The following is a 72,089-nucleotide window of genomic DNA, read 5'->3' on the forward strand; positions in this document are numbered from 1 at the left end:
TTTTTTTGCGGGAGACTTGGACCTTCTTTGTGTTGGTTTGACTATTATGCACAGTATTTATACTTAAGGTGGTGGGATTCCTTGTGACTGGGTCTTTTCTATGTAAGAAAGTCGTGTTCTTAAAAGAAGAACTTACTGGACTTAAATGATACATACGTTAAAATCTGAACAAGTGGCACAAACAGTCCCTTCTGTGAAGTTGGTTTTATGCCTCTTTTATATTCTTGTGTTTTACATATAAACTGTGGTTTTGTTTTCTGATTGTTTTTTTTGTTTTTTTGTTTATGGGATTAAATTATCATGATTAATTATATTTAACAAAAGCAAACGACTCTCTGCTTCCTACTTGGAAAACACTTTCAATCTGCCTCTTTGACATGTGAGCAGAAAGTGGACAAGATTATCACATCATGTTCTCCCATATCTACTGGACGCATAGTCAACCAATTCACAGTGGATGTGCCTATCTAACCTTCAACTTGTTGGATCAAGTAAACTTTGTCGTTGGTTCATTTCCACTTTTTTTTTTTTGGAGGGGGGGGGGGGGGAGCTGGAAAAAAAAACCCCTGTTCATCTCAGAAAATCAATGGGTTGGGCCTTCATCAGTTTCCCTCTCTCACACCTGTACAGTAATGGATCCGACATGTCCTTTAGAGTCAATGCCAAAACAACTCTCTGGTCAGCCAACACCTGGACACTCCAACCTGGGAATAAAACCCCGGTGGACAGTGGTAGCACCATTGTATCTAGGTAGACACACCAGTGTTAGCACAGAAACACAGAAATGGGGCTGGAGGTCAATGCATAGGTTAGAAAAGGGGCTCTGTACAGCAGACCTGGGATTAACAGGGTAAACGAGTGAGGGGTGAGGAAGGACAATGCTTCTGTCTGCTATGATCCTGGTTTCTTGTCAAAAGCCTGCCAACTTATAGGGCACTAACCTAGACAGGAGGGCAAAATGCCTTTAAGAAGCTTTACATTCAACCTTTAACTGTTCTTAGTAGCTCAAGGAAAGAGTGCGGGAGCCCTTGCTATCTGCCTCGGTGCCGCAGAGACACACTACAAAAAGCAGCTACGTTTGTTTTCACTTAGATGAACTGAAAGGACTCAGCTCCAGCAGTCCTGGAGCAGAGGGCAGACAATATGCAACTCTCTCCTGCTCATAAAAACTGCACACTGGACCATTCTCATAAATTATATTTACAAATCAGTGTCACAAATCCACTGGATAATCTGTCTATATAAGTTAATTCAATGCTCAAAAAAAAACAAACAAACCCCAGGAACTGACATGAGTAGCAAAGTATCTGCCACATATATGCATATATACACAGACATACATCTGCATGTATGGATTAAATCCAAACTCTGAAGTGATTAAACACAAAAAGTGTACTCAAACCAGTGGAGGCCTGATGTCCTGCAGTTCCTGCAAGTCCACACTACAGCTGTCTGATTAAAAACCGAGCAGAAGTCAAAGCAGAGCTGTCCCATAGAAATAAGCACGCATTTAGACACCGGATTTGGAACAGACCAAGTAAGTGGTGCGTGTCTTTCAAGGAAGGGACCAAATATCAGTGAAAAAGGGAAAGCACTTCTCTCATTTTCGGCAAATAAAGCGCAACAGTCTCGTGTGACAGCGCAGAGGCCGGTGTTATGGTGCGTCTGGTGGCAGACAGGAAATATTGCTTCTGGCAGAGAGGTGGGAGGAATCCTAGGAGCAGGGGATATGCTGTTTGAGGACTTCGCGGCTCTGTAGAGGTATTCGCTCGGGAAACCGCACCTGGAACTCCACGATGAGGTCTCCCCGCTGGCTGGGGACCTTGGGGAAGGGCAGCCCCTCCCCTCGCAGTCTCTTGACGGTGCCCGGCTTGATGACGTCGCTGCACGGTAAAGGGATGACGCGGCCATCAATGGTGGGAATGTTCACAGTACAGCCGCACAAGGCCTGAGGAAGAAGCAAAGAGACAGTGGTCAGTATTCCCTCTCAAGACTACTATTACTACTACTAATTATTTCTATAGCGCTACTAGACGTTCACAGTGCTGTACACATTATACGGAGGTACTTTCTCTGTCCCTAGAGGGCTCACAATCCAAGTTTTTGTACCTGGTGCAATGGAGGGTTAAGTGACTTGCCCAAGGTCACAAGGAGCTACATTGGGAATCGAACCCACGTAGCCAGGATCAAAGCCTGTGCACTATTAGGCCACTCCTCCACTCCACTCTTGGAACACAGATAATACAGATGCCACAGAATGGGAGGAAGAGGATCAGAGGAGACACCCCTTAAAGTTTTGAATCAAAGAAGCAAGTTCACAGACATACAAGTTAAAAACACAAAAACAGGGATGGGAATTATTCTAAGCAGAGGTGGAACACAGTGACAACCAAGTTTTTTTAAATTTAAGGAACATAAATTTACACTTTTGCAGTACCGTGTTTCCCCGAAAATAAGACACTGTCTTATATTAATTTTTGCTCCCAAAAATGCGCTAGGTCTTATTTTCAGGGGCTGTCTTATTTTTCGGGGAAACATCGGGGTTGGCCCGCCCGCCCTACCGGAACTAACCTTAAACGCCTCCTTTCACCTTTGCAGCAAGCAGCAGCAGGGCAGGCCACTCCTTCCTTCCGTGTCCCGCCCTCGCCTGACGTAACGTCCGCGAGGGCAGGGCACGGAAGGAAGGATAGGTCTGCCCTGCTGCTGCTTGCTGCGAAGGTGAAAGGAGGCGTTTAAGGTTAGCTCCGGGAGCGACGGAGGGTGGGTGGAGGGGGGGGGGGGGGGCGGCCTTGTCCGGCTCTCGGAGGCCCTGCTTTCAAACAAAAATTTGCTAGGTCTTACTTTCGGGGGAGGCCTTATATCTACCAATTCAGGAAAACCTCTACTAGGTCTTATTTTCGGGGGATGTCTTACTTTCGGGGAAACAGGGTACATCCTACCTCCCTATCAGCCCCCCCCCCCCCCCAACAACTTATTTTTCTGCATCCCATTTTCTTTTCGCATTATAGAATGCAATTTTTCTTGGCTGTCAGCATAAGTGGCACTGAACAGCAAGAGTGAAACATCTGGTTAACACCGTGTTAACAGCTGGGAAACGAACATCTAGCGCCTACCCTCAATTGATCTCACAAGAAATAGGCAAAGTGACCTTGAAGGAGAGGCTGCTCTGATCTTAGTACTGGTAGAGCATGTTAAACGTATGCACCTTTTTTTCTAAAAATCTGTGAGGTGTGTTCACAAGAGGAGTAAGACGGACTTGACATACCTAAAGCTTGTACGGAGAGGTTGACCTGCAACTGCTAACTGAGCAATCAGGTCAATACATACCAACATATGAAAAACCCCAGGGACATGTTTGTAAAAGCACACTGAATACACAGGCCTAGTTTGACTGTTCCATTTGGGGTGGGGGGCTCTGACATATTAGCATATTAATTTGCATATGTACATCTCATACTTATTCAGTATGTATAAGTATTTTTTCACAGAGAGAGTAGTGGATGCTTGGAATGCCCTCCCGCGGGAGGTGGTGGAGATGAAAACGGTAACGGAATTCAAACATGTTAAAGTTACTCAATCAAATCAAGCTAAAATAGCAGACTTGGAAAAACAGTTGGAACAATCTAAAACTTTTGAACAAACAATTATACTTGAAACAAATCAAATTAAAGAGAGTCAAATAACTTTAATAAAATAAAATGTATACTTACAGAGGAAAATAGAAACTTTAGAAAATTTACAAAGGATGAAAACACTGAGATTTATAAATTTTCCTAAAGTTCCAGCAGTGGCTCCTTTAATAACATTCAAAAGATATCTTTCTGAAGTATTAAAAATTACTGAACAATTGTTTCCACCTGTAGCAAGGATTTATTATTTGGCTCCCTATGTTAAGAAACCAAGTGAGCGCATAATACCATCTATGGAAACCCCATTTGAGGAGCTAAATTTGAATTTATCACAAACAATTGAAGATGAACTATGTGGAGTACAACCTGCTACATTAATTATAGACTTTGTTCTACAGCCGGATCGGGACTGGATCTTGAAAACTTTCTGTAAACATAGACATGAAGTCTTTCTGAATTGCAAAGTCAAAGTATTTCCTGATATTGCTAGACAAACTCAGAAAAGATGTCAGTCTTTTTTGAAACTTCGTGATCGTGTATTGTCACAGGGGGGAATTTTCTGGCTTAATTTTCCTTGCAAATGTGTTGTTAAATTTCAATCAATTAAATATGTTTTCTTTGAGAGTGATCAGTTAGCAAAATTCCTGGACTCCAGACAAGAACCAGCCGTAAACTCTCTTGTGCTTCCTCCATTAGTATCTACTCCGTGATAGGATAAGTGGGAACATGTTCTACTCATTTCTTCCTATGTTAACCAATTTTTGAATTGTGCCCTGCCTATAATTGTGGACTTTAGCAGTAATTATCATTTAATAGATTTTCTTTATAAAATATTTTCTTGTATGGTATGGTAATACTCCTTTTCTGTACAAGTGTATCTTGTAAAATTCATTAAAATTACAAATAAATTATAAAAAAAAAAAGGAATTCAAACATGCGTGGGATGTGCATAAAGGAATCCTGTGCAGCAGGAATGGATCCTCAGAAGCTTAGCCGGAATTGGGTGGCGGAGCAGGTGGGGGAAGAGAGGTTGGTGGTTGGGAGGCGAGGATAGTGGAGGGCAGACTTATACGGTCTGTGCCAGAGCCGGTGATGGGAGGCGGGACTGGTGGTTGGGAGGCGGGAAATACTGCTGGGCAGACTTGTACGGTCTGTGCCCTGAAAAAGGCAGGTACAAATCAAGGTAAGGTATACACATATGAGTTTATCTTGTTGGGCAGACTGGATGGACCGTGCAGGTCTTTTTCTGCCGTCATCTACTATGTTACTATGTAGTATGATTCACTTTTGTGATATACACTGTAAGCAAGGAACTTATCAAAACACTGTCACAAGGACTAATGTTATGGATTATTCTAATCACTTATCCCTACAGCGGCCATGCCGTTTTGCCTTATGGCTTCATCAGGGGACATATATGTAAGACAACTTTCATCAGCACACTCATTCTTTGAATGGCTCTGAATTTTATTACAATCAAAATGTAGACACTTTCTGCACTGGTGTAACAGTTCGGCAGCCAACCGTGTCTACATTTTTGACTGTAATATCTGTATCAGCTGTACCTAATGGTTAGAGCAGTAGGCCGCCAACCAGTGGAATCAGGGTTCGTATCCAACTGTGGCTCTTTGATTTCTTGGACAAGTCACTTAAAACTTTATTGCCTCAGGTACACACGTAGACTGCAAGCCCTCCAGGAAATGGAAATATCTACTGTGCCTGAATGTAACTTTGCCTTATGCTACTACTGAGAAAGGTGTAATCTAAATTCAAATCCAAAATTAAGTATCGGGCACATTCTAAATTAAAAAAACCTTACAAATGTTAATTTCTAAGTGTCACACAAGAAGGGCCTACCTAAGAAAAAGCTGCACCATAAACATTGTGGTGGGCACTAGAACATCAATACATCTATTGGAAAACTAAACAAGTCGGATTAGCACAGATTGATTCTGCAGATTGATTCTATACATCCAGAACACCTGGGGGCTCATTTTCAAAGCACTTAGACTTACAAATCCAGGCCAAAGTATCAGCCTGACTGCCTGACATCGCTGCCTGGATGTCTCACCGCCATCTGAAACTAAACATGACCAAGACTGAGCTTCTTATCTTTCCCCCTAAACCCACCTCTCCTCTTCCCCCATTCTCTATTTCTGTGGATAACACTCTCATCCTCACTGTCTCATCAGCTCGTAACCTTGGGGTCATCTTCGACTCCTCCCTCTCCTTCCCTGCACATATTCAGCAGACTGCTAAAACCTGTCGTTTCTCTCTCTATAATATCACCAAAATTCGCCCTTTCCTTTCTGAGCACACTACCAGAACCCTCATCCATGCTCTTATCACCTCTCGCTTAGACTATTGCAACTTTCTTCTCACAGGTCTCCCACTTAGCCATCTCTCTCCTCTTCAATCTGTTCAATATTCTGTTGCACGACTAATATTCCGCCAGTGTCGTTATGCTCATATTAGCCCTCTCCTCAAGTCACTTCACTGGCTCCCTATCCGTTTCCGCATACAGTTCAAACTCCTCTTATTGACCTATAAGTGCATTCACTCTGCAGCTCCTCAGTACCTCTCTACTCTCATCTCTCCTTACATTCCTCCCCGGGAACTCCGTTCACTGGGTAAATTTCTCTTATCTGAACCCTTCTCCTCCACCGCTAACTCTAGACGCCGTTCCTTTTATCTTGCTGAGCTGGTAGGTCAAGCTCCATCTCTGGCTGTCTTCAAATCTAGGCTAAAAGCCAACATTTTTTATGCTACTTTTATAACTCCTAAAACATTACTCACTTATTCAAATCTAAGCTAAAAGCCCACCTTTTTGATGCTGCTTTTAACTCCTAACCCTTGTTCACTTGTTCAGAACCCTTATTTTATCATCCCCACCTTAGTAATTCCCTTATCTCTTATTTGTCCTGTTTGTCTGTCCTGATTAAATTGTAAGCTCTGTCACGCAGGGACTGTCTCTTCATGTTCAAATGTACAGCGCTGCGGACGTCTAGTACCACTATAGAAATGATAAGTAGTAGCAAGTAGTAAAGTTCCATAGGTTACATTGGGGCTCATTTTCAAAGCATTTATACTTACAAACTAAAAATAGAAATACACAGACAAAAATTAAACTGAACTCCCAAAAATCCAGACGTTGCACACAACACCAGACAAACAGTACTGTGTCCCCTCATCCTGTGCAAACTATAAAGACAGTAGGTGTAAATTTCAAAACCTGACCTATTTCAAATACGTTTCAAATTAAGGGGTTATTTTACTAAGATGTGCTAATGGATTTAGCATGCTAAATGCTAAGAAGCTCATTTTATACCTATGGACTTCTTTGCATTTAGCACATGCTAATCATTAGAATATCTTAGTAAAAGGACCCCTAAATATGGTATACTGTCCTAACGAGAGGAAGGTGGTTTTGACCTCTGAAAGCTAACTGAAAGATGAACTGACTTCATCCAATAAAAAGCTTACCACCTTATTTTCCATTTCTAATTTATATTTAATTTGTAATATGCCAGTTTTTGAAATTTACACCTTTATTTTGATATTTTCCACAGTACAGAGGGGCAGACAATACTGTTTCTCTTTCTGTGGTGTTGCACTGTGTGCCGAGCTTAAGGGTTCAGTTTAATTTTTGTCTACATATGTGTTTTATTTTTATATATTAACCTTCACACAGCTATGACACTACTTTATCCTAAATTAAAATTCTTTTTTTTCTACCTGTGTGATCTGGTCATCATTTTTCTAACCGTGCTGATTTCAGTTTCTGGTTTCTGCTTTCCTCTCTCTTCTCTTAACTCTTGCCAGAGGTTCCTTATCCATTCGCCATTTTCCTCTCTCCTCCTGTCCTCTTCACTTCCGTCATTTCATCCAGCATTAATCTTTTCCTTTCAGTTTCTTCCATTTATTTTTCTGCCTCTCTGTCCAGGTTTCATTATTACTAGCCAGTCTTCAATTTCCCTCTTTTTAATGCATCTACCTATAGGTTTCCATCTCTTTCCCTCAACCTGGCCCTCCTATTCCCCTTCCTTATATCCCCCAGACTTTCACTAACTGTCCTCTCCTCCTACCATCTTCTTTCTCCCTATTCCATCCCCTCTCTCTCCCCCTATTCCAACCAGTGTCTCCACTCTTTTCTCCCTTCCCCTTCCATCCAGCATCTCCTATCTCTTGCTCTCTCATTCCCTTCCCTCCAGCATCTCCCCTTCTCTTCCTTCCATCCACTGTCTCTCCTCCTTCCTCTTCCATTCAGTACCTCTCCTTTCCCCCTTCCATTCTGCATCTCCCTTTCCATCCCTACTTCCATTCAGTGTCTCTTGAGATTCCGGATGGAACATCTCTCTCACTCCCCCTTCCCTGCTACAGCCATCCAGGATCTCCTTTCACGCTCCCTCCTTCCCTCCCAGCCTGCCTGCCCTGGGCTTCCAGGATCTCCCTTGTCTTACCCTCTTATGCCACTCAAATAATATAAGAACTTACGGTGTACAATTAAATCCTATTTCCATTATTACTCCAAAATGTTTTTTTAAATTATAGGTAAAGAAAAAGGACCTCAGGCAACACTGCATGATAAACTGCCACATTCACTATGTCCACCCCATCCACTTCCTGTGAGACTGTCATTGGAATGCTTTTGTTTTTCACTTATATATTCTGATATTTGTCAACATTTGCTTATTTCCGATCTGAAGGGTTACCTTTGAAAGCTAATCAAAAAATGAATTAAGTTAGTCCGCTAAAAAAAGGTCTCATCTTATTTTCTTTTCTATGCTTTGATTTATTTCTATTTATTACCCTTAAAAGTGGACTAACATTGCTACCCCACCATTCTACCCATTATACTGAAAAACCTGACTGGCTGGGTGTGCCCCGAGGACTGGGTTGAAAACCCCCTGCTCTAGTTGATATTCCCAAATGTTATCCCAGCTTTTAGGCCATGGGTCCTAACTGGTTCAAAGTCATAAGAACAGGCTAATCCAGTCCTTATCATCAAATTCCATGCACAGATTTGTCCTGCTTTACCACAAGCTCCTGCACTTCTCATCCATCGCCCTGGGGGGTCATCAGAGTCTAGACCCTAGGGGGCATAGATGGGGGGGTGGGGGGGGGGGGAGTTGGTAACAGGGGAAGAGGGGAGTGAGACTATAGTACTCTGGCTAGTTTATGGTAAGAGATCTAGTAATGCTATTGGGGGGACGGGGGGAGGAGGGAGGGTTATCGGAGGGATAGGGGAGAAAATGTTTAAAAATATTTCTGGATGCTGATTAATGTTAAGTGTTTGCACACAGCATGGTTTGTTTGTGGAATATATACAATGCAATGTTTTGAGCAGATGTATAATGCTGAAATTCCAATAAAAATCGTTTAAACATACCACAAGCTCCTGCATGCAACTACATTCGCCATTTTCTTATGACATGGAGCCTGTTGGAAAATCTCCACCCTTAAAAGGCGAAGGTTCCCAATGATGTGTGCCACAACACATGCAAGGATTAGAAACGATATCTGTGAACTTCTGCGAGTTTATTTTACCTGCTAAAAGTAGTCTCCTGCTTTTATTAAAGTAAGGTGTCATAAGAAGCAAGGGTGATCCCTTAAAGGATTCACAGTACAAGACAAAAACCACAAGCTCCTAAAAAAAAACAGACAAGACTGTGTACATCTTTTTGTGTTGTTTACTGGCAATTATGCCATGACATGTAAACAAGCCTCTGCTTTAAAAATAAAAAGATCTCGCCCCCCTCCTTCATCACGACTGGTCCTTCAGTTTAAATGTGTTTCAGAACCACTTCTCTCTCAGCAAGCACACACAGACGAACCTGCAAGATGGGCAGCATATGAAATAAAGCTAAGTTATAAGGTACAGTTGTGTACTCACAGAAGGAGAAAAATTAGCTTATTTTGGTGCTCAAGAGGTTCTGGTCACAGGTACAACTCCCCCAGAACCGGTGGTGGGAGGTGGGGCTGGTGGTTGGGAGGCGGGGATAGTGCTGGGCAGACTTATACGGTCTGTGCCAGAACCGGTGGTGGGAGGCGGGGCTGGTGGTTGGGAGGCGGGGATAGTGCTGGGCAGACTTATACGGTCTGTGCCAGAGCTGGTGGTTGGGAGGCGGGGATAGTGCTGGGCAGACTTATACGGTCTGTGCCAGAACCGGTGGTGGGAGGCGGGGCTGGTGGTTGGGAGGCGGGGATAGTGCTGGGCAGACTTATACGGTCTGTGCCAGAGCTGGTGGTTGGGAGGCGGGGATAGTGCTGGGCAGACTTATATGGTCTGTGCCCTGAAAAGGACAGGTACAAATCAAGGTAAGGTATACACAAAAAGTAGCACATGTGAGTTTATCTTGTTGGGCAGACTGGATGGACCGTACAGGTCTTTTTCTGCTGTCATCTACTATGTTACTATATAAGAAAGCAGGGATGAACTGGATACAAGTGTTGGGGTGGGGGGGGGGGGGGGGGGGAGCCTGGATGGTAGCAGGCAGGGGTCACTCTCCTCCAACCCCTAGCCCAGGGCCGAGCTGGGAGTGATACTTGGTGTACATGATGATTAGTTGAGTAATGCAGGGGGACCCTGCTTTTGTCCATAAAACTCAGAGGGCTGTTTATTAATGCCGGGAACAGACATCAAAGCCACAGGCTTGAGAAAGGGTGGGGGATAGGGAATAAAAATGATCCCCAACTTGTATTTTTTTCTCCTCCTCTCAAATTTCCCCGTTTTCAGCAGCTGATTGCTACTTTTCAAAGATTACAGGAAACAAACTCTTCCAAAGGAGCAAGGCGGACTGGCACATCGCCTAGGTCGCAATTCACTGCTCTGGCCCAAAGCACACACATACGGCACTTTACACTTTTGAATAAGGAATCCATTTCTTCTCAACTTTGTATCTTCCTTTCACTGCTTGTGCACTGTTCTGCCCTTTAGCCTCACTGTTTTTTTGCTGCTTACATAATACCTCTTAAGTGTAGAGAAGCAAAGAGCATCTGCTGATTGGCTAAGATTAATGAGGTAGGAGTGCAGGTCTACGATTATTCTGTGTTTTTAATGTTATGCATTTTGACACGTTTTAAATTACACTTTATATGCTATTGATTGTAACTCACTTTGAAGCTTATTTATAAAATGCAAGAAATCAAATCTATACATAAATTAGGCCTGGTGGAAAAGCACTGCGGAGGAGGGAACTGGGAAATACAGACACTGTGATTGAAGATAAGAACTGGACAGCTCATGGAGTCTGCCCAATTTGCCTCCTAACCCAGCTGATCAGAGGCTTTAACCCTCATCTCATAGTAAATGAAATGACGGCAGAAAAAGACCTGTACGGTCCATCCAGTCTGCCCAACAAGATAAAACTCATATGTGCTACTTTTTGTGTATACCTTACCTTGATTTGTATCTGTCATTTTCAGGGCACAGACCGTATAAGTCTGCCCAGCACTATCCCCGCCTCCCAACCACCAGCCCCGCCTCCCACCACCGGCTCTGGCACAGACCGTATAAGTCTGCCCAGCACTATCCCCGCCTCCCGCCACCGGCTCTGCCACCCAATCTCGGCTAAGCTCCTTAGGATCCATTCCTTCTGAACAGGATTCCTTTATGTTTATCCCACGCGTGTTTGAATTCCGCTACCGTTTTCCTCTCCACCACCTCCCGCGGGACGGCATTCCAAGCATCCACTACTCTCTCCGTGAAAAAAATACTTCCTGACATTTTTCTTGAGTCTGCCCCCCCTTCAATCTCATTTCATGTCCTCTCGTTCTACCGCCTTCGCACCTCCGGAAAAGGTTCGTTTGCGGATTAATCTCCTTCAATTCTCTGTGCTTTCTTAAACTCTGCTCCTGCAGGAGGTCCTTTTGTGAATCCATAACCCTTTCTCTGACGGACTGTTTCCTGATGTTTCCAAGTCTACCCTCCTTTGTCCTTGTTTCATTACCTACTTTTCATGATCTGTTTTCCTTCTCCTCCTTCTCGGCTTCTTCTGGCACAGTGAGAAGAGCCCTCATTTGTGTTTTCCTCACTGTGGCATCCTGAGAAGCTGAATGCAAGGTTTGAAACCCCAAGTCTTACATAAGGTAGCATGCTGGTGCTGCAACTCCCAGTCCCCAAAATATGAACAACAGTTATTTTCTCTTGTAAATACAGTGGTGGAAATAAGTATTTGATCCCTTGCTGATTTTGTAAGTTTGCCCACTGACAAAGACATGAGCAGCCCATAATTGAAGGGTAGGTTATTGGTAACAGTGAGAGATAGCACATCACAAATTAAATCCGGAAAATCACATTGTGGAAAGTATATGAATTTATTTGCATTCTGCAGAGGGAAATAAGTATTTAATCCCTCTGGCAAACAAGACCTAATACTTGGTGGCAAAACCCTTGTTGGCAAGCACAGCGGTCAGACGTCTTCTGTAGTTGATGATGAGGTTTGCACACATGTCAGGAGGAATTTTGGTCCACTCCTCTTTGCAGATCATCTCTAAATCATTAAGAGTTCTGGGCTGTCGCTTGGCAACTCGCAGCTTCAGCTCCCTCCATAAGTTTTTCAATGGGATTAAGGTCTGGTGACTGGCTAGGCCACTCCATGACCCTAATGTGCTTCTTCCTGAGCCACTCCTTTGTTGCCTTGGCTGTATGTTTTGGGTCATTGTCGTGCTGGAAGACCCAGCCACGACCCATTTTTAAGGCCCTGGCGGAGGGAAGGAGGTTGTCACTCAGAATTGTACGGTACATGGCCCCATCCATTCTCCCATTGATGCGGTGAAGTAGTCCTGTGCCCTTAGCAGAGAAACACCCCCAAAACATAACATTTCCACCTCCATGCTTGACAGTGGGGACAGTGTTCTTTGGGTCATAGGCAGCATTTCTCTTCCTCCAAACACGGCGAAGTTCATGCCAAAGAGCTCAATTTTTGTCTCATCTGACCACAGCACCTTCTCCCAATCACTCTCGGCATCATCCAGGTGTTCACTGGCAAACTTCAGACGGGCCGTCACATGTGCCTTCCGGAGCAGGGGGACCTTGCGGGCACTGCAGGATTGCAATCCGTTATGTCGTAATGTGTTACCAATGGTTTTCGTGGTGACAGTGGTCCCAGCTGCCTTGAGATCATTGACAAGTTCCCCCCTTGTAGTTGTAGGCTGATTTCTAACCTTCCTCATGATCAAGGATACCCCACGAGGTGAGATTTTGCGTGGAGCCCCAGATCTTTGTCGATTGACAGTCATTTTGTACTTCTTCCATTTTCTTACTATGGCACCAACAGTTGTCTCCTTCTCGCCCAGCGTCTTACTGATGGTTTTGTAGCCCATTCCAGCCTTGTGCAGGTGTATGATCTTGTCCCTGACATCCTTAGACAGCTCCTTGCTCTTGGCCATTTTGTAGAGGTTAGAGTCTGACTGATTCACTGAGTCTGTGGACAGGTGTCTTTCATACAGGTGACCACTGCCGACAGCTGTCTGTCATGCAGGTAACAAGTTGATTTGGAGCATCTACCTGGTCTGTAGGGGCCAGATCTCTTACTGGTTGGTGGGGGATCAAATACTTATTTCCCTCTGCAGAATGCAAATAAATTCATATACTTTCCACAATGTGATTTTCCGGATTTAATTTGTGATGTGCTATCTCTCACTGTTACCAATAACCTACCCTTCAATTATGGGCTGCTCATGTCTTTGTCAGTGGGCAAACTTACAAAATCAGCAAGGGATCAAATACTTATTTCCACCACTGTACATAGAGGTCAAAACTATAGCATGCAAACGTACAGAATACTGCCACTTTTGCAGATCAGTGTACGCTAGAGGCTGACCAAAACCAGTGGTTTTAGTTTCAAGCAAAACAGAATCCGCAGCAGAATGTTTTAAAATTTTTTGTTACATTTGTACCCTGCGCTTTCCCACTCATGGCAGGCTCAGTGCGGCTTACATATTGTATACAGATACTTATTTGTACCTGGGGCAATGGAGTGTTAAGTGACTTGCCCAGAGTCAGAAGGAGCTGCCTGTGCCTGAAGTGGGAATCAAACTCAGTTCCTCAGTTCCCCAGGACCAAAGTCCACCACCCTAACCACTAGGCCACTCACATTGCTTGGTTTTGATCAGAACTGAAAATATGGCCCCGGCTCCCACTCCTGCTTCAACTGCTAATACAGAAGCCAACCTCCTTCTGCCGCTACCAGCCTCCCACCATCCCAAGAAAAAACTGTGTCTCTTTCCCCCTCCCCCACCAACTCCACCTGCCCTCCCTTCTAAAGGCCCTGGTGGTCTAGTGGCTTCTTCAAGGCAGGAGCATCCCATGTTGCTCCTACCTCCCCCCCCACCCCGGTGGCTCCACAATCTAAAATGGCAGCTGGGACTTCCCGCGGCAGCCTAGCGAGATTGCTGCAGGAGGTTGCAGCTACCATTTTGGAATAGCATAAGCAGGAGCAAGTCTGAACAGCTCAGGCATTGTCAGCTGGAACCCAAACCCGAATTTCAGTCAGCCTCTAGTGTACACTTATGTCCGTAAGTGACAGTACTTCCTTCTCCCTTGTTATATCCTGAGTCAGGACTCTAGAAATGGGATGAGGTCTACATGGTTTTCTTTTAAATTCTCCACGGCAAGCTTTAACCCAGAGTGTAATGTTTCATTTTCTTTTGGGGGGGGGAGGGGGGGAGGGGAAGGGGTAAATGTTAAAAAAAGCGATGGGATAGACATGCTGTCAGATAAGTTGCTGTTATAGAAATATTGATAAGTTATACACTGTAAGCATTTACTATGTTTGAATTGAAGTTTGACCATCAATAAAAACCGTTTATACTTAAATTCTCCACGGCATGGCCTCTCTCATTATGCTTTCCATCTAGCTCTCATCAAGTAGGCATCACATACTCTCATTCCCCCTCCCTATGACCCTGCTATCAGGCTCTCAATTAGGAAGCATTATTCATTCTAACTTTGTTTTCTTTTTTTTTTTTTTTTCATGGCAGGTTTGCTCCTGCTCCTGTGGGCCTCACAGCTCAATCAGACCCAAGGCTGGGATTCATAGTAACATAGTAGATGACGGCAGAAAAAGACCTGCACGGTCCATCCAGTCTGCCCAACAAGATAACTCATATGTGCTACTTTTTGTGTATACCCTACTTTGATTTGTACCTGTGCTGTTCAGGGCACAGACCGTATAAGTCTGCCCAGCACTATCCCCGCCTCCCAACCATCAGCCCCGCCTCCCACCACCAGCTCTGGTACAGACCGTATAAGTCTGCCCAGCACTATCCCCGCCTCCCACCACTGGCTCTGGCACAGACCGTATAAGTCTGCCCAGCACTATCCCCGCCTCCCAACCACCAGCCCCGCCTCCCACCACCGGCTCTGGCACAGACCGTATAAGTCTGCCCAGCTCTATCCCCGCCTCCCAACCACCAGCTCCGCCTCCCAACCACTGGCTCTGGCACAGACCGTATAAGTCTGCCCAGCTCTATCCTCCCCCAACCACCAGCCCCGCCTCCCAACCACCAGCTCTGGCACAGACCGTACAAGTCTGCCCAGCACTATCCCCGCCTCCCAACCACCAGTCCCGCCTCCCACCACCGGCTCTGGCACAGACCGTATAAGTCTGCCCAGCACTATCCCTGCCTCCCAACCACCAGCCCCACCTCCCACCACTGGCTCTGGCACAGACCGTATAAGTCTGCCCAGCACTATCCCCGCCTCCCCCCACCGGCTCTGCCATAAGCCTTCATTTGCAGCTACCATGGAATCATTCCTCTTTTTAGACAACATAAATAATACTTAATTTTATAGTGCTACTGTATAGCAGTGATTGGCATATAATATCATGCCTGAATACTTATCGCCACAGCATCCCCTAGGACTCGTTGGCCCAGAGAGTGGGAGACCTGCCGTGGGAATCGAATCCAGGTTGCTCCACACCGTCCTGTACAGCATTGTTACTAAGCTGGTCTCTCACTGGCTCTCCTTACACACATTGCCCATCTCCTGTTTATCTGGTTTTCACCATGGCAATCACACACATCTGCTCTCTTTCCTCAGGTGGCTGTCTCAGGGAACCATGTGGCAGACCTTCTTCTCTACTCACTGTTGTAAAGGGAGCCAGGCAAGAGGCAGAGCTGCACAGATTTTCATGGCTCCCCCTAACAATTTTGCTGTAGTTATTCTGGTGTGGGAGGAGAGACAGAATTGGGTAGAGCTGGGTCTTGTCAATGAACTTATACATTAGTACTGAGCTATGTTCTCTATCCTTTACCACGGAGGCATTTGAAAATAGGAGACCTAATTCTTCAATATCTCACTAGTCTGAACCGGATTCTGCAGAAGTAGAATATACACATGCACCCACATGAACTAAATATAGATAAGCTGAATATACTAAATAAACCCAAGCATAAAATATAGCCCCAACATAACCTCTACCTTTAAGCTAATCCTCCTCCGGATCTCCAATGTCCTTGGATCTAATTTTGTACACTGTTGCCTCTTCTATATGGCAGCATCCAAAATACGATGCAGAGAGATCATAAGACATTAGCAAGATGAATCTCCTTAAGTGTCTTTGCTCCTAGCCTGGCACCCGAATCGCACAACGGAGGCATGTCATTGGCTGGTGGAGATGTTAACCCCTTGGACTCCCCTCTGACGCTGATCTGGAAATACGATGTTCTGTTTGGTTGCTCCCTTGAGGCACTGAACTCCCATCACTACAGTCAGATTGGTTATACTACATTTTAAAGATGAAGAGATCCGAGACACAAGGTTTAAAAAAAAAAAAAAGCCATAAAATGCTCTCCCTCTCCAGGTTACCGCTGTCGGTCTATCTAGCCTAAAACATCAATTGCATGGCATTCTGGGAAATGTAATCTCTTTTCTCTTACCTCATAAGCAGACCTGAAAATTCTCAAAATAAACTGAGATTTTCTCCAAGATGAAGGTTTAATTCTCCTGCCAACATCATCACATTATTGTGTTTCCAGTAGGGTTGGGGAGCAGGACATTAACCGTTAACCCTCCATTACTCAACAGTTTCCGTCTCAGCCAAAAGACCAGGAAGCAACAGTCCTGGGCTCATAGCTTGAAACCCTGTATTTCACAGTACTCTTGATCTTGGCCAATAGACCTAGCAGTAATATCAGAGTACACCGAGATAGGAGTTAATGTGGGTTTAAAATTAGGTAAGAGTAAATCTGGTCTCACCCAGAGCTTCACGTTATGTACAAGGGTTGGTGCAAGATCACATCAATCAGGGTGGAGCCAACAGTGTGCATTGGTTTTCATTAGCTCAATATCATGTCAACGTTACTTAAGATGAATTGAAATTGAGTATGTGGTTCTGTGGTATAATCAGACTTCTTTTTAATAGTTTCCACAGAGAGGGAGGCACTGTCATGGTTTCTTGGGAGGGGAAGGGGCTGAGAAATTGGAGGAGATCTAGCATTTGTGCCCTGGGTTCTGGAGACTCTCTCTTTTCCTGTAAGAGGGGTCCAAGAGGAGACCAGTAGACTCCTCCTGACCAGAGTAGTTTTCTGATTTGTAGGTGCAACCAGGACTGATTAGACTATTTCAGAAACAATTCATAGGAGAGGTCCAAGTATAAACCTGGCTAGCAAATACAGACTTGTAGGGTGTAAATAAATAAATATTTATTTACACCCTACAGACTCTATGAGAAGTCATTTGTTTGGGCCTAGATTTCAGTACAGACCAGTGTCTCAGTGAAACTTCCTTCCCCAATGCACTGACAGTGGATAATGGAGTGGCAGGTACCATGCTTCCAGGCATCAACATGGGCTCAAGGCCTCCCCTAGCAGTGGTGCAGCAATCCCTGTTAGACAGCTATTCAGAATCTCATCAAGGACTGTTGATACCAACAATACAGGAAGTCAGGCAATATCCTCCTGGGTCACTTGAGGTGCACTAGTAGTTGGACTCCAGGCCCTTGAAGGTCAGTATGATGCCCCAGACCTACTAAAGGATAAGTGGTCTTCTCTATGGGGATGTTTGGAAAGAGGGGCAGCAGCTGCCTTGATCTCCTTGCTTGTGGTAGAATGCAGTGATGAGGATGCATATTGACACCCTCTTCACCTTTGCTCAAAAGTCAGCAGCAGGATCTCTCCATGCCAGTATACAGGCAGGAGAATCCTTTGCATGCACTGGGCAGGACAGTAGTCTTTCCTGATTATTTTTATCAATGCTCAAACCTGAATAAACATGTGGATAAAGGTGAGCAGATTGACATGGTATATCTAGATTTTCAGAACGCTTTTTATAAAAGTTCCTCATGAGAGACTCCTGAGAAAATTAAAGAGAGTCATGGGATAGGAGGCAAGGTTCTGGTGTGGATTAGGAATTGGTTATTGGACAGAAAACAGAGGGTAGGGTTAAATGGTCATTTCGCTCAATGAAGGAAGGTGAACAGTGGTGGAGTGCCGCAGAGATCAGCACTGGGACTGGTGCTATTTAACATATTTATAAACCATCTGGAAATCGGAACGACGAGTGAGGTGATTACATCTGCAGATGACACAAAACTATTCAAGGTTGTGCGGACTGTGAAATATTGCAGGAAGACAGTAGGAAATTAGAAGACTGGATATCCAAATGACATATGAAATTTAATGTGGACAAATGCAAGGTGATGCACATTGGAAAGAATAATTTGAATCATAGTTAAAGATCTAGGTGTCGTTGTAGATAATATGCTGAAATCTTCTGCTCAGTGTGCAGCGGCGGCGGCCAAAAAAGCAAAGAGGATGCTAGGAATCATTAGGAAAGGGATGGTGAATAAGACTGAAAATACTATAATGCCTCTGTATTGCTCCATGGTGCGACTCCACCTTGAGTATTGTGTTCAGTTCTGGTCGCCATATCTCAAAAAAGATATAGCGGAAGTAGAAAAGGTTAAAAAAAAAAGAGCGACTAAAATGATAAAGGGGATGGAAATCCTCTCATATGAGGAAAGGCTAAAGAGGTTTGGGCGCTTCAGCTTGGAAAAGAGATGGATGAGGGGGAGATATGATTGAGGTCTACAAAATCTTGAGTGGTGTAGAATGAGTAGAAGTAAATCAATTTTTTACTCGTTCCAAAAGTACAAAAGATTAGGGGACACTCAAGGAAGTTACATGGAAATACTTTAAAAATACATAGGAGGAAATATTTTTGTCACTCAACGAAGAGTTAAGTTTTGGAACTTTTTGCCGGAGGATGTGGCAACAGTGGTTAGTATATCTGGGTTTAAAAATGTTTTGGACAAGTTCCTGGAGGAAGAGTTCATAGTTTGCTATTGAGATAGACATGGGGAAGCAACTGCTTGCCACAGGAGTAGAAGAATGGAATATTGCTACTAATTGGGTTTCTGCCAGGTCCAAACAGGATACTGGGCTAGATGGACCATTGGTCTGACCCAATATGGCTACTCTTGTGTTCTTATGGGAAGAATGCTGCTATTTTAATACATCCCAGCATCTACTACAGCTCCAGGGTCCTCAGAAGTTGATGTCATAAGAACATAAAAATAGCCATACTGAGTCAGAAATCTTGAACATGCGTAGTGCACCATTTTAGAAAGCTTGTAGAGTTTTTGCATTTTTCCAGCCCAAAGTCCATTGGAATGAAACGGGAAAAGAGGCTGAAGGGCAAATCCAAGCTGTGCATACCAAATGATCTCTTCAAGTACATGACATGGAAAGATGAACAAGGAAGACTGCCGACACCTAAGACTAGGAACCTAGAGGCTGTCATGCAAAAATCAAGAAAAGCTCCCAGATTTCATCATTTAAGTCTGTTGCGTTTTCTAGTTGGACGTAATTAATTTCTTTTCATTTGATAAGAAACTATACCAAGAGCATCAGAATTAACGATTAGATCCTGTGCATATGGAAACATGTTCAGTCTACATGCGGGCTTGCTTATTCCAAATTCTGAAAGTCTAGCATTAACTAGACTTGGGTATCACCTTAAATAACCTTCAGGTGTGCACCACACAAGCAGCCACCGAGAAAGCTACAGAAGGGACTAGGGAAAAGAACGGTGGGAGGGCTAGATCCAACCCTTTTGTTTTTCTTTAAGAGTTTCATGAACCTTCAGTCTCTGCTCCCTTCTAATCTCTTCAGTCATCTGCTTCCTCTTTCTAATGTGAAGGCTCTTGAAATATTAGTCCTAGAAGTTAGGCCCTGATAGGGAAAACCAATGAGAGCTGGTGAACAGGGATGTATGTAAAACAGAGGTATATACGCTTGCAGAGGGAGGAACAGCACACAAGCTAAAGACAATGTACTATAGGGGAGAGGAAAATGGGACTCATGTACTAACAGTGGGGTACTGGCAGGGGAAGAGGAAACGGGCCATGTTAAACAAAAGAACTGAAGCTCGGCTCACAGCAGATTTTGGATCCAGGAGGGGGTATCTGCTCAGAAGCTGTCCCTGAGGTTCCTTGCTGAAGAAAGATCAACTAACGTTACATCTGCAGTATATTTTAAGAGGTTATGGATCTTTCCATATATTCAAACCTCCAGCAGGTGCTAATTAACCCATTAGCTACCCTACTTTGTTCATGGAACTAAACACGGAGCACCTCCACCGACGGTTTGGACACTAATTGTTGAGACTGGTTGGTTCCATTTTTGACTGATTTTTGAATTTATTTAAATACACTAACATAACATTATATCTACCACATTCAAGAAGACTAGTCTTAAAAATCAATAAAGGAACCTCAAAGTAGATGGCACAAACGTGGATAAGAATTGTGCCGCTGTTTGCATCCCTGGGGATCAGTTCAAAAAGCTTCATCAATCTATACTCTTTAGAAATACTTAAGTATTTTAAAGTATGCATCTAAAATCTCCAGAGGTTCCAGAAAATAAGCGAAATACTTCCTGATTTTACTGCAAAGCTTGCTCAATACAGCTCCATGTTTTCCATTCCACCGCTACAGTCTAGCACACCTCCTTCTCACCTGTCTTTTTTTAACTGCCTTTATTTACCGTATTTTTCAGACTATAAGACGCACATTACGTTCCTATGGGCATCTTAGCATTTAGCCTGCGCTAAATCCATTAGCACGCCTTAGTAAAAGGACTTCTAAGTCCCAGTGACTGAGCTCTAGGATGCAAGGCCTCCTGTTGCTATTTGAATTGCTCTTGATAAGTTAGGAAAAATTTGTTTTACCTTAGATCCCCAAAACAGCTTATCCGTATTTATTTGTTGCATTTGTACCCCACATTTTCCCACCTATTTGCAGGCTCAATGTGAGGATACAAGGTTTGATGGATCTTCAGGCTGTCCCAGTAAGGGGATGTTTATATACGTATAGAATTAAAATTAATTGTATGCTGATGTCAAAGTGATACTTAGGTCACATACAAAACTCATTTTAACACAGTTTGCTCAAGATAGCACTGAAAATTGTGTGCAAAAGCTGAGCTAAGCTATGTGCAAACTTTATTACATTGGTACCCTCTGTGAAGAGTCTTGTGCAAAATAGCAAGATGACATTTGTGAAGAGAACAGTTCCTCTGAAATGTGAGGAATCAAAGAAAGCCAATCACACCAGCAGAGGGCACTATATCTATCCCACTACTGCATGCACTGAGCACAAAGAAAACTCAACCTACCTCTTTAAGGCTGATCTTGGCTGCATACACGACATTGGTGCCATCTCTCTTGAAGTGTACATGCTGCTTGTCCTTTAGAACAAAAACAATGTCGGCGGGGATGTTGTCCGGGGTTGCGTCCCCTTCCTTGGGGAACGTGATTTTGGTGCCTTCTTTCCAACCCTTTTTAATTACAATGTTCAATATCTTATCCTCCGTCCGAATTGTGCGTCCATCTGGGTTCAGCCGGCGCCTGGTGATCTTCATTCGTTTTGTGCACCCATGGTAGATTTCCTCTAGCGATACTTTGAGTTCGTGGATAACTGGTGGATCTTGGACCTTTTTGCGTGAGTGGATCTGCTCAGGGTGCCTCCGATGGAGACCATTCACTCCATTGAAGCCAAAGCGGCCAAAGGCACTGAAAGGATCATCATCATCTTCATCAATGTCCATGTCTTCATGATCAAATCCATTGGACATGCGAGTGCGGCTGGACCCAAAAAATATGTCAAATGGGTTGGAGCCCCCAAAGAACGAAGCAAAAGTGGCATGGGGATCTCCATGGAAGGTGTAGTGGAATGTGCTGCCGGAGTTCCCAGAGGATCCACCACCAGTTTTCAAACCTGGAACAAAAAAGCAAAATGATTATATACAACTTCTCTCCCAGAACTCTTCAAAACATTAACTTCTCTTCCAATCACTCCTTCCAAAACATCATGACAAGCTTCGCAAAAAGTATAGAGGCTGCCAGGTATTCTAATAATTTATATGCATGCATCAAATTCACCCACTTAAGTTCCTGCTTTATAATAATAGCGGTCTGCTCCTTCAGCCAAGAGACAACAGCTGCATCAGAACAAGCGATAAGTTGTGTGCTTAAACCATCATCTTGTACCAATTATACTGTAAAACTTTTATGTATATATTGGAATATTCATTTTATACATCCAGCATTTCAGAATAGATCATTATGAGTTGCGTTTAGTAGAGGAATGAACTTGAAGGAAATGTTGTGTCCTTCAGAATTACCAGTGTTTAGCCTCTACAAATGAAACTGTTGACGAGGAGGTGAAGCGGGGACATGACCAATGCAGAAGTTGTCCGACTTGTGAGATCACCTTAAACATCACAGAGTTTGAGATTTCAACTGATGGTATAAAATATACAGACTAAGACATTGCACCATGAGTAACCAGTTTATGGTCTACTGTATTCTTTGCCCTTGTGATTATATCTATGTAGGTCAGACCTTGACAGCTTATGGAATACAAATGAATGAGCATTGAAGCAGCTTACAATCACAATGGGAAGAAGCTCCACTAGTGGCACATTGAGTGAGGATCACTTGCGTTGTTTATATTGGATTGTATTCCTTTATAACTGCGAGGGAGTGATCATAAACATCAACTTTAACAGGAACATCAATGGATTTTTTTCAACTTGCTTCACGAGAGCCTAAAGGAGGAGCGGCCTAGTGGTTAGGGTGGTGGACTCTGGTCCTGGGGAACTGAGTTCGATTCCCACTTCAGGCACAGGCAGCTCCTTGTGACTCTGGGCAAGTCACTTAACCCTCCATTGCCCCAGGTACAAATAAGTACCTGTATATAATATGTAAGCCGCATTGAGCCTGCCATGAGTGGGAAAGCGCGGGGTACAAATAAAAAAAAAAATACAAAATAGGAACCAGCTTTGTGGGTGCTTGAGCAACCCCAATATTGAGCAAACTCCTGAACAGTGTCCAGAGAGGGGTATCCATTGAGTTTAGCACCCCCAATCATTTTGAAAAGCTGGCTCCTATGAAATAGATTGGAATTGTTTATTTTAATTGTATTTTTAAATAGCATTGATATAACCACTGTAGGTTTGACATGTATATTGGATTTGCTTGTCTCTGACTGGATATTTCATATCTGGGCCCCCTTTTTAACTAAAAGCTGCCATGATTCTTTACTTTCTGCAACAGCAGAAATCATTCATGCACGAATGAACCTACGAGTATAAGTTTGAGCTTCTTATACTATAAAAAATTTTTTTTTAATTTTTATTAAAAAATTTTTTTTTTAAGTATAAGAAGCTCAAACTTGTATGTTGCAGTTGTTCCCCTCTCCCAGACACAATAGGTCCAATACTCCTTGAAGCAGTTTAGCGAAACATTGGTCATTGTCAGTTTTGGACTAATTGAGTTTGACCCAACCATGTGATTCCACATTCTGATGAAGGCATTTATCTCCCAGTGATTTCAAAGATAAGTTTCACTGATATGAAAATATTTTTAAAGAAAGCATAAGTACATTAATGCTTTATTATATAAAGTCAACGGCTGAAAAAAGCCTTCCTCTTAATTATTGAAGCGCCTTAAAGTTGCTGTAAAATGAATCTTGGAGGCTTTTCCTTCCTTCTTAAGTATTTAGAGCTTTGATAGTTTAATATTTGTGAAGTCTATGTCTCTGGTTTACTGTGGTAAACCTCCAGTTCGTAGAAGTATCGATATAAAAAAAATTCTAACTTTATCCACAGGACAGTTTTTCACTATTACCATACCCATTCTACCTCTCCCTGCATGCTGTTCCCATCATCTTTTGGGTGAAGGTGGTGGGGGGTAGGTTGTTTCAAATTCACACATAATGTCGTGTCTAGTCCTCCATGCATGGAGCTAGTCCGTGGCTCTGCAGACTCCAGGAATCAGCTCACAGAGCCTGAAGACAGCTCTGTAAACTAGTGTTCAGATGGCAGTTAAGAGTTAATAAGTTTGGCTGAATGACAATTCACAGCTTTCATGCCACAAGAGGACATGGTTTATGAAAAGCTAATATCAAGCTGTGTGCCAAGCTCCTCAGCAGTCACAGATGACAGCAGGCTAGAAACCGGCAATTAATCATGAGCAGAAAGGGAGCTTAAGACTCATTTCTGCTTCTGCTCAGAGGCTGTGCAAACTATTTTACACAGTTATTCAAAGCAGAGGCTGTTTAATTGTGGTCACCAATAACTAGGTGATCCTGGACTCTCAAGAGTTCTGGAAATGGGAGATGTCAAATTAGTACAGCACAGTTCTATTTAACAGGTTGGCTCACCCTAAGAATCCTTACAGCTTTAAAAAATGTCCTCTCTTGGTTAACTCTCATCTCGTTTCTCACAGCAAATACAAAAAACAGTAGATGCAGGAACACTTAAGACACCACAGTTATAATTTGCCATTTTGTTTTCAGACAAGGGACGGGGAAGGGTTTGAACAGTCTGGTGCGTGGGATACAGCTGGCATCAGTACATTACCAGGTGTCCCTTGAAATCCTAGACACACTTCAACTGCTGTCTGGACAGATCAGCACTGCCCCCAGACAGCCCACCACCCTCTCTGCTGGACCCCTCACTATAGGCACTGCTCAGTAACAGTTTCCACATTTACGGAATAATAGTTGGCTAGTACCGATGGAGATGCAAAGAAAACCTCTAGCTGGAGAGAAAATCCAAAGCCATCTTAAAACGGCCTTCCCCTTTAAAATGAGTGGCTGTTGGAGATTGGGGAAGGGACCAGGGCTACTCTTGCCCTGCTGATTGAAGCAGTAGGGTAATGTTTATATGGTTGGTCATCAAAGGGAACAAACTTTCATGCTAAAACCAATCCAAAAGGCAAGAGGACAGAATGTTCCCTGGACAGGGAAGAGAAGCTGGTCTTTGTTTATCCAGAAGTGATTTTTCAGGGCACAAGTACCGCTTAAATAGAAACTTTTGTTTCTAGCTGTAACGTAAACTGGGCTCAAGTCTCTTTCAGCGCATATCAGTCCATTTACTGAGCAGCTGGGCTGTGTGTGCTTTCTCCACTACCCCTCTCTCTCAGTCCACCCTGGTACCAATTTGGTATTTCTCTGAACCCACTCCCCACTTTTTCCTTTCACCTTGGGAAATCAGCTGGTGTGATCCTGATCCCAGGACTCTACTCTAATGGAGGCCAGGAACAGGGTTACCATATGTCCAGATTTCCCCGGACATGTCCTCTTTTTGAGGACATGTCTGGGGCGTCCGATGGGTTTTACCCGCCTGCCCGTCCGGATTTCTGGACAAATGGGCTGGCGAGCGGCGCCGTGGGTCTCCCCTCCCTTCCCCTTTCTTACTATCTGCCCTGGTGGTCTAGTGACCTCTATGGGGCAGGAAAGAGCCCCCCTCTTTCCTGCCTGGAGCGCTGCCTGTCCTTGCCCTGCATCCTTCTCAGCCTTGGCTCGGGATTCAAAATGGCCGACGAGAGTCAAAGTGGCCTCGCGAGACTTCAATTCTCGGCGGCCATTTTGAATCCCGAGCCGAGACTGAGAAAGATGCAGGGCAAGGACAGGCAGCGCTCCGGGCAGGAAAAAGGAGGCTCTTTCCTGCCCTGAAGAGGTCACTATACCACCAGGGCAGTAGATCGTAAGGGGAGGGGAATATGTGACAAGGGGGAGGGGAGGTGACGGGAGGGGAATATGTGACCGGGGGCGGGGTGAGAGCGAGAAAGGGTGGGGCGAGGATCCGAAAGGGAAGTGGTGTGGGTGGAGCAGGTGGTGCGGTGTGGGCGGAGCAGGGGTGGGGCAGGTGGCGTGACATGTGCCCTCTTTTTCAGAGGACAAAATATGGTAACCCTAACCAGGAAGTACCTGAAATCAGTGTGGACAGCAAACTAGTGGAAAGTACACAGCTGATCACCAACTCCCCTGCTCGCTGAAGCCAATCTGTTTTTACAATGCTCCTTGCAAAGCCTTCCATCTACCTTCATTTGTATCAGTGGTACTGGGATGGGAAAGTGAGTGGACATTGCTAGTGGGCACCTGTGGCTAATGATTTTTTTTTTCACAAGTACACAGCGCAGTAGCCAGTTCTTTAATGCAAGGCCTACGAGCCAACGGCAACCCCTACTGATTGACCAGTTGCCCCTGCCTCCAGCACTGCCATCTTTCAAAACGGTGAGGCCTGACCCCCCCCCAGCATTGTGATGCAACGCATCGCTAGGTGTTAGTCTGCCAAATACTACTACTACTACTCAACATTTCTAGAGCGCTACTAAGGTTACGCAGCGCTGTACAAATTAACAATAAGGACGGTCCCTGCTCGGAAGAGCTTACAATCTAAAGATAAAGCAATGCTTGTAAAATTGCCTTACTTAGCAGACTGACCCCAACAGTGTGTGCCTCAATACACTGCTAGGGGGTCAAGCACCACCATTTCGAAAGATGGTGGCATTGCAGCTGCCTTTTAGATGTGGTTTGCGGTCAGGGGTTGGTATGATGGGGAAGAAATACTGGACTCAGTGTGGGAAGGGAGAAAAGATGCTGGACTTGGTGGAGGGGGGGGGGGGGGGCAAGGCTGGTGGCATAAAGCCGGGTAAGGGGGACATCTGAGACAGACACAGATTGGTGGGATGGATGTCAGCATGTATTGACTGGGCAAGGTGGGAGGATATTTGTCAGCTCTCCTTCTGCCCTTTTGGACCCAAAGTGGTCCTGAGTTAAAAATTAATGAAGACCCCTTGGCTACTGAATATTTCTGACTGTGTTGGTAACATCTCATAGTCTGCCAGCTCTCTTATCAAAAGGTCACATGACTGCCCTTTTCCAGCTACTAATTCATTTTCGGACAGAATCACATTGAATACTGCGCTGAAACAACGGGTAATGCTTTGGGGGAAGGGGTGGGGGGCGCTGTTAGCCTTAGTAACCTAAGTAACAGTAGATTTCCAGCAGGGATCAATTAGTATAACAGAACCGATTCATAACGTGTGTTAAGATGGTAGTGCATGTTAGTAAATCTACTGCTTTAATTAGTAGAGATGTAGTTAAGCTACGGTACAGTTACTTATTTGCTTAAGCCTAATAAAGTTTGTTACAGAGGTGGAATTTTGACAGGTACCCGACTGTATTTAACCTGCATTAGAATTTAGCCACTATCAATAAGTACATAAGTAATGCCATACTGGGAAAAGACCAAGGGTCCATCGAGCCCAGCATCCTGTCCACGACAGCGGCCAATCCAGGCCAAGGGCAACTGGCAAGCTTCCCAAACGTACAAACATTCTATACAATCAAGCCATTGTGACATCACTAATGAGGTTGGCTCTTATTGGTGGAATGAGCCACTATGACATCACAATAGGTTAAATCACTGCTCTATGTAATACAAGTGAGCCAAGTAGAGGACATAAGTACATAAGTAATGCCACACTGGGAAAAGACCAAGGGTCCATCGAGCCCAGCATCCTGTCCACGACAGCGGCCAATCCAGGCCAAGGGCACCTGGCGAGCTTCCCAAACGTACAAACATTCTATACATGTTATTCCCGGAATTGTGGATTTTTCCCAAGTCCATTTAGTTGTGGTTTATGGACTTGTCCTTTAGGAAACCGTCTAACCCCTTTTTAAACTCTGCCAAGCTAACCGCCTTCACCACGTTCTCCGGCAACGAATTCCAGAGTTTAATTATGCGTTGGGTGAAGAAAAAATTTTCTTCGATTTGTTTTAAATGTACTACACTGTAGTTTCATCGCATGCCCCCTAGTCCCGTGATTCACATCCCTGCTTGGGTCCTGGCATTAGAGAACGCAGGACCTTGGTTTGACATCTTACCAACAACTGCACTCTCAGCAGTTTACTACTACTACTTAACATTTCTAGAGCGCTACTAGGGTTACGCCTTACATCACACTGGGGCTCTGGTTTTGCGGTGCCTCCTGGAGCTCTCCCATTTACAAGCTCATCAGCTCTGGCTATAAAGTACCCTTCAAGATCCTCAACCTGGACAAGAACATCTAGCATCGAGTATCAGAGAATGTGCCAATGAGAACCCATGCAGTGGCAGACACCAAAAATACTAGGACTAGGGGGCATGCGATGAAGCTACAATGTAGTAAATTTAAAATGAATCGGAGAAAATGTTTCTTCACTCAGCGTGTAATTAAACTCTGGAATTTGTTGCCGGAGAATGTGGTAAAGACGGTTAGCTTAGCGGAGTTTAAAAAAGGTTTGGCCGGCTTCCTAAAGCAAAAGTCCATAGATTGTTATTAAATGGACTTGGGGAAAATCCACTGTTTCTGGGATAAGCAGTATAAAATGTTTTGTACTTTTTTGGGATCTTGCCAGGTACTTGTGATCTGGATTGGCCACTGTTGGGAAACAGGATGCTGGGCTTGATGGACCTTTGGTCTTTCCCAGTATGGGAACACTTATGTACATAAGTATTGCCATACTGGGAAAGACCAAAGGTAAGTGTTTCTCATGTCCCCCAAGCCAGGCCCCTCCCACTGTTCCGGTCTGGCTCACTCTTTCGGAACCGGTAGCCGACTCCACAGGTTCTCCACGAGTCTGAAATTAGCAGCGATGAGAGCTAGTAGTATGTTCCACTACAAGTAACAGAAAAGCTAAAACCTGTTTCATTTGGCTGCTGCATCCCAGTGGTCATGTGCACAGAATTGCAAAGAATATTAGGTCCCTGTACCAAAGAGCTTACAATCCAAATGCATGGAGAGGTAGCGGGGGGGTTTGCTTTGATGAGCTGTACTGTTTCCTTTCTGCCAACCTATGCAAAAATTCCAGAAGACCTTTTCCTTGCATCCTCCTCTGCACACATCTTAGCTTCTTGCCCCCTTAAGACAGCTGCTTCTAAATTCAGAACTGGCTTTGACAACAGCTGACTGCTGAAGCTCATTTGAGTTCATAATAGCAGCACCATAATTAGCTGATGACACTGCACATCTGTGCGATTTCAGCAGAATCTGTCTGTTCTAGAAGCTGACCTTTCTCTCACTGGATTTAATCACTGGCTTACAACAGCTTAGGATAAAGTGACACAGAGGCAGAAATTGCCAGCGCACGGAACAGCCATGCACAGAGCATGATGGCACTTAAGGGTGGGAGGATTGACAGAGGTCTACCATGTTATCTTGGTGATTGTAGACCATCTAACTGCCCCGTGAAGTAAGAGGTTTGAGTCACCTCAACAGAGAATATCTGTGTCCATCTTCTTTTAAGTGTGTTTTCATTTTTAGGGCTCGATACATGGCCCTGTGCTGCCTAGTCAGAGAAGCTTGGGTTTGACTTCTGGCTCAGGTACTTGATCCTTGAGAAGGAACTCGGCTATTACTCGCAGGCATTAGACAAGGAGCGGCCAAAGCAGCAGCTCTGGTCCTACTGCAGGGATGGAATAGTTTGCAACACGGTAAGTAGTGTGGCAGGGGGCTGCCGATGTTTGCGATGTGCCAGGCAGGAACCTACCACACTTACCTTGCTTACTGTGGCAGAACCACACAAGCTCTGCAGCAGCACTGGACCATGGGTCTGTGGTAGAGGGGCTTGCACCATGCTGATTTCTTCTGTATCTGGGCAGAGGTAGGGTGGCGGTAATGATAGGCTTTATTTGGGGGGGGGGGGGGGGGGGAAGCTGTTGCAGCAGGGAACCGGAAACCCTAGCTTCATGCCTTCCTTGCACTACTTTGCTTAGGCATTGATAGAGGTGTGTGGGAGAACAGTAGTAAACAGAGTTGCCAACCTCCTGCATATTTCTGGCTAAAAATGAACCTGTAAGGTCTGTAAAAATCGTTATAATGCCTGTAATTTTGCACCTCTCTTTCATGTCCCTCTGACATTGGGCAGGGTTTAGTCCCAAGAGATCAACCTAGAGACTTGAGGATTATGTTCAGCTACCAGTAGGTGGAGACAGAGAGAATAAAGTGCTCTGTCATAATTGTCCTGTACCATAGCCTCTCCTCTGTATTCATGATAACAAAGCAGTAAGGCAAACCAGAATAAAGAACCCCTCCTGCCTCAAAAAAGAAGCCACTGAAAACCACAAATGTGAAACTGGAAGGAGAAACAAGCAAAACCATCAAAATGGGAGGTGTGAAGGCAGAAGTGCTCAAACTAATCACAAGCTGTGACTTATCCCTTTCAAACCCATGGGCTTTTTTTTTTTTTTTTTAATTCTTCTCTGCATCTGCAAAACCCCCAAATCCCCAAACATACACACACTCACAAAAACAGGCAGACAGCAAGTCATAGGGAGGGCTTCTGGATTGATCTCTTGGAACTAAAAGGAAAGAAAATTATCAGGTAAGAATTTTTCTTTCCATTATGTCCCAGAGATCAATCCAGAGACTTGTGGGATGTAACAACAAAACAGGCCTCAAGTAGGACGGGACACAGCTATCCCTGCTGACAGGACTGAAGTGTTGAAAGCCACATCGCCCCTAGCTAAGGCATCCAACTGAAAATGCTTTAGAAACATGTGTTCTGAAGATCAGGTTGCAGATCTCATCAATAGTAATGGCCTGCGACTCTGCAAAGGAAGTAGCTTGTGCCCTGGGTGGAGTGCGCCTTAAGATTGAAAGGCAGAAACTTCCCCACCAAAAGGTAAGCTGAAGAAATAGCCTCCTTAAGGCTTTTGAAGCCTGCTCACTTCTGTGACCTGCGAAAAGGACAAAAAGATGATCCAACTGCCTGAAGTCATTGGTGATCTCCAGGCATCTGATCAAAAGCCTGCGGACAGCCAAACACTGCAGTGAGCAGTACTCCACTGGATAGTCCTCCCTGCGAAAAGTGGGAAGTGAAATTGGCTGGTTCAGATGGAAGGAACATACTACCTTGGGCAAGAATGAAGGCATTGGCCTGATCGAGACCCCCACCTCTGAAAAAGGCAGAAACGGGTCCCGGCACGACAGAGCCTGCAACTCCAAAGTAATAGCCATCAGAACAGCCATCTTGAGGGCGAGATCCTTTATGGTGAGCCTGTCCAGAGGTTCGAATGGGGCTCTCTGCGATGCCTGTAGGATGAGATTGAGACTCCAACTCAAAGCCGGGCAGAGTGTAAATGGTTAACTCCCCATAGGAAATGGGCCACATCCGGATAGGAAGGAGCCCTGCATGTGGCCCTGAAAGCTTGCCAGAGCCACTACCTGTACCATCAGAGAGCTCAAAGGGAGGCCGTTCTGAAGCCCCTCCTGTATAAAGGTGAGTATGAGAGCCAGCGACACCTGGCATGGAGAAAGGTTGATGGAGGAACACCAAGATTCAAAAGGCCTTCCAAACTCTAGCATAAGCCACTGAAGTAGACCTCTTCCTAGCCTGGAGCAGGGTAGCGATGACATCCTCTTGATGACCTCTCTTCCTTAATTGTGACCTTTGCCATGCCATAAGACCAAAGGAGGAGGGATCTTCCATACGGACAGGACCTTGCCTCAGGAGACCCCGGTTTGATAGAAGGCAGATAGTCCATCTGTGGATCACCAGTCCTATGTCCATATACTATGGCATTTGGGGCCAATCTGGCGCCACCAGAACCACCGGACCCCTACATTGTCTGACAGGACTTGAACCGTTTTGCCCCTCAAGAGGGGAGAGATTAATTACAAGGCCTTCCTCATGGCTCTTAACTCCAAGCCGTTGATAGACCACGATGCCTCCACCTGGGACTACAGTCTCTGGGCTGTCTGGCCCAGGCAATCTGCAGCCTCTAGGGAGAGACCTCTCCCCAGATTGACCAGGGTCAACCACCAACAGCTGAATCATACTTGAGTAGTCCAAGGCAGGTGGAGCAGATAGTCGGAGGACACTGAGGACCAACGACTGATCAGGGCTGGATGTACCAGGCGCATATGGAACTGCGCCCATGGAAGAACATCTAAGGCGGAGGTCATCGAACCTAGAACCTGAATGTAATCCCACACCCAAGGGGTAGGGATCTGAAGCAGCCTAGAGATCTGGGAAATGATCCTCTGATGATGCACCTCTGGGAGAAGCACTCTCTCCGCTTGGGTGTCTAAAACAATGCCGAGATACTCTAGGCACTGAGAAAGCATCAGATGAGTTTTGTAAAGACTGACCACCTATCCCTGCGACCGAAGCAGAGCAACCACTCTGGCCATAGCCTGCTCACTCTCCAAGAAGAATGATGCCCGTATGGATCCACGGAATCTTAGTGGAGATTAGGTGGTGACGCTGGTAATTGGGAAGCAAAACCGATGCTGGGCAGACTTCTACAGTCTGTGCCCTGAGAATGGCTTGGACAACTCAAACTCGGGTATAAAGTATCATATACCACATAAAAAATGAGATTATCTTGTTGGCCAGACTGGATGGGACCGTACAGGTCTTTTTCTGCCGTCATTTACTATGTTACTATGTATCAGCCAGTCATTTAAATAAGGATGCACACAAATCCCTTCCCAACGCAAAAAGACCACCGCCACCATGACCTTGGAGAAGGTCCTCAGGGCTGTCGCCAGCCCAAAAAGCATCACCCAAAACTGGTAATGTTCTTTGAGCACAGAAAAATGAAGAAAATGCTAGTGCAGAGGCCACACTGGTATGTGGAAAAGCACCTCCTTGAAGTCCAGGGAGGTCAGAAATTCCCCAGACCGCACCGATGCGATGACTGAGTGCAGGGTCTCCACTTGGAAGTGGCAGACCTTCAGGCCCTGTTACTTGAGGTTGAGCACTGGATGGAAGGCCACCCTCTTTTTGGGAACGACGAAATAGATGGAGTAGTGACCTTTTGGCAGGAGAACAGGCAACACCACTCCTAACCAAAGAAGTTCCAGCTATATGTCCTGAAACACCAGAACTTTGGCTGGCACTTTGTACGAGAGGCCAAGAAAAAAATCTGCGAGTGGACAAGCAAACTCTCTAATTTGTTGTCATCTCAGACCACCTCTAAGAATGTCTGAAGTGATCCTGGCCCATTCCTCAAGGAACAAGGACAAACATCCTCTGATGAAGACCCCTGAGGAGTGGGCCTGCAACCCATCACTGGGAAGCACAGGTGGTTGAGGCTACTCTGGAACTGGAGGAGAAATAGTGTGTCACCACGAAAAGGATACTGCTTCTGTTGAAAGAAAGACCTTTGCTAGGAAAAGGACTTCCCCGGCCTATAATGATGCACGTCCTGAAAACTGAAGCGAGAACGGAAGGGGCATTAGATTTATCCTCAGGCAGCCACTGACCCTTTGAGTCCCCCAAATCCTTCACTATCTTCTCCAAATCCTTCCCAAAGAGCAGCTTCCTCTAAAATGGGAAATGGACTTATGTTGCATCGGCCACCCAGTGGTGGAGCCAAAGCCAAAGCCAACACCTCACCGTGACCGCCAAAGACATTTTTTTGGCCAAGGCTTGAAGCAGATCGTACAACAAATCTACCAGATAAGTGAGATCAGCCTCCAGGGACTGAATCAAGTCTTCCACTGTTGCTGTCTTCTGCACCCAGCTCAAGTAAGCCCAAGCAGCATAGGATGCAGAAACCATTGCCTGCAGAGTGCTGAACCTCAAAGGAGAGCCATGCTGCCCTCCATTGGGACAGTAGTCTTCTTGGTCACTGTCGTGACCAAACAGTCCACCTTAAGCAAATTCAAGGACTAATTCCTGTGAAGGAACAGGGTAAAGCTAAACCATGGCTCTAGCCACCTGCAGACCTGAGTCAGGGGAATCCCACTGGGTGGAGATCAACACCCGAATTGCAGCATGGATACGAAAGGTCTTACGCCTAGGCCTCTTACTGCCCGACATCATGGGGTGAAAAGTAACATCTGAACCCAGGGGCTTGGGAGAGGAAATGCTCAGTACTTCCAGCAATTTAAAAATGAGGAATGGCTTATGAAAGAGACGAGCCTTTGTGGGGTCATCCCAATTCTCAGGAAGAAGCTCACCCTCCTCTAAGGGGTCAAACAGCGAAGAGTCAGAGGCACCAGACAAGTCATGGTCTGATGACAGGGAAAGATCATCAAGCTCCTTGTGCACATCCAAATGCACTCGCTTAGGATGCTGATCTACCAAACCCCAGAGGGGGCAGGAAGAGGCTGAAAGAAGAAGAGCTGCTTCAACAAAAAGGCCTGATGCACAACACAAACCAAACTCTGAAGAAAATGGAGTGTCCACAGAGGCCTGGCCCAAATTTCCACCAGCTGTTATATCCAGAACCCCATAAGCCACTGAGAGGACCAGAAATCGTCACCTGAGGGAAGCCCTGAACAGAATCCCCCACAGCGCCATGTGTTGGTACCTCAAGGTTGGCTGCTGCTGAGCCTGCCAAAATCTCGTCATGCGGCCTTGCTGAACTTAGCGCCGAAGCTGCTGATCCACTTGGAGGAGGGCTGTTGGGAGAAGCTCCGACACAAACTGTTCATAAGCCCGAGGCCTCCCCACATCGGAAGCAACGCTTCACAACCTCTGCCAGGGCTGCCACGTTGCACATAAAACAACAAAGTAAAAAGGGCAACTACTTACACACACCCGCTGACAGGATATCACTGCCAGCAGAGCTGCAGAAGAACTGGTGCCAAAACAGCTGCCTTCTGCTGGCTCCCTCAAATACTGGCTGCTTCCAGTTTCCTCAGCCTTGTTTGTTTTGTTTAAAGTGGATCTTAAAAAGGCAGGAGTGGAAATCTCTCTCTCTCTTTTTTTTTTTTTTTTACTACTACTTATCATTTCTATAGTGCTACTAGACGTACGCAGCACTGTACACTTGAACATGAAGAGACAGTCCCTGCTCGTCAGAGCTTACAATCTAATTAGGTCAGACAAACAGGATAAACAAGAGATAAGGGAATATTAAAGTAAGGATGATAAAATAAGGGTTCTGAACACAGTGAATAAGGGTTAGGAGTTAAAAGCAGCATCAAAAAGGTGGGCTTTTAGCTTAGATTTGAAGACGGCCAGAGATGGAGCTTGACGTACCGGCTCAGGAAGTCTATTCCAGGCATATGGTGCAGCAAGATAAAAGGAACGGAGTCTGGAGTTAGCGGTGGAGGAGAAGGGTGCAGATAAGAGAGATTTACCCAGTGAACGGAGTTCCCGGGGAGGAATGTTGAGATGAGAGTGGAGAGGTACTGAGGAGCTGCAGAGTGAATGCACTTGTAGGTCAATAAGAGGAGTTTGAACTGTATGCGGAAACGGATAGGAAGCCAGTGAAATGACTTGAGGAGAGGGCTAATATGAGCATAACGACCCTGGCGGAATATTAGTCGTGCAGCAGAATTTTGAACAGATTGAAGAGATGGCTAAGTGGGAGACCTGTGAGAAGAAAGTTGCAATAGTCTAAGCGAGAGGTGATAAGAGCGTGGATGAGGGTTCTGGTAGTGTGCTCAGAAAGGAAAGGGCGAATTTTGCTGGTATTATAGAGAAAGAAACGACAGGTTTTAGCAGTCTGCTGAATATGTGCAGAGAAGGAGAGGGAGGAGTCGAAGATGACCCCAAGGTTACAAGCTGATGAGACAGGAAGGCCAGCCAGATTCTGCAAAAACGGCACATTAGGCAAGTATGGGGGGGAAAAAGCGGCACACTAGGCAAGTATGGGGGGAGGGGTGAGAGGGACCTGGCACAACCAGATGTACCCCAACATAGGCAAGCAGATTACACCCCCAGCTCAACTGATCCTGAGGGAACAGGCCGGGAGCAAGCATCAGACAGAGCTGCACAGGCAATGTCCACCCACCTCCTGAGATAGAGAGAATACTGACGAGGAGGCTATGGCACAGGACCTTTATGGCAGAGCACTTTATTCTCTCTATCACCACCTGCTGGTACAGGGAATAACCCGCATGTGTCTAGATCAGGGGTTCTCAACCCAGTTCTCGGGACACACCAAGTCAGTCAGGTTTTCAGGATACCCGCAATAAAAATATGCACGAGACAGTACGTGCAAATTTATATCTCATAAATATTCATTGTGGATATCTTGAAAACCAGACCGGCTTAGTGTGTCCCGAGGACTGGATTGAGAACCCCTGCTCTGGACTGATCTCTGGGACTTAATGGAAATACTGAATATAAATGCTCCAGATTACACGTCAGCATGGAATAAAAAACTAGCATGAGAAAAAAAAAAATCTCCCCCCCCCCCCCCCACCACCGAGGACTAAATCAAAACTGGTGCTCAGTTTGAAACCACTCCTGAAATCTACCAGGGGCAAGAATACCTAAGATGAAATTAGATGCACACAAGTGGGAGTTCTGATGGACAGCAGAGTTCTGGGCCTCAGAACACAACATTTAAGAATCCTGTTTAGGACATGGTTGGGCTCTAACCCAAGTGGCAGGTCGCTTTCCAGTCTTCTTCTGAGTAATACCACTGGCATTCAATGATCTGCCATATTCTACTAATAAGGGCTGAGCTGCTGCATAGCCCAGCTTCTTCCAGCACTGTAGCACTTACCAAGCTCCAGAACAAGAGGCATTACATAAACCAGATTCTGTTAAAAAGGCTGCACCATTATGTATCAATGTCCTGTGTAGGCATGCTGCATCTGGGATTTTATCCCAGCAGCTGAGCACAGTCTAGCCAGGCCATTATTGGGCAAAGGGTCTTCAAACAGTACTGGGTACTGCAGACAGTTATGTTTTTCGGTTACTTCTGAGCCACAATGTATATTATGTTACTTTTTAATTTTTATTTTTCATGTGAATAAATATTTTTTGGTATCCTCATTCACTCTCCTCACTTTTTGTTTTATATCTCACGGTTTCGTGAGGGTTTTCACCTCCTTTTTTGTTTTTGTTCAGAGGTAAGACCTTCCATATCCATGCTGCAATGCGGGTGTTGATCTCCACCCAGTGGGATTCCCCTGACTCAGGTCTGCGGGTGGCTAGAGCCATGGTTTAGCTTTACCCTGTCCCTTCACAGGAATTAGTCCTTGCATTTGCCTAAGGTGGACTGTTTGGTCACGACAGTGACCAAGAAGACTACTGTCCCAATGGAGGGCAGCATGGCCCTAAAGGATGTCCAGAATCGCAAATTGGAGTCCTCCCTTAAGCTCTCCTTTGAGGTGCAGCACTCTGTTTGCAGTGACTCAGTACCTCAGAATGGCATGGGGAATGCTCTACTCCCTCAGCAAGGTCTGGAGTGATGTTCCAACAAGGCGTTATGAGGTATTCCTCATTTCAAGCCAACGTTGTGCAAATGCACTAAGGTGTTGTAATGGGGTTCTATGCTGCTGCTGATGTACTCTTTCCAGTTCAGAGGATCTAATTCTATAAAGGTCACCAAAAATGTTCAGGCGCTAAGCATAATTCTATAACGTTATAGAATACTAGAATAAATCTTATGCTATCTCTACGGCAGGTGTAAATGCTGGCACCTAAATGCAGTAGAAATGCATGTAATTGAAAGTGGTCTATAAGGTTAACACATAACTGCTTGGCATGCCCCTGCCCGTGTCCCTCCCAAATCTATGCCCCCTTGCAGTTACGTACTGTAGAAATTAGACACCGACAGTGCAGTTATGCATGGAAATGCAAATTTCAGGCAACTAACTGCAATTAACACCAATTATTGGTACTTAGTGCCGATTATCGCCTAATTAAGGGGTCCTTTTACAAAGTTGCGCTAGCGGTTTTAGGGCACGCTAATTGTTAACATGCATTAAACGCTAGCAATGCCCACAGAAATATATGGGCAACTAATGTTTAGCGCGTGCTAAAAACGCTAGTACGCCTTTGTAAAAGGAACCGTAAGGCATCACTTACATGCCTGACTGCTAGTATTCTATAATCTACATGTGCAAATTCATGCACAAGGCATGCAAATTTGCGCGTGAAATTACAGAATTGTTTTGGGGGGGAGGGAGAGGAGACAATTTCCTCAAAGACATGATCTATTTAGGCTCTGAAAACTTTCACCCCAATCTTCTCTATTTATTCTGCATTTGATGAACATCCCCCCTCCCCAGCCCTTTACACCTCCCTCTGAGACATAAAACCCCATCTTACCTTCCTCCCCATACTGGTCATAAATGGCTCTCTTCTTGGAATCACTCAGAACATCATAGGCCTCAGCAATCTCCTTGAATTTCTCCTCAGCGTTGGCATCCTTGTTCTTGTCTGGGTGATACTTGAGGGCCATCTTCCGATATGCTTTCTTGACCTCATCCTCATTGGAACCAGACTGGATACCCAAGATCTTGTAATAATCCTTCCCCATGACCGAGATGCTCGTTCTGGCCGAGTCTTTAATGTTGAAACTTCAAAAGGAAACCAGAAAAAGAGTGAGCCCCTGGAAAACATTTTGACATCCATCTCCCCACACAACAGTCAGCTTCATATTACCAATCACAATAGGTCCCTCCAAAAATGAAACATTCTTATTTCTCAGGCAGCTTCACAACTAACACATAAGGCATCTCTACCAGTGGCATGGGATTTTTGATAATAAATTGATGATATCCCAGTATGAATTTCAGTGGGAGTCAATGGGACTCATTTTCCAAGTTAAAAAAAAACCCCCATAAGGTTTCAGAAGGACTTTTTTTTCTCTCAAAAACATTCAAAATTGCAATTTTGACACCCCGATTTTAGACGTTTTGCACCACAATTCATCCAAATTTCAAGGGGGGCATGTTTTGGCAGGACATGGGTGGCAACAAAAGATAGACATTTTAATGCAACAAAATGAAAATGTCTAGGGCAGTGGTTCCCAAACCTGGTCTGGAGGCACCCCAGCCAGTCCGGTTTTCAGGATATCCACAATGAATATTTATGAGAGAGATCTAAATGCAGTGAAGGCAGTACATGCAAATCTCTCTCATGAATATTCATTGTGGATATCCTGAAAACCTGACTGGCTGGGGTGCCTCCAGGACCAGGTTTGAAAACAGAGTGGCAATACTGGGTCAGACCAATGGTCCATCTAGCCCAGTATCCTGTTTCCAAAACAGTGGCCAAGCCAGGTCACAAGTACCTGGTAGAATCCCAATTAGTAGCAACATTTTATGCTACCAATCCTGGGGCAAGCAGTTGCTTCCCCCATGTCCATCTCAATAGCAAACTATGGACTTTTCCTCCAGGAACTTGTCCAAAACCTTTTTTAAACCCAGATACACTAACAGCTGTTACCATATCCTCCAGCAAAGAGTTCCAGAGCTTAACTATTCACTGAGTGAAAAAAATATTTCCTATTTCTTTTAAAAGTATTTCCACTGGTCTAGGGCCAAAATTAAGACATTTTTGGTTGTTTCAATCACGACTAAGTGAACAAAAGATGCTGTAAATGACCAAATGACCACTGGAGGGACTAAGGCATAACCCTCCTTACTCCCAGAGTGGTCACTGACCACCCACCTACCTTCCAAAGATGTGAAAGAAACAGTACATACCAGCCTCTATGATAGCTTCAGATGTTATGGCTAGTCCTATTAGAGCATCGAGCAGGTGCCTGGAGTAGCCTAGTGGTCAGCACAGCAGACTCAGGCCCATATCTCACTCTAACCAGTACACTTCCGCATTTTTAGGTATAACTTGTCTGGAATGTTTTTACGTTTAGGGAGCGTGCCAGGTGCCCTTGACCTGGATTGGCCACTGTCGGTGACAGGATGCTGGGCTAGATGGACCTTTGGTCTTTCCCAGTATGGCACTACTTATGTACTTATGTAACATGCGAGCCCTCCAAAATCCACTAAAAAACTACTGTATCTACATATAGGTGACAGCAGCAGGAATAAGGACCACTGTAGTGGTGTACAATGGATACAGGTGGTTTTTGGTGGGCTCACCAAACAATATAAGAGGGTAATGGTACATAAGTATATAAGTAATGCCACACTGGGAAAAGACCAAGGGTCCATCAAGCCCAGCATCCTGTCCCCAACAGCCAAGGGCACCTGGCAAGCTTCCCAAACGTACAAACATTCATTCCTGGAATTGTGGATTTTTCCCAAGTCCATTTAGTAGTGGCTTATGGACTTGTCCTTTAGGAAACCGTCTAACCCCTTTTTAAACTCTGCCAAGCTAACAGCCTTCACCACGTTCTCCGGCAACGAATTCCAGAGTTTAATTATGCGTTGGGTGAAGAAACATTTTCTCTGTTTTAAATTCACTACACTGTAGTTTCATCACATGCCCCCCAGTGCTAGTATTTTTGGAACCTTTTATGTGAAGTCCCCTGAAGTGCCCCCTAGGCTGCTCCACTGCTCTGCTGGGATGAATGCGTGACCAGTCTACTAAGAATGCTGGTTCCCCATACATCCCAATGGCTTGCTTTTGTGCATTTTTCCCTTGGACATTTGTTTTGAAAATGGTGGTAAAAGATTGTGCTGGGTGCATCTAAAACATCTAAGAAATGGCCATTTTTGAAACAAAAAGTTGGACTTTTTCTGGTTTGAAAATGACTATGTTCGCTACTGGATTTTTGGACTTTAAAAACGTCAAAAATCGGATTTAGCCTCACTATCCACCTTATAATCGAAAGAGAAAAACGCCTAGATTTCGACCCAAATCGGGAGATAGACGTTTATCTCACAAAAACGAATAAATTGGTATAATCGAAAGCCGATTTTGGACGTTTTCAACTGCACTCCGTCGCGGATGCGGACAAAGTTGATGGGGGCGTGTCAGAGGTGTGGCGAAGGTGGGACTGGGGCGTGGTTATCGGCCGAGGAGAGATGTACGCGTTAGGGCGATAATCGAAAAAATAAAGGCGTTTTTAGCGAACATTTAGGACACTTTTGTTAAACCCTTTTTCACACAAACAGGTCCCAAAAAAGTGCTCTAAATGACCATTGGAGGGAATCGGGGATGACCTCCCCTGACTCCCCCAGTGGTCACTAACCCCCTCCCACCACAAAAAAATGATGTTTCACAACTTTTTATTTTCACCCTCAAATGTCATACCCACCTCCCTGGCAGCAGTATGCAGGTCCCTGGAGCAGTTGTTAGGAGGTGCAGTGGACTTCAGGCAGGTGGACCCAGGCCCATCCCCCCCTACCTGTTACAATTGTACTGCTTAATGCTTATTAGTCGTCCAACCCCCCCAAACCCACTGTACCCACATGTAGGTGCCCCCCTTCACCCCTTAGAGCTATAGTAATGGTGTAGACTTGTGGGCAGTGGGTTTTGAGGGGGATTTGGGGGGCTCAACACACAAGGGAAGGGTGCTATGCACCTGGGAGCTCTTTTACCTTTTTTTTTTTTGGTTTTGTAAAAGTGCCCCCTAGGGTGCCCAGTTGGTGTCCTGGCATGTGAGGGGGACCAGTGCACTATGAATCCTGGCCCCTCCCACGAACAAATGCCTTGGATTTATTCGTTTTTGAGCAGGGCGCTTTCATTTTCCATTATCGCTGAAAAGCAAAAACGCCCAGCTCACAAATTGTCGAATAAAACATGGACGTCTATTTTTTTCGAAAATACGGTTCGGTCCGCCCCTTCACGGACCCGTTCTCGGAGATAAACGCCCATGGAGATAGACGTTTTCGTTCAATTATGCCCCTCCACGTGGTTATTTTCCTACCGTGAAAGCTGAAGGAGCAACGTTGGAGACTTAATTCATTTGGATCTCCGGTGTGCAACATTTTCTAAAGTGCTTTCACACACCTTGAGACACGCGTCAATGAATTCTGATGCTTATATACCCCCGGAATGTTTAATCATTGTATATCATTTTTGGGGTTTCGTACACTAAATTTGGATTTACATTTTTTGCTCACAACCTCAAATATTGCATTTTCTATCTGGCTGTCATAAACGATCAGCCTTGCATGAGTTCTCATATGTACTTATGCCCAGATGATCTCAAGTCTTGCGCTGTTCCAAACAGCGCTCTATAAATAATGCTGGAACAGCGCAGGGCTTTACCGCCCCTATGATCAGAGATAATAGCATATAAATCTATATGCGCTATTATCTCTGATTATAGGGTAAAGTGCGGGAGGATTATGCCCAATACTCCTGCACTTGTTTGACAGGTCTGAGCTGTCAAAACCCCAGTCCTGTAAAACACAGGGAATTGAGGTCATGGTCAGTGCCCCCACCAAACCCCTACGCCAAGCCAACGACAAGGGGACTAAAGGTCTGGCAGTCCGCCAGTCCCCCTGACCCCTCCCCCCCGGACATAAGATCTGGTGGGTCTCCAGCCCCCCTAACCCCCGGTGGCCCAGTGGGCCGCAAATCAACCCCCCCCCGACCTGGTGGTCTAGTGGCCCTCTTCCCTGCCCCCCTGTACCATTGTTGGAAGAGGGAGGTACACTCCCTCCTCTTCCAGCAGTGCCACTTTGAAAATAGCGCCGCCCAGCCCTGCCCAGTGAAGCCATTTTTGAGGCAGAACTGCTGGAAGAGGAGGAAGTCTACCTCCCTCCTCCAACAAAGGTACGAGGGGGGGGGGGGGGGCGCGGGGAAGAGGGCCGCTAGACCACCAGGTTGGGGGGTGGGGTTGATTTGCGGCCCACTGAGCCACCAGGGCTTTTCTTTTGGTGGGAGGGGTTAGGGGGGATGGAGACCCACTGGATCTCCAGCCCCCCCCTGAACTTATGTGTGTGTGGTGCGTCGGGGTTCCTGCTTCTGCATGGGGTGGGGCCTGCAGCATGCAAACGCATGCTGGACAGGGCTCAACATTCCTCCACAAAGATCTGCAAGCCCTAAACACCAGCTCCGAGCTGGCGTAGGATTTGGCGTGATGCTCGCCGATCATTGTGGAGGTACAAGTTTAGCATGCATTTGCATGCTACGTGTGCTAAGTGCCCTGTTTTGTATGCATTTGCATACTAGTTGCGTTCAGAGCCCCCGATTGTATTGTTTCATGCGCTCGGGGGCTCTGATCATGGGGCGGTAGCAAACGCCGGTGCTAGTATGGTGCTAATAGCCTCTAGCGCCTGCATTTGCTTCTGATTATTGGCCCATTAGAGAAGAGGTTCCCAAATCTAACCCATGAAAAAAAATAGAAGGTAACCAGGGTAGGTAAATTAATCTGATTCTTTGACCAAAGATATGCAAATGTGCGTCATGAATAGTAGCTGTAGATGTCCTGCAAACAAGGGCTGTTATGGACTGAATTTGTGAACCGCAGGTCTAGATTACTGCAAGCACTGTAGCACATCTTGATGAATCCATAACTTGGTACAATCCATGGTACTAAGCCACTTGGACTACTGCAATGGAATCTATGCGGGATGCAAAGAACAAATCATAAAGAAACTCCAGACAGCACAAAACACAGCAGCCAGGCTTATATATGGAAAAACGAGATTCTAAAGCGCCAAACCACTACGAGAAAAGCTACACTGGCTCCCAATCAAAGAACGTATTGCGTTCAAAATCTGCACCCTGGTTCACAAAGTCATCTACGGAGAAGCCCCGGGATACATGACTGACCTCATAGACCTACCAACCAGAAACACATTTAGATCAAGAAGAACATATCTAAATCTCCATCACCCAAGCTGCAAAGGACTCAAATACAAATCAACCTATGTCGTCCAGCTTCTCCTATATAAGCACACAACTATGGAACGCATTACCAAAAGCCGTGAAAACAACATATAACCACCTGAAATTTCAGAAATTACTAAAAACTAACTTGTTCAATAAGGCATACCCTAACGATCCAACTTAAATGCCTTAACCCGGCGGCATGACGAAACCAAAGCTAGAACTGGACATAATTTAACTCTTCCTCCTTACGATTCCCAATGTGTCTATCACAACCTCACTCTGAATTTTGTTAAACCGGTACTGGCGATCGCCTCTACGGTACTATGTAAGCCACACTGCGCCTGCAAATAGGTGGGAAAATGTGGGATACAAATGTAATAAATAAATATATCTTGCAATGATAGCTGGCAGAATAATAATACTGCCTTCCAGTGGTCATGAAAGAAACCATAACAGCATCTGATGCATTTAGCTGAAGTGAGGTAGACAGATGCAGGAAGATGCTTATCCTACAGCGAGTCCCATCTACCTAGTCCCTTCTTGAAAATCAGTGTGCTCTCTCTCTCGGCCTAAGAAATCACGTTTCCTTTTATGCCATGCCTTCCATCCAAACAGGATTCCAACACACTTTTGAGCCGAGTATTCAGAAACACACATATGGCTGCCTCTAGGCAGATGGCCTGGCATCATGCTTCTTGTGCTCTAACGGCATCCAAAGAAAAGCAGGCATGGCCATTACGCATTTCCACTTGAACAGACCGAGCCCAGGAAGATCAAATGATTTGCTCCAGGTCCCAAAGAGTTGGTGACAGATTTATATTTATGTTCGAGGACAACTCACCAGACTGAGCTCCAAGCTCTGAGAGAGAAACGGGCTAAGAACCCAGGGTTCAAATCCTGCTTCCACCACCACCACCGATATTCCTTGCGACTTTGAGCAGATCCCACTACCTAAGCTCTCTAGGAGGGAACCTATTGAACATGAACACCTACAGCGTTACATTATCATCTATAAAAATAACTCTTATTACACATTTCCTCCTATAATAATCGCCAGACTATCTGATATCAAGATGAAACCTGCAGCTCATTGTGCTTTCTTCACTTTCTCATGCTAACAAAGCAGCTGTAACCATCCTACCATTAGAACGCTGTTACTCAATAACAGAGCTGCCCTAACATGGCCTGTTTTTGTTGACAACAGCATGATCAGTGGCCCTCAGTAAGAGAAGCAACGTTTAATTGAATTATCCAAAATATAAACTAAGACGACCTGTCTGATGAGACAAGATCTGCAATATTTAACAAAAAAAGAAGACATGTATCCAAACATAAGTACATAAGTACATAAGCACTGCCAGCTGGGAAAAGACCAAAGGTCCATCAAGCCCAGCACTCTGTCTCCGACAGCGGCCAATCCAGGCCCCAACAACCTGGCAAAACCCCAAAATTTAATAACGATCAATGGACTTTTCCTTCAGGAATCTGTCCAGACCCCCTTTAAACTCAGCAAGGCCAGCTGCCGTCACTACCTTCTCCGGCAATGAGTTCCAGAGTCTAACCACACGCCGAGTAAAGAAAAACTTTCTCCGATTTGTTTTAAACCTACCACATTCTAATTTCATCTTGTGTCCCCTAGTTCTATTATTGTTAGAAAGCGTAAACAAACGCTTCACATCTGTCCGCTCTACCCCACTCATTATTTTGTAGACCTCTATCATATCACCCCTCAGCCGCCTTTTCTCCAGGCTAAAGAGTCCTAGCCGTCTTAACCTCTCCTCATAAGGTAGTCGTCCCATCCCTTTTATCATTTTCGTCGCCCTTCTCTGCACCTTCTCCAATTCCTTTATATCTTTTTTGAGATGAGGCGACCAGAACTGAACACAATACTCCAGGTGCGGTCGCACCATGGAGCGATATAATGGCATTATAACATCCTCATGCTTGTTTTCCATCCCTTTTCTAATAATACTCAACATTCTGTTCGCCTTCTTAGCTGCCGCAGCACATTGAACGAAAAGATTTCAACGCTCTATCCACGATGACTCCCAGATCCCTTTCTCGGTCCGTAACTCCTAAAGCGGAACCTTGCATGACATAGCTGTAATTCGGGTTCCTCCTTCCCATGTGCATCAGCTAGATGCCAGAAAAGCTGTGCACTTCCCTTACAACATGTAATTGGGGGGGGGGGGGGGGCAACAAGGGATGCAACAGTGAGCTGCATTTTGAAGGTATCCTGTTTAGTCACTAAATAATATCTGGGGTACAAAAATAAAGATATAATATCAATGAAGGAGGAGTGGCCTAGTGGTTAGGGTGGTGGACTTTGGTCCTGAGGAACTGAGTTCAATTCCCACTTCAGGCACAGGCAGCTCCTTGTGACTCTGGGCAAGTCACTTAACCCTCCATTGCCCCATGTAAGCTGCATTGAGCCTGCCATGAGTGGGAAAGCGCGGTGTACAAATGTAACAAAAATAAAATAAATAAATCGAATTCTGCTACTATATTATTAGAGACCCTTGTAACATCGAAATATTGTATATGGAATTTTAGAGCAGAGAAACTGTCTCAAGGATAAGTGGTTTTTTTGATTTTTGAATTTTATCTTCATGGATTTTTAAATGAGCACATGATTAGGAGAACACCCTTCAAAAGTCAATTTTGGAGATCCAGTGCCCTGAATTAATCAAGTTATAATGTACACAAGTTTTTTTTTTTTTTTTTACTCATTTATAAAGTAATTGATTTCAAGGAACTTAACTACTTCGGTATAGATATGCCAACATTTTTGGCAACTTGTCTGACTGAGGTGTGATGATGGTGTAGGTTGTTTCTCCTACATCTTGGATTAACACTTGTTCACGGAGCACCTTCATATTATTATTTATAATAGTTATATTTAAGTTTAAAGGTACATTCAATGTTGCAATAGTCTGTAATAATATAGTAGTAGGTTATCCTATTTAGACCATTTCTTTAATAAAGGAGCATTTCATAGCTAGATTGTGAGCTCTTTGAGCAGGGACTGTCTTTTTGTGTCTGGTGTACAGCGCTGCGTATGCCTTGTAGCGCTACAGAAATGATAAATAGTAGTAGTAGTGATAGAAAAAAAAAATAAACACAGTGCATTGGGATCTGTGTTTGCTGCTGTATGGTATCCACTAGTAAAAGAGGCCCGTTTCCAACAGAAAGGAAACAGGCGCTAGCAAGGTTCCAGGGCCCCCTCCCTACCTCCGAGTTCCAGCCCTCCTCCACTCCGAGTTCCATGCCCCCCTACCTGCCTCCCTTTCTCTCCTCTGAGTTCCAGGAACCCCTCCCCTTCGAGTTCCAGGACCCACCCCTCTCCTCCCCTTCGAGTTCCAGTACCCGCCCCTCCCCTTCCAGTTCTAGGACCGGCCCTCCCCTTCTGGTCGAGTTCCAGGACCCCCCTCTCGTCCTGTGCCCCGAGTTCCATGCACCCACTATCGTCCGAGTTGCACAATCCAGTGCCTCCCTCCCTCTCTGTCCGAAATCGACACCCCCCTTCTCCTCCGAGTTCCACCGGCCCATGCAAGTTCCACTGCCCCGAGCCTCCCTCCCTCTCTCTCCCTCTGTGGCCTCCGAGTGCAAGCAGGACGTGTGCGGCTGCCCCTCCCATTCTTAAGTGCCGGCCGTTCTTTAAAACTTTTTACCGCATGGTCCGCCGGCAACAGTGAAGTTGAGTAGGCATGGAACGGCGTTTCAGACTGCCTTCGCTTTCGCTTCTGTTTCAGCTGTGCCTCTGGTCCCGCCCTTACGCAAACAGGAAATGAGGTCCGGACCAGAGGCACAGCTAAAACAGAAGCGAAAGCGAAGGCAGTCTGAAGCGCCATGCCAAGCCTGCTCGACTTAAGAGTTGCCGGTGGACCAGGAGGTAAAACGTTTTAAAGAACGTTCGGCACTTACGAAGCGGAGGGGCAGCCGCACATGTCCTGCTTGCACTCGGAGGCCACAGAGAGAGAGAGAGAGAGGGAGGGAGGGAGGCTCGGGACGGTGGAACTCGGAGGAGAGAGGGGGCGTCGATCTCGGACGGGAGGGAGGTAGGGAGGCAGTGGAAATCGGACGCGAGTGGAAGGAGGGAGGGAAGGAGGTAGGGGGTCATGGAACTCGGAGGGGCGATTCTGTACTCACCTCCGGTTGGCTGGGTTCCCTTCCCTCTCACTTCCCATTGGTCCGCCCTGTGACGTCATCCCCAGGGCGGACCAATGGGAACTGTGTTACGAACCCATGCATCCAGACGGAGGTGCAAATTATTATATAGGATGTTGCATTAACTTTATACAGTGCTGCATAGATGCTGGCATGGCTTCTGACTGCAGGAGTTCAACGATTCCAAAGAGGGCCCTCAGGGCCTGGATAACAACAAAAGAACTCACAGCCTGGCTGGATTTGTTAAAGTATTCATTACCTAATCTGTGCAGTACTTTCTAACAACTACATGCAACCTGATCATGGTAAAAGTACTAAAAGCATTTCAGGACATGCTCCCCTAAAAAAGAGTCTATCAGCTCAGGGGTAGCAGAACAGCTTTTCAGTTGGAGAGGCAAAATAAAACAAATCCCTGGACCTGCCACCAAGCTTTCTAGTTGCTGATGCTATGTTGGGCAAAATTACTGTGACCTACCCCATTCTGCAGCATATGTGGCAGCTAATCTTTGCTTTGTACAGCCAAGGACAGTTTTAAGACTCCTGAGATCCCTGCCCGCTGCCCCATTACAGAGTGTCTCCCCCCCCCCACCCCCACTGAATCCCTTTTTTCTGACTGCAGCAGGGACCAGATTGTGTACTGCCTGGTCATTTCAGGGCTCCCGGGACTCATGTCTCATATGCAGCACAGGGATGCCAAGCAGGGAAACGTCTGGAGCTGTACTCTGCAGGAAGCTGATCTATAAATAGTAACCACCGCTTCACCCTTCGGGCCCCCACACAGGAGCTTTCCAGCTCCACTGGGAGCAGGGCTGCGGTGACGAAGTTTGCTGGCTGCAACAGATTTCCTCCCTCCCACGCTCGCTCCCTCCCACCTACCCGCTTTGCCCACGCTCTCCAATTAATTTCTCATCCTCCGTTGGGATGAGCTTCCGGAATATGGAAATGACTTCCTCACTGCCTTCTCTCACAGTCCCATAGCTAATAAAACAAATGTGCTCTGCAAGAATTCCAAGGCATTCAGAAACTATTTCTTTCCCGAACAGACCAATAATTACCTCTGCAGGGATTGTGCCTGCTATTTGCAGAAATCAGAATTCACTCAACTACAGAAGTATGGCGTCAGACAGCCTTAAAAAATTGTATTTGTACTGTACTAAAATGTTCATCCTTCACATCAAGTGCACAGCGGAATCAAAAAAAATATAATTTAGACCAACAGCCTGATCTCGAATTACTAACCATGGAACACACCACCACAAATGAACACAAAAGGAGTATCAAAGCAATCATATCAAAACCTTCCGTTACACCAAATCGATATCTTTTCATCATAGGTGTCCAGTAATGAGCAGCATCCTCACTCACAATGGAGTGGAGGAGTAGCCCAATGGTTAGTGCAGTGGCCTGACAACCAGGGGGTTTGATTCCCACTGTACCTCCTTGTGACTCCAGGCAAGCCACTTAACCGTCCATTGCCCCAGGTACAGAATAAGCACCTGTATATAATCTGTAAACCGTTTTGACTGTAACCACAGAAAAGCAAAGTTACTTACCTGTAGCAGATGTTCTCCAAGGACAGCAGGACAGGTATCCTTACATCTGAATGACATCATCCCAACTGAGCCCTGTGTGGGATGCTACCCAATGAGGCTTTCAGCAGCAGCCCCACTGCACATGGGTGCAAGCAAGGGACTCTCAGTGACATAATAGCTGGAAAAGAATTCAACTCCTAGAGGAGGTGGGAGGGTTGTAAGGATACCTGTCCTGCTGTCCATGGAGAACACCTACTACAGGTAAGTAACTTCGCTTTCTCCGAGGACAAGCAGGATAGTGGTATCCTTACATCTGGGAATCCCTAGCTATCAGACTCACTGAAAACAACAATAGTAGGAGAATAGAGTCTTGCAATGGCTAGATAAGGTTGAACCAATTAACCGATTGTGGAGATGCAGCATGGAACTGAATAAAATGGGACCTAGGAGGGTGGAGTTGGATTATAAACACCAAACAAATCCTGCAGGACTGTCTGACCAAACGGACTGCCGCATCAGGTATCTTGCTTGAGGCAGCAATGAGATGTAAATGTGTGAACTGAAGACCACTTTGTAGACTTGCAAGTCTCCTCAATGGAGGCTGACTTCAAGTGAGCTACCGACACAGCCATGGCTCTGATATTATGAGCTGTGACGTGACCCTCCAGAGTCAGCCCTGCCTGGGCATAAGTAAAGGAGATGCAATCTGGTAGCAGTTGAATCAAATGCACTGTCCCTACCCTGTTGGGATCAAAAGAAACAAAGCTGGGTGGATTGTCTACGGGCTTAGAAGGCTAAGGCTCACTTGCAGTCTAAGGTACGTAGTACACTTTTGCAAGAATGGACATGAGGTTTTGGGAAGAATGTTGGCAGAACGACTAAGATGGAACTCCGACACTACCTTAGGAAGGAACTTAGGATGTGTGCGGAGGACTACCCTGTTATGATGAAATTTAGTACAAGGCGGATCAGCTACTAGAGCTGAAGCTCACTCACTCTGCGAGCTGAAGTGACCACCACCACAAACAAGACCTTCCAGCTGACAGGAGTCTAGTGGCGGAAAAGGAGCTTTCATCAGCTGGGTGAGGACGACATTGAGATCCCAAGACACTGTGGGAGGTTTGACAGGACGAACAACTAGAGAGTTACAGAGATGGGCTTGTCCTCCACATGAATATGATAAGCACTAATTGCAGAGGAGTGAACCCTTACAGAGTTGGGTTAAACCAGCCTCAGAAAGGTGCAGGATGCAGTTTTTGTGTAGGACAAGTTAAGTGGATCTAGGGCCTTGCCCATACACCGAACTTTCCCCATTTAAAAGAATAGCTCCTCTTAGTGGAATCTTTCCTGGAAGCCAGCAAAATTCTGGAGACATCCTCAGGTGGGTACAAGGACGCAAATTCTATGCCCTCAATATCCAGGCCATGAGAGTCAGGATCTGAAGTTGGGATGCAAAAGGGACCCCTCATTCTGTATTATGATGGTTAGAAAATGGCCCAATCTCCATGGATCGTCGGAGGACAGCTCCAGAAGTAGAGGGAACCAGATCAGCCTCGGCCAATACGGTGATATTAAGATAATGGCTTCCTGATCTTGCTCGAGTTTCAACAAAGTTTTCCTTACTAGAGGAATGGGAGAACAAACACCCCCCCCCCCCCAATGCAAGTGGAAGGCATCTGATGCTAGTCTGTTGTGTTACCTGAGCCTGGAGCAATACTGAGGCACTTTGTTTAGGCGAGTGGCAAAGAGATCCACCAAAGGACTGCCCCAAGCTCGGAAGATCTCGTGGGCTACGCAGATATTGAAAGACCACTAGTGTTGTTGTATGACCCTAATCCGCCTGTCTGCCAGACAATTATCTTTTCCTGCTAGATATGTGGTTCTGAGCACCATGTAGGAAGTTAGAGCCCACTGCCATGTCTGAACTGCTTTCTGACAAAAGGGGTATAAGCCCATACCCTCCTGCTTATGTAATACATTGCAACTGGATTGTCCATTTGAATTAACATAATTTATCAGATGATCTCTGAAAGCCTTTAGAGTGTTCCATGAGAGTGATGTGAAGAGACTCTCTGGGAGGACCATGTCACTCGAGTGTGAAGCCCATCTACATGAGCTCCCCAGCCCAGGTTGGATGCATCCGTGGTCAAGATTTTTCAGGGCGGCGGAATTTGGAATGGTAGTCCCCAGACCAAACTGGATCGATTTAACCACCAGTGTAGAGATTGCTTGAGCTGTGATGTGACCTGGATAACATCGTTTAGATTCCCAGTGGCCCGATGCCACTGAGAAGCTCGGGTTCACTGGGCTCTCCTGAACTGGAAATGTGCAAAGGTGGTGACATGCACTGTTGAGATCATATGGCCTAGCAATCTCAACAGATGCCAAGCTGATACCTGCTGGCTGCTGTGAATCTGGTTGAGTGACTAATGTCAATTGCCGATCCAGAGGAAGGAAAGCCCAAGCTTGTACTGTGTTTAACAGGGCTCTTATATGTTGAACGGGTTGGAGATGGGACTTTGGGTAGTTGATTACAAACTCCAACACCCGGATAGTCCTCTGCATCGATTCTTGAGCAAACTCCTGCGACGTGCTCTTGACCAGCCAATCGTCCAGATAAGGAAACACATGCACTCCCAGTCTGCGTAGTGACAAGACATTTGGTGAAGACCATGGGTGCGGATGCGAAGCTAAATGGCAGAACACTGTACCGAAAGTGGTGCTTCCCTACTATAAATCTGAGGTACTTCCGATGACTGGGAGTATCTGGATGTGGGTATATGCATCCTGTAAGTCCACAGAGCATAGCCAATCGTTTTTCTGAATCATGGGGAGAACAGAGCCCAGACTGAACTTCTCTTTGACCAAATATTTGTTCAGGGCCCTTAGGTTTAGGATGGGGTGAAATCTCCTGTTTTCTTGGTGACGAAGTACCTGGAATAGAATCCCTGCTCTTCCTGCCCTGGTGGAACGGGCTTGACCATGTGGGTCTGGAGAAGAGCAGAGAGTTCCTCCGCAAGTACCTGCTCGTGTCGAGCAGTGAGAAGACAGACGTTTGTGGTGGGCAATTTGGAGGTGTTTGTTGTCAGCTGACAGAGTATCCTACTCAGACTATTTGAAGTACCCACTGGTCAGAGGGAGGTAAGAAACTAAAAACTTTCATGAAGAAAAGTTGAAAAACTAGCCACAAATCCCTGCACGGGAAGGCAGAAATAACGCAAAGAAGGGGAGACACAAAACATGACCTCCTAGCTCCGTGGGGAAAAAAAAACAATAGAGTTCCGTGCTTGCACATCAGGTGGGAAGGCACTCACACATACATGATGGGGTTGCTGCCAAAAGCCTTTTAAAAGTTACTGAACCCTGGGTAGTGTCCTAAACTGGGCTCCGTGGGGATGATGTCACCCAGATGTAAGGATATCACTGTCCTGCTTGTCCTCGGAGAAGGCAGTATATCAAATCCCATCCCCTTTCCCTAACAAGAGTTTCATCTGCAGAATACCCCTTGATAACTCCTACTTTGGTAGAGAAATTTTCCATGCACTTGCATGTTTCCAGCTCCGGGTGTCACATCCTTCTCACAGATGGTTTGACTCCTTGTAAGGTATCCAGAGCCTGCTAGCAAACCTCCAAGGACAATGAATTCCAAGAAAAAACAGTTTACTTCAATACTATGATAATTTCTTTCGTTATCTGAAGGTCCTCAAAACTTGGTCTTTTCATCCACGGGCTGATCTGTGTTTACCAAAAGGAAAACACCAGATCAGGTATAGATTTCCAGCTTATGGTGCCAAGTCTCAAACTGGGTGCTCTGTGGAAGTTGTGGTCTCAATTTTCTGGAAAGAGAGACAGCCACCTGGAGCCACTATCAACTCTAGTGGTCACACGAAGAAGACATGGATCAAGCAGAAGTGAAAGCAGCATTAAAGGGAAACAATGGTCTCAACCACAGGAGGGTGCTAGAATGTTTAAGAAAACAGGGAAAACTTAGCGGCTTCCCGATAAAAAGCCAGATGAGGAGGCGTAAGAAGCAAAGCCTTACATAGGAGAAGAAAGAGAATAAGAAACACTTTGGAGTCCTAATGTGAAAAAAAAAAATCCAGACTTTTTAATTCTGAATGCATTACTCACACGAGTCCTTTGTAGGAATCACCAGTCTCACTGGGTTCTGACACCATTACAGCTTCAAAAGAACATTTTCTACTTTCCTTATAAAGGACACAAGCAGTTCAAAGATCACATTTGCAAAAAGAGAATCAATATCGCTTCGGAGTAGGCTGCTCCAAACTCTGTTCACAATGAGACAATGATAAAGGCCATGTTAAACAGCTACTAGCTCCCCGTACAAGCGCCAGCATAGAAGCCTTTCGTTCGCATAATTAGAAAAAAGCATTCAGTTTCCAAACTGGATTCAGAGCATCATGCCAGGACCTGACATTTAATAAGAGAAGTGACTTTCCATTTTGCTGAGATTGGGCTGTAAAGCTAGGGCCAAGGCATGTCAGTGTGAATCTGGACACTCTCAAGACAGGGCAGTGAAGCAGAGAAAGCAGCGGTCAGGAATCAGATTACAGTCATCCGGGGTCAGCTGGCAACAGGGATAAAATAAATCGGTGCCCTTCTCTAATTCCTACCTTTCTAGTCTTTAAGGAGAGTCTGCTTTGGGGGGGGGGGGGGGGAAAGCCTGGAATTCAAAGTTCACATTTTTCAAGAATTTTTGGTTCAAGCACCAACCTTTCAGATCCTGTGACAGTGCAAGACAGTATGCGCTTTGCTGCTGCTGTACAGCTAAAACATGGTAAAAAGAACAAGAATGAGGATTTCAGAGAGCCAAGCCCGATCTATTTTTAATTGAGCACATCAATAGGCTCTCCACGTAGAATCAGTTACCAGGCTAACCTGGCACACTGTTACGCTGAGGAAGTCATCTCCGGACAAAGGCAGGCAGGAAGAAAAAGGAGCATGGAGAGAAATCCCCATCACTTTTTTTTTAGAAAAGGGAGAGCGGGAGGAGACAGAGATGGAAAAGGCACTGGGGGTGGGGGGGGGGGGGGGGGGGGGGGGGGGGGGAAGGAGAAAAATTTATCTAAGTGCCTCTTCCTTTGATCTCCTGCTCTCAGCTCTGGTCTCCTGAGTCTTCCAACACACTGACTTATCCTTCTACATAATGACATCTGGCCCTTCGCCCTTCTCTTCCCAGCTCAGTCCACCCAGACACTCCCCCCCCTCTCTTCCCTATAAAGAATACATTGCCACAGTACAGTAACAACCTGTTAAATAACACTAATACAATCAGACCCCCCCCCCCCCACAAAGTGATAGCACTGAAGATAGAAAAACGTCAGACTGACTTCACATACAGAGTTAATAAAAACTCTTCCTCCCCAAAAGACAGCGATAGATCTCCCCATGAAAACTCCAGTAGACAGACAGTGACAGGACGCACAAATGGACAGTTTCGGGTCTCCACCTCACACATAATAGACAGACAGACAGTGAGAAATATTTTTTTCTCCCTCCCCCCCCCCCCCCCCACACCAGACAGAAAGTGAGAGGTCTCTTCCCCCCAACACACACAGTGAGAGGTCTCTCTCTTCCCATCCCATACACACAATGGACAAATAGTGACAGATCTCTCTCTCTCTCCTCCCCCCAAACATACAATAGACAGACAGTGACAGGTCCCTTTCGCCCCCCCCCCCCCCACAGTGAAAGGGACAGTGCAAGGTCTCTCTCTTCCTTCCCCCCCACACACAACAGACAGTGAGAGGTCACTCTCTTCCTCCCCCATACACACAACAGTGACAGGTCCTTATCCCCCCCCCCCACAATAAACAGATAGTGACAGGTTTCTCCCCCACCCATACACATAATAGACAGTGACAGGTCCTTATCCCCCCCCCCACAATAAACAGATAGTGACAGGTCCTTATCCCCCCCCCCCCCACAATAAACAGATAGTGACAGGTTTCTCCCCCACCCATACACATAATAGACAATGACAGGTCCTTATCCCCCCCCCACCACAATAAACAGATAGTGACAGGTTTCTCCCCCCACCCATACACATAATAGACAGTGACAGGTCCTTATCCCCCCCCCAATAAACAGATAGTGACAGGTTTCTCCCCCCACCCATACACATAATAGACAGTGACAGGTCCTTATCCCCCCCCACACACAATAAACAGATAGTGACAGGTTTCTCCCCCCACCCATACACATAATAGACAGTGACAGGTCCTTATTCCCCCCCCACACACAATAAACAGATAGTGACAGGTTTCTCCCCCCACCCATACACATAATAGACAGTGACAGGTCCTTATTCCCCCCCCACAATAAACAAAGTGACAGGTTTCTCCCCCCCCCCATACACATAATAGACAGTGACAGGTCCTTATCCCCCCCCCCACAATAAACAGATAGTGACAGTTTTCTCCCCCCCCCCCATACACATAATAGACAGTGACAGGTCCTTATCCCCCCCCCCACAATAAACAGATAGTGACAGTTTTCTCCCCCCCCCATACACATAATTGACAGTGACAGGTCCTTATCTCCCCCCCCACAATAAACAGATAGTGACAGTTTTCTCCCCCCACCCATACACATAATAGACAGTGACAGGTCCTTATCCCATCCCCCCCTCCCCACAATAAACAGATAGTGACAGGTTTCTCCCCCCACCCATACACATAATAGACAGTGACAGGTCCTTCTCCCCCCCCTCCCACAATAAACAGATAGTGACAGGTTTCTCCCCCACCCATACACATAATAGACAGTGACAGGTCCTTATCCCCCCCCCACACAATAAACAGATAGTGACAGGTCCTTCTCCCCCCCCCCCACAATAAACAGATAGTGACAGGTTTCTCCCCCACCCATACACATAATAGACAGTGACAGGTCCTTATCCCCCCCCCCCCCCACAATAAACAGATAGTGACAGGTTTCTCCCCCACCCATACACATAATAGACAGTGACAGGTCCTTATCCCCCCCCCCCACACACAATAAACAGATAGTGACAGGTCCTTCTCCCCCCCTCCCACAATAAACAGATAGTGACAGGTTTCTCCCCCACCCATACACATAATAGACAGTGACCGGTCCTTATCCCCCCCCCCCCCACAGTAAACAGATAGTGACAGGTTTCTCCCCCCCACCCATACACATAATTGAGTGACAATTCCCTCCCCCCACAATAAGACAGTGACCAAGTTTCTTCCCTTCTCCCACAAATAGTGACAGGTTCCCCCTCCCCCTCCCCAATACTTGGCAGATTCACCCCCTTCCCAGAGGACCAACTTCCCCACATCATATACAGTAACATTTACTCCCCCTCCCTCCCCATTAGACAGTGATAGGACAGAGGAAGGTACCGGTACCTTTTCTGGGTAAAGACTAAAAAGCTCCAGCGCGCGCCGCGAGGAAGGGAAATTCGCCTCATTCCAGCCCCTCCATCCGGACATTTCTCGCTTTAAAACAGAGAGAGAGAGAGCACGCGCCCGCCGGCTGGGACACACTCACACACACATCCTTACCGTGTGCAGCTCTCCAACGACCACACTGACACAGTCAGACACACAACTCCAAGCCTCGCTCAGCGCCCGGCACCAGCGGCTCCCGACGTCACGGGAAACCCGCCTTCGCAGCCTACCAACCACCGGGCCGCTCCGAGACGGCTGTCACGGCTGACAGCTTCCATTGGTTCAGCGTACCGCCACTCACTGGTAGTAAGCCAGAGCTTTAATTCACAAGTGCACGGAGCGGCTCCCCCCCACTTCGCCGACACGTGCACCGAGCGCTGATTAGCTAGTTTGCGAAAAGCAATCACCGCATCCTTTCCGATTGGTTGACTAGGCTGCCAAGCTCCACCCCTCTGTACTTGTCATTGGCGGAGCCGCTGACAGAGAGCTCCGCCCCCAGGTTTCTTATTGGACCCTTTGAACCACTCACTCGCTGAGTGCGGGACAGTTTTAGGTGGTAGTGGTGGGATTCCCTGGAGAAGGTTCTGGAAGCTGGTGACGTCACTGGCGCGAGTAACAGAGTCTTGTTGAACGCCTCCACTTCCGCTCCCCGGAGTTTTTACCTTTCCGGGAGATGTAATTGACGCTGGTGTAACGTTCTACGTTTCAGCGGAGCGTAACTCTCCCCCCCCCCCCCACCCCGGTCTGTTTAGATTTCAGCGCAAGGCGTTATAAGGAGGCTGGTATTGGCCGAGACCTGCTGGACTTCCCTTCTTTCTCGTTACTTAGAAGAAGTGATGCCACAGCAGGTGACCGCTGGCTCTAGCCCTTAATTCTTATTACCACAGAGATGATTAGAGTGGACCATCCTAAAGTGAAGCTTTCATTTAGTGCAGGGGTAGGCAACTCCTGTCCTCGAGAGCCGCAGGCAGGTCAGGTTTTCAGGATATCCACAATGAATATGCAGGAGATAGATGTGCATACCATGGAGGCAGTGTATGCAAATCAAGTTCATGCATATTCATTGTGGATATCCTGAAGACCTGCCTGTGGCTCTGGAGGACTGGAATTGCCTACCTCTGCACTAGGCTACTCCTCCACTGGCAACATTGCTGATCTGCAAGGGCAGGCTTCTACATGGAATGTTGCTGGTGGAATAGCAACTTCCATATCATCAAGCTGATCAATCCATAGACTGGTGGGTTGTGTCCATCTACCAGCAGGTGGAGATAGAGAGCAAACTTTTGCCTCCCTATATGTGGTCATGTGCTGCCGCAGTGTTGCCAGGTGGGCGGTTTTACCGCCCAATTGGGCGGTTTTCCGCGACCCCCGCGGCGGGTTGCGGTTTTTTGGGCGTTTTTTTGGGCTTCCGGGCGGCTTTTTGATTGTTTTCGGCCGCGGGGGGCGGGGTTAGTGACGTTTTTGGGCGGGGTTAGTGACGTTTTTGGGCGGGGTTAGTGACGTTTTGGGCGGGGCCAATGATGTGGGAGGCGGGGCCGATGACGTGGGAGGCGGGGCTGATGATGGGGAGGCGGGCCCGATGACGTGGGAGGCGGGGCTGATGACAGGGAGGCGGGCCAGATGACGTGGGAGGCGGGGCCGGTGACGGCGGGGGCGGGGCCGGTGACGCGGGGGTGGGGGTGTCAGGGGCGGGGTTTGTGTTTGGGCGGGTTTTGGGCTGGTTTCTGGCCTGGATTGGGCTGGAAAAAAAATTTCTACCTGGCAACCCTGTGCTGCCGGAAACTCCTCAGTATGTTCTCTATCTCAGCAGGTGGTGGTCACACACAGCAGCAGCTCTGGCTAGGCCTCCAAGCCTAATTCTTAGGTTTTGTTGAGTGCCTGGGGTTGAGGGCTCTTTTGAGCAAGTGCAAACCTGGTGGTGCCAGGTCCCTCCTTTTCTCCCCCCTCCCGCTGGCTCCGTTAAAAAAAAAAAAAAAAATTTTTGAACGTCCTTAAAGGCGTTTATTTCGACGTTTATTTAAACGTTTATTGCAGCTACTCACTGGGACACCAGGTCGTTACAGCTCGGAGCGGCAAGCAGGTCATTTTTACCTTTTTATAGCGGGTAGGGGGTTCCCCGATTCTTCTCCTCGTGGCATATGGCGTCGGAGGGCGAGGGCGCAAAGAGTCGCTCCCCGGATCGCTTGAGCGCTTCTAGAGGGGATGCGGGGGTCTTAAAGCCTGATTCGCCCTTGTTGGGTGACAGTTTCGTGGCCGATGAATGTCCCGGTCCTTCCTCCGGCGTGGCGGTTTTTCCCGCCATAAACGCCCATCCCCCGCTCCTCGCCTCCGCCATCTTGGCCGGCCACGCGGCTCGGACGGCTTCTTCTTGGGCCGCCCTTGAGGTTGGAGACATTAATGCCATGAACGCCCTTAATTTGGGCGACGGCATAAAAGCGGCTAAAGTTAAGCACCGTTCTTCCCGCGCGGCTCCTTCGCGGAGTGTCGTGCCGGACGCCATTTTGGATGCGCAGCATGTCTCTCCCCCGCTCTTGCGAGCGCCGGTTGAGGGTGCGTCTAGGGCTGTAGCCCAGGCTGCGGAAGTGCACAGTCTGGGGGGTTTCTCCCCCGAGTTTGTTTTGCTGCTGCATCAGGCCTTCCTTATGCAAAACGCTGCCCCTGCTCCCTCGTCTGGTAAAGAGGTTGAGGTTCCCAGAGGTAAACGCCCTCGGGTTGATTCCCAGGCCTTGGAGGACTTTGTCTCCTCCGATGTAGATGAGGGCAGCGTATCTGAGTTCTCCCAACGGTCCTTTGCGGATTCCTTGGAGGAGACGGATCCCCGCTCGGATGGAGCGGATGACCCCTCTGCAGCGCGGCTTTTTAGCTCAGAGGATTTGCCCAACCTGTTGATATAGGCCATGGACACTTTGAAGATTTCCTCTCCGGAGGACGTCTCTCCCTCAGCCCCTGTTGGCTCTGCCATTATGCTGGGGACGAAGCGCCCGCCTAGAACCTTCCACGTGCATGATGCCATGCACACCTTAATTTCGGCTCAATGGGATGTCCCTGAAGCGAGCCTTAAAGTGGCTAGGGCTATGTCCCGCCTCTATCCTTTGACTGAAAGTGAACGTGAGGCCTATCTGTGGCCTACCGTGGATTCTTTAATCACTGCGGTGACTAAGAAAACGGCGTTGCCGGTGGAAGGTGGCACGGCCCTAAAGGACGCCCAAGACAGAAGATTGGAGGCGGCCTTAAGGTCGTCCTTTGAGGCGGCTGCTTTAAGTTTGCAGGCCTCAGTTTGCGGCTCCTATGCGGCCAGGGCGTGCCTGACTATGGTGCAGCGGGCTACCCCCTCGGATCATTCCTTGAGGGCTGATTGGCCGGCCCTGGAATCGGGCTTAGCCTATTTGGCAGACTTGCTGTATGATGTCTTGAGGGCCTCAGCTAAAGGCATGGCTCAGACAATCTCTGCGCGGCGGTGGCTTTGGCTGAAACATTGGTCTGCTGACCACGCCTCTAAATCCCGCCTGGCTAGATTGCCTTTTAAAGGCAAGCTGCTCTTTGGGGTCGAGCTGGACAAAATCGTGACCGATCTCGGCACGTCTAAGGGCAAGAAGTTACCAGAGGTCAGGGCTCGGGCTAGTACTCGTCCCGGTACCTCCAGAGGACGGTTTCAGGAAGCCCGTCGGTACCGCCCGGGCAGGTCGGGTTCCTCTGCCCCCTCTTCCTTTAAGAGGAATTTCTCCCCCAAGCAGCATTCCTTTCGCAGAGACCGCCATCCCGGAGGTGCTCCCTCCGGTCCTCCCCCAGGGTCTCGTGCCCAATGACGGGGCCTTGGTCCACGCCCCAGTGCAGATTGGAGGACGGCTGTCCTCGTTTCTGGGCGAGTGGACCACAATAACTTCAGACGCTTGGGTGCTGGAAGTCATCAGAGACGGCTACAAGCTAGAGTTCTGCCGACCCTTAAGAGACGGGTTTGTACTCTCTCCTTGCAAGTCTCCGGTCAAAGCTGTGGCAGTGCAGCAGACTTTGGACAATCTGATCCGCCTGGGTGCGGTCGTTCCGGTGCCAGAAAGTCAGCTTGGCAAGGGGCGTTACTCCATTTACTTTGTGGTACCAAAGAAAGGAGGTTCTGTCCGGCCTATCCTCGACCTCAAAGGGGTCAATCGGGCCTTGAAAGTGCGGCACTTTCGCATGGAGACTCTCCGCTCTGTTATAGCGGCAGGGGAGTACCTGGCATCCTTGGACATCAAGGAAGCGTACTTGCATATTCCCATCTGGCCTCCTCATCAACGCTTTCTGCGTTTTGCAGTCCTGGGCCGAACACTTAATACCTGCCTCTGCGTTTATACCTCAGACCCACTAAATCAGGGGTAGGCAACTCCGGTCCTCGAGAGCCGCAGGCAGATCAGGTTTTCAGGATATCCACAATGAATAGGCAAACTATTGAAGACCCATCTCTTTAACAAGGCTTACCACAAAGATCAATCAATGTGAATATACATAACTCCTCCACACATAGTTAGAAATGGCTTATAATATCTGCTTGATATACTACTATCCTGTCTTATCATGTTACCAAAAAATTTCTGTAACACTAAATGTCTATTTTCTATTATATTTCCACTACCCATGATGTATTGTAAGCCACATTGAGCCTGCAAATAGGTGGGAAAATGTGGGATACAAATGCAATAAATAAATAGATTTGCATACCATGGAGGCAGTGTATGCAAATCAAGTTCATGCATATTCATTGTGGATATCCTGAAAACCTGACCTGCCTGCGGCTCTCGAGGACCGAAGTTGCCTACCCCAGATTTAGTGGGTCTGAGGTATAAACGCAGAGGCAGGTATTAAGTGTTTTGCAAATGAAAAAAAAACATAAAATGTTTTTTTTTTCTTCAGAATCCCTTAAAAGTAGAGGCAATTTCAAAGGAATTTGTTCTTATTACTAAGCGGTAATTTCTGGGTTGAAAACTGCCATCCATTTAGTGGCTAAAATTGTGCACATATAAAATACAGGGAAAAAGGATGTAGGAGGAAGCAGTACTCTCGAGAGAGTGCTGAGAATTCTTTCCTGCCGGTTAGGCCACTTAGCTTATTTTCTCTTAGAGTTGCTTCATGAAAGCAAAGAACAGGCTCAGTGCATTTGTACTGGGGCTGGTAATGAGTGAGAGTCTACGGCTCAGTGTGAACTATTTCTAATGAGTGAAGCTTGTTGGCTCTGATTTCAGAGATAGTAACGTAGTAAATGATGACAGATATACTTCTATGCTTAATAAATGGTTAGAGTTGTACCTGTTTCTCTGTGCACGGTGTAGGTTACACCCCTCTAAGACTTGTTTAAGTTTTGCTTTGATTCCCGCTCCTTTCTATATAGGGATCCTCTGTGCTTATCCCTCGTATTTTTGAATTCTGCCCACAATTTCCACAGGGAAGATTTTCTAGGCATCCTTAAGTCTTTCTGTAACAAGTATTTCCTCATGTTAATCTTGTCCACAATCATGCAACCTCAATTCGTATCTTCTAGTTCTACCACTTCCTTGTCTTTGAAAAACTTTGTTTGTAAGGTACAGGGCTTTTTTTGAGGGGGTACTGAGTACCGGCACCTTTTCCATTGTCTGCTAAAATTGACCCTTGGACCCCAAGTTTTAATGAAAGAGCTCAGGCTCTACACACCAATTCTGCCTTGTCATAAGGTTCTGTGACTGGTTGCAGGGGGCCTGGCTATTGTGGGGAGGGTCCCTCAGTGATTACCCCCACCCCTGAAGGGTGGTCTAGCATTTGAGTATGGGCACCTCTTTTGCTAGAACACATTGGATAAAAGGGACCCATGTGTAGGTGATCAGGCCATTGTGACATCACTGATGAGGTTGGCTGTTAACCATTGGTGGAATGAGGCATTATGACATCACATTATCAAAAGTGAGCCAAGTATAGAACAATCAAGCTAATTACAGGGGTTAACAGTAAAATAACATGTCTTAACAATAGCTCATGTTGATAAGCCCCCTAAATGAAAGAAAAAAGAAATGCCTGTAGATATCAAAATCACTCCTACATGTGATAAAAGCAGGGCTTTTTTGGAGGGTGTACTTGGGGGTACTGAGTACTGGCACCTTTTCCATTGTCTGCTAAAATTGACCCATGGACCCCAAGTTTTAATGAAAGAGCTCAGGCTCTACACACCAATTCTGCCTTGTCATAGATTCTGTGACTAGTTGCAGGGGGCCTGGCTATTGAAGGGTGGGTCCCTCAGTGATCACCCCACCCCTGGCTTAGCATTTGAGTACCGGCACCTTTTTTGCTAGAAAAAAATGCACTGGTAAGGTAACACCGAACTTTGACACCATACCTTTTTTGTTGCCATCTTTTGGACAGCTTCAAGTCATTTTACATCCTTGGTGAGAAACAACCGCCAAAAGTTAACCCAGTACCTGAAGTGCGGCATCAATAACTTGTACAGAGGCATTAATGCGTCTTGTATACAGTTTAGCATCTTTCTGGCTACAGCCACTGCCTTGCCACCATGGTTGACCACCTTGAGATTATCAGATACTATCACCCCAAGGTCGCTTTTCTGGTATGTGCGTATCAGCTTCTCTCCCACATAACAGCCAGTCAGGTTTTCAGGATATCTGCAATGAATATTTATGGGACAGATCTGCATGCAGAAGAACCCGCTTAGTTTATGAGATTTCTATGTGGAATTGGATCAAATGTCTTGCTGAAATACAAGAAGACTGTCTAGAGTGTATCCTTAATCCAGTATTCTGTTCACCCGATCAAAAATACCAGTCAGATTTGTTTGGCGTGATCTGTTCTGTCCTCCGACAGCCTCGCACTAGTTTATAACGTGATCCTAAAATGTGTGTAATGCTTTTACTGTTATTCTCAGTTCTAAGGACTATCATTGCTGCAGTTTCTCACTGCAAAGATACTTGAGCAATGTACTGTGGGTAATGTAGTTCACAGGCGGTGCAACCACACTTGCTTGGCTGTGTAAGAACTGTTACCATTGGTTGTGAGCCTGCCCAGACCTCTTCTCTCTCTCTGCCAAGCTTGGCTCTTTTGTTTTCCTGCTATCATTTCCTGGACATTCTCACTATGTCCTTGGAGGTCAGCCAGGTATGACCTTTCCCTTCAATCAAGAGCCATCCTCTAGGACCACCCCTTGCTACCCAATGGCAGGCTCTGTCCCCATTGGTCTCTATCTGCTCCTCCCTGAACCCACACAAAGCCTGAACACCTCTTTGTCCCTTCAGCCATGAGGCTTTCCCACCACCTAGCTAGAGACATGGAGCATCTACCATCTCATTCCAGACAGCTCTGTCCTGCTGAAAGTCCCTGTAATGAACCTGTTTTTTTACCTTGAAAATATCTCCTCCCTAATGAGATATCGCACATTCCAGTCACCCAGCTTTGAACCATTTCTACCTGTTCAACTATCCTTCCCCCCCTGCAATATATCTACCTCTCTTCAGATCTCCACCCCCCAACAGCTCTCAGATTAAAGAGTCTCTGTGTCCTGGAGCAGCACCTCTGAACATCTATCTTTGAGTAAATTATCTGTGATTTATTCAATAAAAGAGACTTCATAAAAATAATAGAGACTTCGGGTGATTGGTGTGCCAAGGTTATACTCCAAGATATTGGGGCCTCAAGTTATCAAGCCCAAGAGTCTTGACATGATCTTATCATATTCTTTTAGAACTTGCAGTCTGGATTCTAGAAAGTTCACTATACTTCAGTAGTTGGAAAAACAATTGAAGCACTGTTGAAGTGAGGCTTACTAGGCTGTAGTTTTCCATCACTTCTCGTTCCCTATTTTTGTGAAGAGGGACCACATCCCGCTCTTCTGTAGTACCATGAAACCTCTTCCATCTCCAAGGACTTATTAAATCTTTAAGGACCCACCAGAATGTCTCTTGAGATCCCTCAGTATCCTGGGGATGTATTTCATCGGCCCCAGAGCCTTGTTCATTTTTAGTTTAAATTCATAAATGCATGTGATATCCACCTCTATTTCCATATATTTATCAGTCGTCCATGGCCTTTTTCAGGCAGTGGCGGTGAGTAGAAAGCTATGGCTGAGCAGATGCAGCCTCTAGGTTGTGCTTGAGTAAACTGGCTTTTCTTTGGACTTGGAAAAGATTAAGGAGCTGGGCACAGCTTGCCCACAGCGCCTCCCTGAGGAGAGGGCCAAGTTTGGAATTCTGGGCCTGGGTTTTAGAGCTGACAGTAAAGATTGTGCTAGATACCAGCAGAATAAGAGAGCCTCTTCTACCTCAGCCATCCAAGGCTAGAAGGGGTTGCCCTTTTGAGGAGCACAGAGGGCAAGGGTTTGGCCTTCCTCCTCTATGGCCTGTTCAAGGGTCCACATTGAGGATGTGTGGACTTATGAGTGTGGGTTGCCTTGTCCTGTTTCATTAGGAGTGTGCCATTATCTCAGATCAGCGGGTTCTGATTCTGTGCAGTATGATTCTGAGCAGCTTGTAGGACCGTACAGAATCATACTGCGCAGAATCATACCATAAGTAATGCCACACTGGGAAAAGAGACCAAGGGTCCATCGAGCCCAGCATCCTGTCCACGACAGCGGCCAATCCAGGCCAATTTCTCACCACTGCCTCAAAGGATAAAACCACCTAAGAATAGATGGTTCACGATAGGCTCAGGCAGACTTCGTTATGTGACACAGAAACATCCGCCCTCACAAGTGTTGCTCCTACAGAATTCTTTTGCTCCGTTACAGCACTGTGATGCTCCTGAAAATAGAACTGAGGCGGAAGAAAAAGCAATGAAGGTGGAACAAAAAGATACGAAGGTACCCAAATAGAAAAAGACACCCAATGTTGAAACTCATACTAGGAAACTGTTGCTACTAGGGGATTCCATTATCGGAGGCATTAACTTTGAAACACAGTTCAAGGGGCCATGCAAAGTGAAATGCCTTCCAGGCTCTTCAGCTACCAGGAGTACCAAGCAAATAATCTCTATAATCAGAGAAGACACTAAGGAGTCAAACACCGATGTTGTTATCCACCTGGGAACAAATGACCTGTCCAGTAATACCCCACTGGCCACGCAGAGAGCTTTTCAGGAGCTGGGAGAGGGGTTAAAACCTTTGATACAAACAGTGGCGTTCCTGGCCTGGATGGCACCTGGGGCGGAGCGCCGATGCGCCCCCCCCCCGGGTGCAGCGCCCCCCTCCCGCTAGATGACACCTCCCCCCCCCGGTGAAATGACACCCCCCCGCCCTGGGTGCACGCCACTGGGGGGGGGGGTGCCGCGGCACGCGCCTGGTCCTCCAAGTTCGCTAAACTTTGTTCGTTCGCTGCAGCTCCCTCTGCCCCGGAACAGGAAGTAACCTGTTCCGGGGCAGAGGGAGCTGCAGCAAATGAACGAAGTTTAGCGAACTCGGAGGAGCAGGCGCGCACCGCGGCACCCTCCAGCGGCGTGCACCCGGGGCGGACCGCCCCCACCGCCCCTCCCTTGGTACGCCACTGGATACAAACAATAGCTTTCTCTGAAGTACTACCTACCTTTGGAATGGGAGAGAAAAGATTGCAAAGTACTGACCATTTCAATACCTGGCTCAAAGCCTGGTGTCACCAAGAAGGATTTAGGTACATAGCAGGATGGGGCAATACATGGAAAAGCAAAAGACTATACTGTAACGATGGGCTGCATCTCACTGTGGCAGGAAAAAAAAATCCTTGGGGAGAAATTCAGGCAATACCGTGTTTCCCCGAAAATAAGACACTGTCTTATATTAAATTTTGCTCCCCAAGACCTGCTAGGTCTTATTTTCAGGGGAGGCCTTATTTTTCGGGGAAACATCGGGGTCACCCCCCCACCCGAGATCGCCAGCTCCCCCCCCTCGATCGGCGGCACCCCCTGCCCTCAGTCGCTCCCGGAACTAACCTCTTAAATGCTTCCTTTCACCATTCATCTTCGCACTCGCCGCAAGCAGCAGGGCAGGCCACTCCTTCCTTCCGTGTCCCGCCCTCGCCTGACGTCACGTAACGTCAGGCGAGGGCGGGACACAGAAGGAAGGAGTGGCCAGCCCTGCTGCTTGCGGCGAGTGCGAAGGTGAAAGGAAGCGGTTAAGAGGTTAGTTCCGGGAGCGACTGAGGGCGGGGGAGCCGCTGATCGAGGGGGGGAGCCGGCGATCTCGGGTGGGGGGGTGACCCCGATGTTTCTCCGAAAAATAAGGCCTCCCCTGCTAGGTCTTATTTTCGGGGGAGGCCTTATATTTTCAAATTGCAGCAAGACCTTTACTAGGTCTTACTTTTGGAGGATGTCCTATTTTCGGGGAAACACGGTATGTCTAGGCATTTAAACTAGAAGCTGGGGGTGGCATATGGAGGCAGTTCACTTCAAGTGGTCACCCCCAGCTAAAGAAAAGATGCGTCAGTAGAAAAGAAAGCAATGAAAACAACAATCTTAGCAAATCACTGAGAATGGCAAGGACAAATCAAACTCCGGTATACATATAAAGTATCACATATCATATAAAATGAGTTTATCTTGTTGGGCAGACTGGATGGACCGTACAGGTCTTTATCTGCCGTCATTTACTATGTTACTCTTTGGGATTCTTCATGGAATGTTGCTACTAATTGGGATTCCGGAATCTTGTAACTCTTTATGATTCCAGAATCTTCAGAACTTTTAATAAAAGAACAGTTCTGGGCAGACTTCTACGGTCTGTGCCCTGAGAAAGGCAAGGACAAGTCAAACTCCGGTATACATATAAAGTATCACATATCATGTAAAATGATATCACATATCATGTAAAATGAGTTTATCTTGTTGGGCAGACTGGATGGACCGTACGGGTCTTTATCTGCGGTCACTTACTATGTTACTTTGTTACAATGAATATTTTTGAGTAGAGAATGACACCGGTACAAAGTTTGTCCCTGTCCCCACCCCATCCCCGCAGGTTCAGTCCCCGCCGGCTCTGTCCTCATCTGTAGAAGTTCGAACACTTATGATTTCATTTTTAAATCTTTATATTAAAAGTATAAAAAGGAACAATATGCTGTGCAGTTGTTTATAAATTACAAATAGAAAACAATAATAATGAGCAGCTATAATAACCCCCCCTCCACCACCTCCCTCTACCATTCCAATCCCAACAATAGCTTCTACTACCCCAATGAACCCTAATCCACCCTGTTAAAATGTCCAGGGGTACAAAATACAACCCATTCTGTATTCCTTAGAGGGGAGAAATATGCCCTATGAAGCACTGTTATGATTGGTTAATAAGTCATCAACGATCTCAGGATTTAGTCTAGCTTTCCTGTCTTCCACAGTCCTTCTTGCAATAGAAGGTGTCATAAGTACATAAGTACATAAGTAGTGCCATACTGGGAAAGACCAAAGGTCCATCTAGCCCAGCATCCTGTCACCGACAGTGGCCAATCCAGGTCAAGGGCACCTGGCACGCTCCCCAAACGTAAAAACATTCCAGACAAGTTATACCTAAAAATGCGGAATTTTTCCAAGTCCATTTAATAGCGGTCTATGGACTTGTCCTTTAGGAATCTATCTAACCCCTTGTTAAACTCCGTCAAGCTAACCGCCCGTACCACGTTCTCCGGCAACGAATTCCAGAGTCTAATTACACGTTGGGTGAAGAAAATTTTTCTCCGATTCGTTTTAAATTTACCACACTGTAGCTTCAACTCATGCCCTCTAGTCCTATTATTTTTGGATAGCGTGAACAGTCGCTTCACATCCACCCGATCCATTCCACTCATTATTTTATACACTTCTATCATATCTCCCCTCAGCCATCTCTTCTCCAAGCTGAAAAGCCCTAGCCTTCTCAGCCTCTCTTCATAGGAAAGTCGTCCCATCCCCACTATCATTTTCGTCGCCCTTCGCTGTACCTTTTCCAATTCTACTATATCTTTTTTGAGATACGGAGACCAGTACTGAACACAATACTCCAGGTGCGGTCGCACCATGGAGCGATACAACGGCATTATAACATCCGCACACCTGGACTCCATACCCTTCCTAATAACACCCAACATTCTATTTGCTTTCCTAGCCGCAGCAGCACACTGAGCAGAAGGTTTCAGCGTATCATCGACGACGACACCCAGAAGATGTGCTGGTAGCAGGATGTACAGGATCCACCCCATGCAAATCGTCGTCTGCATCTATCAAACATAAATAGCAGTCCAGTTCATTAAAAGGCTTCAAAGTAGAAAATGAAATTGTTGCCAGAGAATGTGGTAAAAAACAGCTTAGTGTGGTTTTAAAAAAAAGGTTTGGATATCTTCCTAAAAGAATAGACCATATGCCATTATTAAGGTGGACTTGGGGAAAATCCACTGCTTCTTTCTAGGATAAGCAGCATAACATCTGTTTTACTCTTCTGGGATCTTGCCAGGTACTTGTGACCTGGATTGGCTATTGTTGGAAACAGGATACTGGGCTTGATGGACCTTTGGTCTGTCCCAGTATGGGGATGTTTATTACAGCAGCATTCCATGACATGACCCTGTTGTTGGTAAACTGCTTTTCTGGTGACTCAATTCATGAAAGTCCTAATGAATCTTCATCCCCCACCCACCGTCTTGGAACCTTAACGTTTTCCTGGCTCAGCTTCTTGAATTACCTTCAGAACCTATGAATGATGTTTTCTCGCGGCACCTTATGCCTGGAATAGACTTCCTGGACCTATACGTCTAGCTCCATCTCTACCTGTTTTCAAATCTATGCTGAAAACCCACATTTTCACTGCTGCTTTTAGCTCCTAGCCACAATTGCCCTCCCCTTGTCCCTTCCTCTCTTCTCACCCGTTACTTCCCTCACCCGTAACTGTCTTGTCTTTCTGTATTATTTAGATTGTAAGCTCTTTTGAGCAGGGACTGTCTCTTTGTATCAGGTGTTCAGCGCTGTGTGCGTCTGGTAGCGCTATACAAATGCTAATAATAATAATAATGCTATGCTCAGACACCTCATGTGGAATACTCTTGTGGCTATCATGTGAACATATATCCTTCATATATGCAGTTTATGCATAATAAGGTAATTTTAAGAATTCACCCTAAATTCCTTCCTGAAGTTGTATCAGACTTTCATCTTAATCCAGTTCCAATTTTATCCTTCCAATTTGTTTTCCGAAAACCACGTTCCAGTGATGCTGAAAGGGTTCTTGACGCTTTGGAATGTTGTCATTCTCGATTATATTACCTCAGTTGGATGGACATTTCATAAAAAGTTCTCAATTTTATGTAACATTTAATCTGAACAATCCTAGTCTTCCAGCATCTACTAGAACACTTTCTTGATGGATTGCAGACTGTATCAATTCTTGTTAGGATAAACGTAGTTTGCAATGTTTGGGAAAGGTTAATGCTTGTCAGCAAGCAAAAGCAACTTCGAAAGCTAATTTTACCTCAACCCAGGTCCTCAGGATACGTTCCGCCAGTAAGGTTTTCAGGATATCCACAATGAATATGCATCATATTTGCATACAAATGGAGGCAGTGCATGCAATCTAGAGACCTGTATGAGAACAGGATTCCTGCATGGACGGAAGCAGTTCTGCGGGGAGCCCTTGGGGATGGAAGCAGTTCCTGTGGGGTTCCCGTGGAAGTGTATGCTGCACTTGCGCCAGCCTCTCACCTACCGAGTACCAAGTTCTTTGAGTGCTGTCTCCTCCTTCTCCTTGCTTTAACAGCACAGATGTGGAAAGTCTCCATTAAGGAGGTGGTAGAGACAGAAATGGTGACAGAATTCAAAAAGGCGTGGGATGAACATAGAGTATCTCTAATTAGGAAATGGAAGTTATAAAAAACCTAGACTTAAATGGCTGCATGTGTGTGGATGTGATGATCTAGGGCCGATACCAGGCAGACTTACGTGGTCTGTGTCTCATATATGGCAATGTGGTTTAGGATGGGCTGGCTTAGACAGCAACTTTAGTGGCTGGAACATGAGGACAGTGCTGGACAGACTTTTACCATCTGTGTCCCGCAAATGAGAAGATGAATAGGCTGGCGTGGGCTTCGATGGCAACTCCAGCAGTTGGAACATAAGGATAGGGCCCAGTGGACCTCTACGGTCTATGTCCCAAAAATGCCAAAGAAAGACCATAATCATGTATATAATATCACGTTCATTGTTGATTTAATCATGAATTGATAATGAGTGTGACTATTGGGCATTGACCGTTCCTGTTTTTATCTGCTGTCACTTACTATGTTGCTATTAATCCTCTCTGCTCCCGGGCTGATGCACAGACCTCAGCTCTGATATAGGCACAAGCATCAGATGCCACCTGACCTATTGGCGCGTGCATGTGGCGACCTCTTAGCACACAATGCCAGTGAATCAGAGACAGGTCTTACATGTGCGCACCAGAGTGTGCCAAGTTCCAACTTCCGTTCCTTCCTTGCCTGCAGTGCTGTGTTAGGATTGTGTTAGAATTCTGCTAGTCAGACAGGGGAATGCTTGGAATCGCTCTGATTGGTCTGTCAGGGGCTGAGCTGATGTCAGTCTAATCTACTTAAGCTGACCTTTATTTTCCCACCTATTTGCAGGCTCAGTGTGGCTTACATAGTACCGTGAGGTGTTAGCCACCTCCGGTGATGAAACAAATACAGAGTGATGTTTTTACAGACACATTAGAGAATTAAGAGAAGAAGGGTAATATATTGTTCATTGCAAGTTTTGGTTTCGTTGTGTTGCTGAGTTCAGGCATTTAGATTGGATCAATAGAGTATGCCTTTCCGAACAGATCGGTCTTTAGTGATTTCCAGAAGTTGAGGTGATCCTGCGTTGTCTTTATGGCTTTCGGTAATGCGTTCCATAGTTGCGTGCTTATATTGGAGAAGCTGGATCCGTAAATTGATTTGTACTTGAGGCCCTTGCAGCTAGGGTGGTGAAGATTTAGGTATGTTCATGATATTCTAATTGTGTTTCTGGTTGGTAGGTCTATGAGATCAGCCATATAACTCGGGGCTTCGCCATAGATGATCTTGTGGACCAGGATGCAGATTTTGAAAGTAATACGTTCTTTGATTGGGAGCCAGTGCAGTTTTTCTCGTAGGGGTTTGGCGCTGCCTGGCTGCTGTGTTTTGAGCGGTCTGTAGTTTCTTTATGAGTAGTTCTTTACATCCCGCATAAAGTCCATTGCAATAGTCAGCATGGCATAATACCATTGATTGTATCAGGTTGCGGAAAGTTGCCCTCGGGAAGAATGGTTTCACGCGTTTAAGTTTCCACTTTTCCTGCAACCCTGCTTTGGCGTTACTTCAGATCTGCTGAAGCCCTACCTTTGCTCTGTCTGAGCTATTAGCTCTGTGCTTGCGTGGAGTTATTACTCCTTTCCCTTGCTTGCAGTTTCTGCTGCTCTGTCTCTGTCTGCCGGCTGCTGCCTGCATGTGTCTAATTACCTCTCTCACTGCACCTGGGTTTCTTTGGCTGTAGTGCTGTGTGGTGAGTTCCTACCTCTGTTCTGTTCCAGTTTGTTTGTTTTGCTTACCCTTTCTTCATAGTTCCCTTTGTGCCCTGTTTGTTTTCTGCTTGGCAGGTCCTGCCCTGGTAGCAGACTCGGGACCCTTTTGTTTCTCTCCG

At 46.2% G+C, this 72,089-nt stretch overlaps 1 protein-coding gene across 2 annotated transcripts; it reads right to left on the minus strand.

The window, feature by feature from the left end:
- Positions 1 to 519: 519 nt before the first annotated feature.
- DNAJB5 (DnaJ heat shock protein family (Hsp40) member B5) lies at positions 520 to 56,722 on the minus strand. Of its 2 annotated transcripts, none has more exons than XM_030192832.1 (4): positions 56,613 to 56,722; positions 37,937 to 38,187; positions 21,252 to 21,853; positions 520 to 1,948 (listed from the first exon to the last, which is right to left on the minus strand). In XM_030192832.1, the coding sequence occupies exons 2-4, from the start codon at positions 38,145 to 38,147 to the stop codon at positions 1,715 to 1,717; spliced, it is 1,047 nt and encodes a 348-aa protein (XP_030048692.1). In that variant the 5' UTR covers positions 38,148 to 38,187; positions 56,613 to 56,722; the 3' UTR covers positions 520 to 1,714. The 2 variants fall into 2 exon arrangements, with proteins under 2 accessions (XP_030048692.1, XP_030048691.1); XM_030192831.1 differs by lacking the exon at positions 56,613 to 56,722 and adding an exon at positions 56,457 to 56,576.
- Between the last annotated feature and the right edge of the window lie 15,367 nt (positions 56,723 to 72,089).

This window comes from Microcaecilia unicolor, chromosome 2, assembly GCF_901765095.1.
Source record: "Microcaecilia unicolor chromosome 2, aMicUni1.1, whole genome shotgun sequence".
Taxonomy (NCBI): Eukaryota; Metazoa; Chordata; class Amphibia; order Gymnophiona; family Siphonopidae; genus Microcaecilia; species Microcaecilia unicolor.

Excerpts from the sequence above, each read along its gene's own strand:
- DNAJB5 (XM_030192831.1), bottom strand. The coding sequence starts at position 56,518 with ATGAGGCGAATTTCCCTTCCTCGCGGCGCGCGCTGGAGCTTTTTAGTC. Across the intron at positions 38,188-56,456 it reads TTAGTCTTTACCCAGAAAAG|TTTCAACATTAAAGACTCGG; the intron begins GTACCGGTACCT and ends TTCCTTTTGAAG. Across the intron at positions 1,949-21,251 it reads CCAAGATCAGCCTTAAAGAG|GCCTTGTGCGGCTGTACTGT; the intron begins GTAGGTTGAGTT and ends CTTCTTCCTCAG.